We start from the raw sequence: 72,089 nt of genomic DNA, 5'->3' as shown, positions 1-72,089 counted from the left end.
ATGTACCAGTATTGCAGACAATCCGCACTTGGGATGGGCGCCCAGCATCCACTACGGACTACGAGAAATAGAATTATCGGTAAGTAAATTCTTATTTTCTCTGACGTCCTAGTGGATGCTGGGGACTCCGTAAGGACCATGGGGATTATACCAAAGCTCCCAAACGGGCGGGAGAGTGCGGATGACTCTGCAGCACCAAATGAGAGAACTCCAGGTCCTCCTCAGCCAGGGTATCAAATTTGTAGAATTTTACAAACGTATTTGCTCCTGACCAAGTAGCTGCTCGGCAAAGTTGTAAAGCCGAGACCCCTCGGGCAGCCGCCCAAGATGAGCCCACCTTCCTTGTGGAATGGGCTTTTACAGATTTTGGCTGTGGCAGGCCTGCCACAGAATGTGCAAGCTGAATTGTACTACAAATCCAACGAGCAATAGTCTGCTTAGAAGCAGGAGCACCCAGCTTGTTGGGTGCATACAGAATAAACAACGAGTCAGATTTTCTGACTCCAGTCGTCCTGGAAACCTATATTTCCAGGGCCCCGACAACGTCTAGCAACTTGGAGTCCTCCAAGTCCCTAGTAGCCGCAGGCACCACAATAGGTTGATTGAGGTGAAACGCTGAAAACCACCTTAGGGAGAAACTGAGGACAAGTCCTCAATTCCGCCCTGTCCGAATGGAAAATCAGATGAGGGCTTTTACAGGATAAAGCCGCCAATTCTGACACGCACCTGGCCCAGGCCAGGGCCAACAGCATGACCACTTTCCATGTGAGATATTTTAACTCCACATATTTAAGTGGTTCAAACCAATGTGACTTTTGGAACCCAAAAACTACATTTAGATCCCAAGGTGCCACTGGAGGCACAAAAGGAGGCTGTATATACAGTACCCCTTTCACAAACGTCTGAACTTCAGGGACTGAAGCTAGTTCTTTTTGGAAGAAAATTGACAGGGCCGAAATTTGAACCTTAATGGACCCCCATTTCAGGCCCATAGACACTCCTGTTTGCAGGAAATGTAGGAATCGACCTAGTTGAAAATTCCTCCGTCGGGGCCTTACTGGCCTCGCACCACGCAACATATTTTCGCCAAATGCGGTGATAATGTTTTGCGGTTATATCTTTCCTGGCTTTGATCAGGATAGGAATGACTTCATCCGGAATGCCTTTCTCTTTCAGGATCCGGCGTTCAACCGCCATGCCGTCAAACGCAGCCGCGGTAAGTCTTGGAACAGACAGGGTCCTTGCTGGAGCAGGTCCCTTCTTAGAGGTAGAGGCCACGGATCCTCCGTGAGCATCTCTTGAAGTTCCGGTTACCAAGTCCTTCTTGGCCAATCCGGAGCCACGAATATAGTGCTTACTCCTCTCCATCTTATAATTCTCAGTACCTTGGGTATGAGAGGCAGAGGAGGGAACACATACACTGACTGGTACATCCACTGTGTTACCAGAGCGTCTACAGCTATTGCCTGAGGGTCCCTTGACCTGGCGCAATACTTGTCGAGTTTTATAAACATGTGGAAGACTTCTGGGTGAAATCCCCACTCTCCCGGGTGGGGGTCGTGTCTGCTGAGGAAGTCTGCTTCCCAGTTGTCCACTCCCGGAATGAATACTGCTGACAGTGCTATCACATGATTTTCCGCCCAGCGAAGAATCCTTGCAGCTTCTGCCTTGCCCTCCTGCTTCTTGTGTCACCCTGTCTGTTTACGTGGGTGACTGCCGTGATGTTGTCCGAATGGATCAACTCCGGGTGACCTTGAAGCAGAGGTCTTGCTGAGCTTAGAGCATTGTAAATGGCCCTTAGCTTCAGGATATTTATGTGAAGTGATGTCTCCAGGCTTGACCATAAGCTCTGGAAATTCCTTCCCTGTGTGACTGCTCCCCAGCCTCGCAGGCTGGCATCCGTGGTCACCAGGACCCAGTCCTGAATGTCGAATCTGCGGCCCTCTAGAAGATGAGCACTCTGCAACCACCACAGGAGAGACACCCTTGTGCTTGGTGACAGGGTTATCCGCTGATGCATCTGAAGATGCGACCCGGACCATTTGTCCAGCAGGTCCCACTGGAAAGTTCTTGCGTGGAATCTGCCGAATGGGATTGCTTCGTAGGAAGCCACCGTTTTTCCCAGAACCCTTTCATTGATGTACTGAGACTTGGCTCGGTTATAGGAGGTTCCCGACTAGCTCAGATAACTCCCTGACTTTCTCCTCCGGGAGAAACACCTTTTTCTGGACTGTGTCCAGGATCATCCCTAGGAACAGAAGACGAGTCGTCGGAATCAGCTGCGATTTTGGAATATTGAGAATCCAATCGTGCTGCCGCAACACTACCTGAGATAGTGCTACACCGACCTCCAACTGTTCCCTGGATCTTACCCTTATCAGGGAATCGTCCAAGTAAGGGATAACTAAAATTCCCTTCCTTCGAAAGAGTATCATCCTTTCGGCCATTACCTTGGTAAAGACCCGGGGTGCCGTGGACCATCCATACGGCAGCGTCTGAAACTGATAGTGACAGTTCTGTACCACAAACCTGAGGTACCCTTGGTGAGAAGGGTAAATTGGGACATGAAGGTAAGCATCCTTGATGTCCCGAGACATCATGTAGTCCCCTTCTTCCAGGTTCGCAATCACTGCTCTGAGTGACTCAATCTTGAATTTGAACCTCCGTATGTAAGTGTTCCAAGATTTTAAATTTAGAATCGGTCTCACCGAGCCGTCCGGCTTCGGTACCACAACAGTGTGGAATAATACCCCGTTCCCTGTTGCAGGAGGGGTACCTTGATTATCACCTGCTGGGAATACAGCTTGTGAATGGCTTCCAAAACTGCCTCCCTGTCAGAGGGAGACATCGGTAAAGCCGACTTTAGGAAACGGCGAGGGGGAGACGTCTCGAATTCCAATTTGTACCCCTGAGATATCACCTGAAGGATCCAGGGGTCTAATTGCGAGTGAGCCCACTGCGCGCTGAAATTCATTGAGACGGGCCCCCACCGTGCCTGATTCTGCTTGTAAAGCCCCAGCGTCATACTGAGGGCTTGGCAGAGGCGGGAGAGGGCTTCTGTTCCTGGGAACTGGCCGATTTCTGCAGCCTTTTTCCTCTCCCTCTGTCACGGGGCAGAAATGAGGAACCTTTTGCCCGCTTGCCCACGAAAGGACTGCGCCTGATAATACGGCGTCTTCTTATGTTGAGAGGCGACCTGGGGTACAAACGTGGATTTCCCAGCTGTTGCCGTGGCCACCAGGTCTGAAAGACCGACCCCAAATAACTCCTCCCCTTAATAAGGCAATACTTCCAAATGCCGTTTGGAATCCGCATCACCTGACCACTGTCGTGTCCATAACCCTCTACTGGCAGAAATGGACAACGCACTTAGACTTGATGCCAGTCGGCAAATATTCCGCTGTGCATCACGCATATATAGAAATGCATCTTTTAAATGCTCTATAGGCAATATTTTCAGTCAGGGAATCCGACCACGCCAACCCAGCACTGCACATCCAGGCTGAGGCGATTGCTGGTCGCAGTATAACACCAGTATGTGTGTAAATACATTTTAGGATACCCTCCTGCTTTCTATCAGCAGGATCCTTAAGGGCGGCCATCTCAGGAGAGGGTAGAGCCCTTGTTCTTACAAGCGTGTGAGCGCTTTATCCACCCTAGGGAGTGTTTCCCAACGCACCCTAACCTCTGGCGGGAAAGGATATAATGCCAATAACATTTTAGAAATTATCAGTTGTTATTGGGGGAAACCCACGCATCATCACACACCTCATTTAATTTCTCAGATTCAGGAAAACTACAGGTAGTTTTTCCTCACCGAACATAATACCCCTTTTTGGTGGTACTCGTATTATCAGAAATGTGTAAAACCTTTTTCATTGCCTCAATCATGTAACGTGTGGCCCTACTGGAAGTCACATTTGTCTCTTCACCGTCGACATTGGAGTCAGTATCCGTGTCGGCGTCTATATCTGCCATCTGAGGTAACGGGCGCTTTAGAGCCCCTGACGGCCTATGAGACGTCTGGACAGGCACAAGCTGAGTAGCCGGCTGTCTCATGTCAACCACTGTCTTTTATACAGAGCTGACACTGTCACGTAATTCCTTCCAACAGTTCATCCACTCAGGTGTCGACCCCCTAGGGGGTGACATCACTATTACAGGCAATCTGCTCCGTCTCCACATCATTTTTCTCCTCATACATGTCGACACAAACGTACCGACACACAGCACACACACAGGGAATGCTCTGATAGAGGACAGGACCCCACTAGCCCTTTGGGGAGACAGAGGGAGAGTTTGCCAGCACACACCAGAGCGCTATATATATACAGGGATAACCTTATATAAGTGTTTTTCCCCTTATAGCTGCTGTATTTTTAATACTGCGCGTAATTAGTGCCCCCCTCTCTTTTTTAACCCTTTCTGTAGTGTAGTGACTGCAGGGGAGAGCCAGGGAGCTTCCCTCCAACGGAGCTGTGAGGGAAAATGGCGCCAGTGTGCTGAGATAGGCCCCGCCCCCTTCTCGGCGGCCTTATCTCCCGTTTTTCTGTGTATTCTGGCAGGGGTTAAATTCATCCATATAGCCCAGGAGCTATATGTGATGCATTTTTTGCCATCCAAGGTGTTTTTATTGCGTCTCAGGGCGCCCCCCCCCAGCGCCCTGCACCCTCAGTGACCGGAGTGTGAAGTGTGCTGAGAGCAATGGCGCACAGCTGCAGTGCTGTGCGCTACCTTGTTGAAGACAGGATGTCTTCTGCCGCCGATTTTCCGGACCTCTTCTGTCTTCTGGCTCTGTAAGGGGGCCGGCGGCGCGGCTCTGGGACCTATCCATGGCTGGGCCTGTGATCGGTCCCTCTGGAGCTAATGTCCAGTAGCCTAAGAAGCCCAATCCACTCTGCACGCAGGTGAGTTCGCTTCTTCTCCCCTTAGTCCCTCGATGCAGTGAGCCTGTTGCGAGCAGGTCTCACTGAACATAAAAAACCTAAAACTAAACTTTTCACTAAGCAGCTCAGGAGAGCCACCTAGTGTGCACCCTTCTCGTTCGGGCACAAAAATCTAACTGAGGCTTGGAGGAGGGTCATAGGGGGAGGAGCCAGTGCACACCAGGTAGTTCTAAAGCTTTACTTTTGTGCCCAGTTTCCTGCGGAGCCGCTATTCCCCATGGTCCTTACGGAGTCCCCAGCATCCACTAGGACGTCAGAGAAATGCAGTATGCAGAGGTGGTCACATGATGTGGTACTAACGCCAGCATGTTTCCACCTTCTTATAAAGCACAGAATAAGAAAGTTTTATTTTCTGCTTCACGACAGCACTGGCGGCCACCACTACTATAGATGCATGTTTTTCCTGGCTCCAAAGCAATAGGAGGGAAAATTAATTCTATGCATGCCATTCAACAAATTTTATTCTTATATCTTTGTATATACTGAGCACTTTTAGTTAATAAACCACTGGGGAGGGAGCGTGTTGATAAATTAAGAAATATATATATATATATATATATATATATATATATATATATATATATATATATATATGTGTATGGGGTGAGCTGACAGCGCCAAAAAATGTAGATATAATTTTTCACAGTATGTCTATTACAATCCCTTGTGGAAAGTTCTCTATGATACCACTCCCCTTTCTGTATGGGGCGTCTGCTCAATCTCAAATAAAACCTACACTTGTACGTGTGAAGGATATAAGAAATATGGAAAAAGTGGATGAGATCAGAGCGACCACCGGTGGTAAAAAGTATAAAACTAGAGAAGTGTCTTTAAAAGTATAGGCGGGATTTATTCAAAACGAACGTATACAATTTAAAAAATTTTTTTTGACACACATGTCAACATCTAAAAAAAGGGGGGGGTTATATTTTTAAAAAAGTTTTCTGTTTAAAAGTAAACAGTAAAACATATACACAGAGAAAAAGGCATAAAAAGGACATAAAAAGACATAAATACGTAAAAAACGGGTCCTTATGGTCATAAAAAATATATTGTGCGAGGTATAAATATATCTAGAATTAGTTAGAACAGAGAATTAATGAATAGAATGAACAGCTTATCTTTGGATTTTCAGTAATAGCAGGAATCACCCAACGCGTTTCGTCTTATGTGACTTCATCAAGGGGTAGTGAGTTCAGTGGGACATGTCATTTATTTATACCCCTATGGGTCAGGAAGTAATTAGTGACCTCACTTCCTGTGACAGGATGTGAATTTTAAAAAACGTTATTGTGTTTCAGAAATATACTATAAATAGTCTCTGTATATGGGGATATTGGTAGCATACAAAAGCGCCTTAATTGCGCTGAGAAATGATGTCCAGAAACTGCAGAAAATCAGAAATACTTCTTGTTTACTGAAGTCCGGTTTGGTGACGCGAATTGCGTCATTTCCGCCCCACTTCCGGTGTCAGTGGATCCGTCCCGCGCATGCGCCGGTAGTTGTAGCAGGAAGTGCGGCGGCCATTTTCTTGAAGTCCGTACCGGCAGACCTCTGACCAGACTGGAAGCAGATGTCGGCGGCCATTTTTTCATAGTTCATATGCATAGGTTTTTGCAGTTTATAGGTGCTGACTCCGTCTCCACACCGGAAATCATAACATAGGGATGGGGGAAACAAGTGTCAGTAGAACCGCAAATGCATTAAAAATGTGTCATTTTACTGTCCTTATTTATACAGAACACTAATTTGGTTAAAGATTGTATTGGAGCTGTGCATCACCCTAGTAATCAATGGATCAATAAAATATATATTTTGATGCGAACGGTAAACTGACGTATTTTTCGCGGCGTCAGATACTTTCTATAGACTCACATGGATAAATACAGTTTTATATTAAATGAAGGAGAATTTTTCGGTGATAGTGGCATTACAATTGAAATCATAAATGCTTATGCATAGTTTATGCAGTCATAAGAATATTGAGTTTCATTAGATAAATTAAATACAAATTAAGTGCGGGTGAAGGGTGGGGGGGGGGGGGGGGGTGGGAGGAACGTGAGCGGAAGGTGGGGGGGGGGGGAAGGGGAGTTGGGGTAGGGAAGGGGGGGGAAGGCGTAGGGGATGGAAAGACATTATAGAAGGGGCACTGACCCATGTTCCAACTACTATTACAGTACCCGGTGTTCTTGGGATGTGCCCATACCCAATACTGGCCGGGCCAACACTGCTTGGCTTCCAAGATCGGACGAATTTGGGCATATCCAGTGTGGTATGACTGTAATCTGTGGTTAGGGTAGTGGAAGAAGTGGTCCAGAGGTTGGGGTGCCCATTGCTCCGTATTCCAACCCGGACTGAGCTAGAAAAAAAGGAAAGAGGGGGGGGGGGGGGGGGGGGGGGGGTGTGCAGATGAAATCAGGAGTTCAAAGAATCACGCTTACGTTTATAGAAAGGGGGCTATTTCGTAGCCTTCGTTCAGTCCATTCGGATGGAGGGATTTCAATTCGTGTATCCAAAACATTTCTCTCCTCGACAGGAGGTTGGAGAGGTCCCCCCCTCTTTCTCCTAGTGCCACTAATTCCAGACCTTTGAACGTGAGTTCTTCTGGGTTGGAACCGTGATGTTGTAGGAAGTGTCTGGAAACTGCGTGAGTTTGGACCCGGTTCTTTATATTCCTTATATGTTCCTGTATGCGGATTTTCAGTGGTCTTTTAGTCTTTCCAATATACTTCTTTTTACATGAGCATTCCAAAAGGTATATGACGGAGCATGTGTTGCAATTAATGAAGTGCTTAATTTTGTATTCCTTAGTGTCACCCGTGTTCTTGAAGGTTTTCCTGTTGGGGTTCACAAATTTACAGATATTGCAGTGACCGCATTTGAAGCATCCCACACATTTTGGTAGTGTGTTTCTTGGGGTGTTGTAGTTCTTTATCATGCTTGGTGCAAGGAGGTCCTTTAGATTTTGCGATTTCTTGAAAACAACTTGCGGTTCAGTTGGTAGGTAATCTTTAAGGATGGGGTCCATTAATAATATGTTCCAGTGTGTTTTAAGTGTTTGTTTGATCAGGTTATCATGTTTACTGTAGGTGGTAATGAATCTAACCGTGTCTTTAGCATTCTCCTTCGGTTTGTATTCCAGGAGTTTGTTTCTTTCCAGAGTTTTTGCTTTTGCATTGGCAGCTGCTGTAATGCGTTCAGGGTATCCTTTTTCTTTAAATCTCTCTGTGTAGACTGTTAGTTGGGCATCACGATCATCCGTCTTTGTACAGTTACGTGCAATTCTTGTAAACTGGGATAGGGGAATGTTATTCTTCCATTGTTTATGGTGGTTGCTATGATAGTGGACATAGCTGTTTGTGTCCACTTTCTTAATGAAGTTCTTCGTGATGATTTCATTTCCTTGGTGAGTCAGTATTAGGTCCAGGAATTCTATCTGTTCCGTGCTGTTATTGGAAGTGAATTTCAAATTCCTGTTGTTATCGGATATATATACGAGGAAGTTGTTGAAAGAGGTTTCATCTCCGTCCCATATAATCAGGATGTCATCAATGAATCTTTTATAAAATATTAGTTTTGTGTTGTAGGGATGATCCGTATAAATGAAATCATTTTCCCAGTGGCCCATGAAGAGATTAGCGAAACTGGGCGCGAAAATTGTTCCCATCGCTGTCCCGCAGGTCTGGAGGTAAAATTGGTCCTGAAATTTAAAATAATTGTGTTTTAAAATATACTCCATAATATCACAAATAAAAATCCGGTGGTCGTCCTTGATAAAAGTGTCCTTTCTCATAAAAAAGTCGCATGCTTGAATCCCTTGGTCATGTTTGATGCACGTGTATAAAGACTGTACATCTACAGTGGCCCACCTGTAAGTATCTTTCCATGTTTGTAATTCCATTAGGTTCAAAACTGATGTAGTGTCCTTGAGATACGCAGGTAGGTCCATGACATATTTTCTGAGAAAGATATCCACGTATTCTGACAGGTGGGATGTTAGGGAGTCTATTCCTGCCACTATTGGCCTCCCTGGTGGATTAGTCATAGATTTATGCACCTTTGGGAGGAAGTAAAAAATGGGGGTGACGGGGTTAGTGCTAAGGAGATATTGGTATTCTTCCTTAGTAAGTGTCTCGTTCCTGAGGCCTTTGAGGAGGATGGCTCTAAGTTCCTCCACGTACAATTCTTTTGGATCTGCTGCTAGTGGTTTATAGGATGATTCATCTCCCAATAGTCTTTCAGCTTCCGTGATATATGCTGTGCGGTCCATAATCACTAGCCCCCCCCCTTTGTCAGCTGGTTTTAAAATGATGTCTTTATTTCCCTGGATTTGTTTGATTGCTTGTCTTTCTTTATTGGTTAGATTCTTCTCTTTAATTGGTTGGATCTCTGCCTCACATAGGTCTTTTACCACTAAGTCGTAAAACATGCCTATGTTGTTCCCCTTGGATTCCAGGGGGTAGAATTTCGAGATCGGTCTTAATCCTGATTTAGATTGGTCATAGTTTCTTATGACCGCGTCTTCCTTCCTTAAAAAATGGCGTTTCAGAGTGAGTTTTCTCACAAATTTGTTCAGGTCTACAAACGTGTCAAATTTATTCATCCCTTTTGTTGGTGCAAATGATAGCCCTTTATTCAAAAGGGAGATTTCGTGCGTGGTAAGGTCATGTTCTGATAGATTAAATATGCCTTTAGGTGTAGAATCTTCTACTGCACATATCTCCGTTTGAATAGGCTTTTTTCTAGTACCCCCACGGCATCCTCTTCTTCTAGGTGCCTTTTTCGTGGTGATGCGTAGCTCGCTCCCTCCTTGGTGGTTGTGGTCGTGTCCCTGACCTTTGTACTTGGTCCTTGGGATAAAAAAACCTCTCCTGTTGAGTCTAGCTTGCGTAGTGCTGTAAATCTGTTTGAGGTTTGTGTAGGTCTCCTTTCTTGTAAAGCTCGGCTTGATAATCTCCTTTTTCCTTTTTGTGATGCTGATTGCCAGTACTCCTTTCTCACCTTCCGTTCTTGTGGTTCCTCATGGTTGAACCTATTCCAGTTTTTCACTTTTTTAGTTTCGTAATCCTGTTTGTCCCTGCTGAACTTTTTTTCTTTATTCCTGATTACTGTGTCCTCAATGTGTTCAAGCTTCTTATTCAGAACCTTCTCATTAATTTTAAAGTCCTCTTTGTCCTTGAAGCTCTCGAAACCTTTCTCCGTTTCTTTAATTTCCGTTTCTAGGTTGACTAAGATGCGTTTTTTCTCTGATATGAGCAATCTCATTAAGTTGATGGAACAATTGTGTAAGGTGGTGTCCCATTCTTTCATAAAGGCTTGGTTTTCAGTACCAAAGGTAGGTTGCTTCAAAATCCTAAGACCTCTGGGGACTCTATCCACACTTACATAATGTTCTAAACCTTTAACGTCCCACCATGCTTTTATTTCCTTAACAAGGAGTCTCTCAATGTCCCAGAACATATTATCCAGATTAACTGATGTGGGTATTTCGTCTGGCTTGTTGGTTTCATTAAAGATTTTATTACACAAATTGCTCCTTTTATCCGTACGTTCATTTATTCTGAACATGCTGTGTGAATCTACTGGCCCAATTTAAGGCGGCTGTAAGAAATAGTACAGAGATATGTGTGTATGGGGTGAGCTGACAGCGCCAAAAAATGTAGATATAATTTTTCACAGTATGTCTATTACAATCCCTTGTGGAAAGTTCTCTATGATACCACTCCCCTTTCTGTATGGGGCGTCTGCTCAATCTCAAATAAAACCTACACTTGTACGTGTGAAGGATATAAGAAATATGGAAAAAGTGGATGAGATCAGAGCGACCACCGGTGGTAAAAAGTATAAAACTAGAGAAGTGTCTTTAAAAGTATAGGCGGGATTTATTCAAAACGAACGTATACAATTTAAAAAAATTTTTTTGACACACATGTCAACATCTAAAAAAAGGGGGGGGTTATATTTTTAAAAAAGTTTTCTGTTTAAAAGTAAACAGTAAAACATATACACAGAGAAAAAGGCATAAAAAGGACATAAAAAGACATAAATACGTAAAAAACGGGTCCTTATGGTCATAAAAAATATATTGTGCGAGGTATAAATATATCTAGAATTAGTTAGAACAGAGAATTAATGAATAGAATGAACAGCTTATCTTTGGATTTTCAGTAATAGCAGGAATCACCCAACGCGTTTCGTCTTATGTGACTTCATCAAGGGGTAGTGAGTTCAGTGGGACATGTCATTTATTTATACCCCTATGGGTCAGGAAGTAATTAGTGACCTCACTTCCTGTGACAGGATGTGAATTTTAAAAAACGTTATTGTGTTTCAGAAATATACTATAAATAGTCTCTGTATATGGGGATATTGGTAGCATACAAAAGCGCCTTAATTGCGCTGAGAAATGATGTCCAGAAACTGCAGAAAATCAGAAATACTTCTTGTTTACTGAAGTCCGGTTTGGTGACGCGAATTGCGTCATTTCCGCCCCACTTCCGGTGTCAGTGGATCCGTCCCGCGCATGCGCCGGTAGTTGTAGCAGGAAGTGCGGCGGCCATTTTCTTGAAGTCCGTACCGGCAGACCTCTGACCAGACTGGAAGCAGATGTCGGCGGCCATTTTTTCATAGTTCATATGCATAGGTTTTTGCAGTTTATAGGTGCTGACTCCGTCTCCACACCGGAAATCATAACATAGGGATGGGGGAAACAAGTGTCAGTAGAACCGCAAATGCATTAAAAATGTGTCATTTTACTGTCCTTATTTATACAGAACACTAATTTGGTTAAAGATTGTATTGGAGCTGTGCATCACCCTAGTAATCAATGGATCAATAAAATATATATTTTGATGCGAACGGTAAACTGACGTATTTTTCGCGGCGTCAGATACTTTCTATAGACTCACATGGATAAATACAGTTTTATATTAAATGAAGGAGAATTTTTCGGTGATAGTGGCATTACAATTGAAATCATAAATGCTTATGCATAGTTTATGCAGTCATAAGAATATTGAGTTTCATTAGATAAATTAAATACAAATTAAGTGCGGGTGAAGGGTGGGGGGGGGGGGGGTGGGAGGAACGTGAGCGGAAGGTGGGGGGGGGAAGGGGAGTTGGGGTAGGGAAGGGGGGGGAAGGCGTAGGGGATGGAAAGACATTATAGAAGGGGCACTGACCCATGTTCCAACTACTATTACAGTACCCGGTGTTCTTGGGATGTGCCCATACCCAATACTGGCCGGGCCAACACTGCTTGGCTTCCAAGATCGGACGAATTTGGGCATATCCAGTGTGGTATGACTGTAATCTGTGGTTAGGGTAGTGGAAGAAGTGGTCCAGAGGTTGGGGTGCCCATTGCTCCGTATTCCAACCCGGACTGAGCTAGAAAAAAAGGAAAGAGGGGGGGGGGGGGGGGGGGGGTGTGCAGATGAAATCAGGAGTTCAAAGAATCACGCTTACGTTTATAGAAAGGGGGCTATTTCGTAGCCTTCGTTCAGTCCATTCGGATGGAGGGATTTCAATTCGTGTATCCAAAACATTTCTCTCCTCGACAGGAGGTTGGAGAGGTCCCCCCCTCTTTCTCCTAGTGCCACTAATTCCAGACCTTTGAACGTGAGTTCTTCTGGGTTGGAACCGTGATGTTGTAGGAAGTGTCTGGAAACTGCGTGAGTTTGGACCCGGTTCTTTATATTCCTTATATGTTCCTGTATGCGGATTTTCAGTGGTCTTTTAGTCTTTCCAATATACTTCTTTTTACATGAGCATTCCAAAAGGTATATGACGGAGCATGTGTTGCAATTAATGAAGTGCTTAATTTTGTATTCCTTAGTGTCACCCGTGTTCTTGAAGGTTTTCCTGTTGGGGTTCACAAATTTACAGATATTGCAGTGACCGCATTTGAAGCATCCCACACATTTTGGTAGTGTGTTTCTTGGGGTGTTGTAGTTCTTTATCATGCTTGGTGCAAGGAGGTCCTTTAGATTTTGCGATTTCTTGAAAACAACTTGCGGTTCAGTTGGTAGGTAATCTTTAAGGATGGGGTCCATTAATAATATGTTCCAGTGTGTTTTAAGTGTTTGTTTGATCAGGTTATCATGTTTACTGTAGGTGGTAATGAATCTAACCGTGTCTTTAGCATTCTCCTTCGGTTTGTATTCCAGGAGTTTGTTTCTTTCCAGAGTTTTTGCTTTTGCATTGGCAGCTGCTGTAATGCGTTCAGGGTATCCTTTTTCTTTAAATCTCTCTGTGTAGACTGTTAGTTGGGCATCACGATCATCCGTCTTTGTACAGTTACGTGCAATTCTTGTAAACTGGGATAGGGGAATGTTATTCTTCCATTGTTTATGGTGGTTGCTATGATAGTGGACATAGCTGTTTGTGTCCACTTTCTTAATGAAGTTCTTCGTGATGATTTCATTTCCTTGGTGAGTCAGTATTAGGTCCAGGAATTCTATCTGTTCCGTGCTGTTATTGGAAGTGAATTTCAAATTCCTGTTGTTATCGGATATATATACGAGGAAGTTGTTGAAAGAGGTTTCATCTCCGTCCCATATAATCAGGATGTCATCAATGAATCTTTTATAAAATATTAGTTTTGTGTTGTAGGGATGATCCGTATAAATGAAATCATTTTCCCAGTGGCCCATGAAGAGATTAGCGAAACTGGGCGCGAAAATTGTTCCCATCGCTGTCCCGCAGGTCTGGAGGTAAAATTGGTCCTGAAATTTAAAATAATTGTGTTTTAAAATATACTCCATAATATCACAAATAAAAATCCGGTGGTCGTCCTTGATAAAAGTGTCCTTTCTCATAAAAAAGTCGCATGCTTGAATCCCTTGGTCATGTTTGATGCACGTGTATAAAGACTGTACATCTACAGTGGCCCACCTGTAAGTATCTTTCCATGTTTGTAATTCCATTAGGTTCAAAACCGATGTAGTGTCTTTGAGATACGCAGGTAGGTCCATGACATATTTTCTGAGAAAGATATCCACGTATTCTGACAGGTGGGATGTTAGGAATCTATTCCTGCCACTATTGGCCTCCCTGGTGGATTAGTCATAGATTTATGCACCTTTGGGAGGAAGTAAAAAATGGGGGTGACGGGGTTAGTGCTAAGGAGATATTGGTATTCTTCCTTAGTAAGTGTCTCGTTCCTGAGGCCTTTGAGGAGGATGGCTCTAAGTTCCTCCACGTACAATTCTTTTGGATCTGCTGCTAGTGGTTTATAGGATGATTCATCTCCCAATAGTCTTTCAGCTTCCGTGATATATGCTGTGCGGTCCATAATCACTAGCCCCCCCCCTTTGTCAGCTGGTTTTAAAATGATGTCTTTATTTCCCTGGATTTGTTTGATTGCTTGTCTTTCTTTATTGGTTAGATTCTTCTCTTTAATTGGTTGGATCTCTGCCTCACATAGGTCTTTTACCACTAAGTCGTAAAACATGCCTATGTTGTTCCCCTTGGATTCCAGGGGGTAGAATTTCGAGATCGGTCTTAATCCTGATTTAGATTGGTCATAGTTTCTTATGACCGCGTCTTCCTTCCTTAAAAAATGGCGTTTCAGAGTGAGTTTTCTCACAAATTTGTTCAGGTCTACAAACGTGTCAAATTTATTCATCCCTTTTGTTGGTGCAAATGATAGCCCTTTATTCAAAAGGGAGATTTCGTGCGTGGTAAGGTCATGTTCTGATAGATTAAATATGCCTTTAGGTGTAGAATCTTCTACTGCACATATCTCCGTTTGAATAGGCTTTTTTCTAGTACCCCCACGGCATCCTCTTCTTCTAGGTGCCTTTTTCGTGGTGATGCGTAGCTCGCTCCCTCCTTGGTGGTTGTGGTCGTGTCCCTGACCTTTGTACTTGGTCCTTGGGATAAAAAAACCTCTCCTGTTGAGTCTAGCTTGCGTAGTGCTGTAAATCTGTTTGAGGTTTGTGTAGGTCTCCTTTCTTGTAAAGCTCGGCTTGATAATCTCCTTTTTCCTTTTTGTGATGCTGATTGCCAGTACTCCTTTCTCACCTTCCGTTCTTGTGGTTCCTCATGGTTGAACCTATTCCAGTTTTTCACTTTTTTAGTTTCGTAATCCTGTTTGTCCCTGCTGAACTTTTTTTCTTTATTCCTGATTACTGTGTCCTCAATGTGTTCAAGCTTCTTATTCAGAACCTTCTCATTAATTTTAAAGTCCTCTTTGTCCTTGAAGCTCTCGAAACCTTTCTCCGTTTCTTTAATTTCCGTTTCTAGGTTGACTAAGATGCGTTTTTTCTCTGATATGAGCAATCTCATTAAGTTGATGGAACAATTGTGTAAGGTGGTGTCCCATTCTTTCATAAAGGCTTGGTTTTCAGTACCAAAGGTAGGTTGCTTCAAAATCCTAAGACCTCTGGGGACTCTATCCACACTTACATAATGTTCTAAACCTTTAACGTCCCACCATGCTTTTATTTCCTTAACAAGGAGTCTCTCAATGTCCCAGAACATATTATCCAGATTAACTGATGTGGGTATTTCGTCTGGCTTGTTGGTTTCATTAAAGATTTTATTACACAAATTGCTCCTTTTATCCGTACGTTCATTTATTCTGAACATGCTGTGTGAATCTACTGGCCCAATTTAAGGCGGCTGTAAGAAATAGTACAGAGATATGTGTGTATGGGGTGAGCTGACAGCGCCAAAAAATGTAGATATAATTTTTCACAGTATGTCTATTACAATCCCTTGTGGAAAGTTCTCTATGATACCACTCCCCTTTCTGTATGGGGCGTCTGCTCAATCTCAAATAAAACCTACACTTGTACGTGTGAAGGATATAAGAAATATGGAAAAAGTGGATGAGATCAGAGCGACCACCGGTGGTAAAAAGTATAAAACTAGAGAAGTGTCTTTAAAAGTATAGGCGGGATTTATTCAAAACGAACGTATACAATTTAAAAATTTTTTTTTGACACACATGTCAACATCTAAAAAAAGGGGGGGGTTATATTTTTAAAAAAGTTTTCTGTTTAAAAGTAAACAGTAAAACATATACACAGAGAAAAAGGCATAAAAAGGACATAAAAAGACATAAATACGTAAAAAACGGGTCCTTATGGTCATAAAAAATATATTGTGCGAGGTATAAATATATCTAGAATTAGTTAGAACAGAGAATTAATGAATAGAATGAACAGCTTATCTTTGGATTTTCAGTAATAGCAGGAATCACCCAACGCGTTTCGTCTTATGTGACTTCATCAAGGGGTAGTGAGTTCAGTGGGACATGTCATTTATTTATACCCCTATGGGTCAGGAAGTAATTAGTGACCTCACTTCCTGTGACAGGATGTGAATTTTAAAAAACGTTATTGTGTTTCAGAAATATACTATAAATAGTCTCTGTATATGGGGATATTGGTAGCATACAAAAGCGCCTTAATTGCGCTGAGAAATGATGTCCAGAAACTGCAGAAAATCAGAAATACTTCTTGTTTACTGAAGTCCGGTTTGGTGACGCGAATTGCGTCATTTCCGCCCCACTTCCGGTGTCAGTGGATCCGTCCCGCGCATGCAGTAAAATAAGAATTTACTTACCGATAATTCTATTTCTCGTAGTCCGTAGTGGATGCTGGGGACTCCGTCAGGACCATGGGGAATAGCGGGCTCCGCAGGAGACAGGGCACATCTAAAAAGCTTTTTAGGTCACATGGTGTGTACTGGCTCCTCCCCCTATGACCCTCCTCCAAGCCTCAGTTAGGTACTGTGCCCGGACGAGCGTACACAATAAGGAAGGATCTTGAATCCCGGGTAAGACTCATACCAGCCACACCAATCACACCGTACAACTTGTGATCTGAACCCAGTTAACAGTATGATAACAAAACGAAGTAGCCTCCGAAAAGATGGCTCACAACAATAGTAATAACCCGATTTTTGTAACAATAACTATGTACAAGCATTGCAGACAATCCGCACTTGGGATGGGCGCCCAGCATCCACTACGGACTACGAGAAATAGAATTATCGGTAAGTAAATTCTTATTTTCTCTAACGTCCTAGTGGATGCTGGGGACTCCGTCAGGACCATGGGGATTATACCAAAGCTCCCAAACGGGCGGGAGAGTGCGGATGACTCTGCAGCACCGAATGAGAGAACTCCAGGTCCTCCTTAGCCAGAGTATCAAAATTTGTAAAATTTTACAAACGTGTTCTCCCCTGACCACGTAGCTGCTCGGCAAAGTTGTAATGCCGAGACTCCTCGGGCAGCCGCCCAGGATGAGCCCACCTTCCTTGTGGAATGGGCATCTACATATTTCGTCTGTGGCAGGCCTGCCACAGAATGTGCAAGCTGAATTGTACTACAAATCCAGCGTGCAATAGACTGCTTAGAAGCATGAGCACCCAGCTTGTTGGGTGTATACAGTATAAACAGCAAGTCAGACTTTCTGACTCCAGCCGTCCTAACTATATATATATATATATATATATATATATTTTTCGGGCCCTGACCACGTCTAGTAACTTGGAGTCCTCCAAGTCCCTAGTAGCCGCAGGCACCACAAGAGGTTGTTTCAGGTGAAAACGCTGACACCCCTTCATGAAGAAACTGGAGACGAGTCCCAGTTCTGTCCTGTTCAAATGGAAAATTTTAATATGGGCTTTTGTAAGACAAAGCCGCCCATTCTGACAATCGCCTGGCCGAGGCCAGGGCTAACAACATGGTCACTTCCCATGTGAGATATTTGTCAACAGCATGGTCACTTTCCATGTGAGATATTTCAAATCCACAGATTTGAGCGGTTCAAACCAATATGATTTTAAGAAATCCCAACACTATGTTGAGATCTCACGGTGCCCCTAGGGGCACAAAAAAGCTGTATATGCAATACATCCTTTACAATCTGGACTTCAGGAACAGAAGTCAATTCTTTCTGGAAGAAAATCTACAGGGCCGAAATTTAAATGTTAATGAACCCCAATTTGAGGTCCAAAACACTCCTGTTTTCAGGAAGTGTAGAAATCGACCTAGTTGAATTTCCGTCGTGGAGCCTTCCTGGCCTCACCCACGCAACATATTTTCACCACATGTGGTGATGACGTTGTGCGGTCACCTCCTTCCTGGCTTTGACCAGGGTAGGTATGACCTCTTATGGAATGCCTTTTCCCCTCAGGATCCGGCATTCAACCGCCATGCCGTCAAACGCAGCCGCGGTAAGTCTTGGAATAGACATGGTACTTGCTGAATCAAGTCCCTTCTTAGCTCCCCAGGCCCTTAGTCCTCTGTGAGCATTTCTTGAAGTTCCGGGTACCAAGTCCCTCTTGGCCAATCCGGAGCCACTAGTATAGTTCATACTCCTCTATGTCTTATAATTCTCAATACCCTGGTTATGAGAAACAGAGGAGGGAACACATACACAGACTGGTACACCCACGGTGTTACCAGAACATCCACAGCTATCGCCTGAAGGTCTCATGACCTGGCGGAATACCTGTCCCGTTTTTGTTCGGGCGGGACGCCATCATGTCCACCTTTGGTCTTTGCCAACGGTCCACAATCATGTTGAAAAACTTCCCTATGAAGTTTCCACTCTCCCGGGTGGAGGTCATGCCTGCTGAGGAAGTCTGCTTCCCAGTCGTCCACTCCCGGAAAGAACACTGCTGACAGTGCTATCACATGATTTTCCGCCTAGCGAAAAATCCTTGCAGTTTTCACTGCCCTCCTGCTTCTTGTGCCGCCCTTCTGTTTACGTGGGCGACTGCCGTGATGTTATCCCACTGGATCAATACCGGCTGACCTTGAAGCAGAGGTCTAGCTAAGTTTAGAGCATTATAAATTTGCTCTAAGCTTATTTATGCGGAGAGAATTCTCCAGACTTAATCACACTTCCCTGGAAATTTTTTCCCTGTGTGACTGTTCCCCAGCCTCTCAGGCTGGCCTCCGTGGTCACCGGCATCCAATCCTGAATGCCGAATCTGCGGCCCTCTAGAAGATGAGCACTCTGTAATCACCACAGGAGAGACACCCTTTTCCTTGGATATAGGGTTATCCGCTGATGCATCTGAGGATGCGATCCGGACCATTTGTCCAGCAGATCCCACTGAAGAGTTCTTGCGGGAAATCTGCCGAATGGAATTGCTTCGTAATAAGCCACCATTTTTACCAGGACTCTTGTGCAATGATGCACTGACACTTTTCCTGGTTTTAGGAGGATCCCGATTAGCTCGGATAACTCCCTGGTTTTCTCCACTGGGAGAAACACGTTTTTCTGGACTGTGTCCAGAATCTTCCCTAGGAACAGTAGACGTGTCGTCGGAAAAAGCTGCGATTTTGGAATATTTAGAATCCACTCGTGCTGTCGTAGAACTACTTAAGATAGTGCTACTCCGACCTCCAACTGTTCTCTGGACCTTGCCCTTATCAGGAAAGCGTCCATGTTTCTTTTAAGAAAAATCATCATTCCGGCCATTACCTTGGTAAAGACCCGGGGCGCCGTGGACCATCCAAACGGCAGCGTCTGAACTGATAGTGACAGTTCTGTACCAGGAACCTGAAGTACCCTTGGTGAGAAGGGCAAATTTGGACCTGTAGGTAAACGTCCCTGATATCCAGTGACATCATATCGTCCCCTTCTTCCTGGTTCGCTATCACTGCTCCGAGTGACTCCATCTTGATTTGAACGCTTGTATGTAAGTGTTCAAATATTTCAGATCTCACCGAGCCGGTTGGCTTCAGTACCACAATATAGTGTGGAATACTACCCCCTTCCTTGTTGTAAGAAGGGTACTTTGATTATCACCTGCTGGGAATACAGCCTGTGAATTGTGTGAGGGGGAGACGTCTCGAATTTCCAATGTACACCTGGGATATTACATGTAGGATCCCGGAGTTCCCTTGCGAGTGTTGCTGAAACTCTTGAGATGACCCCCTACCGCACCTGAGTCCGCTTGTACGGCCCCAGCGTTATGCTGCGGACTTGGCAGAAGCCGTGAGGAGCTTCTGTTCCTGGGAATGAGCTGCTTGCTGCAGTCTTCTTCCCTTTCCTCTCCCCCTGGGCAGATATGACTGGCCTTCGCCCGCCTGCCCGTATGGGGACGAAAGGACTGAGACTGAAAAGACTGTGTCCTTTTCTGCCAATATGTGACTCGGGGTAACAAAAGGTGGATTTTTCAGCTGTTGCCATGGCCACCAGGTCCAATGGACCGCCCCTTTATACGGCAATACTTCCATATGCCGTCTGGAATCTGCCTCACCTGACCACTGTCGTGTCTTCGTCTGGCAGATATGTACATCACATTTACTCTTGATGCCAGAATGCAAATATGCCTCTGCGCATCACACATATATAGAAATGCATCCTTAAAATGCTCTATAGACAATAAAATCCTGTCCCTGTCAAGGGTATCAAAATTTTCAGTCAGGAAATCCGACCAAGCCCCCTCAGCGCTGCACATCCAGGCTGAGGCGATTGCTGGTCGTAGTATAACACCAGTATGTGTGTATATACTGTTATGATATTTTCCAGCTTCCTATCAGCTGGCTCCTTGAGGGCGGCCGTATCTGGAAACGGTAACGCCATGTTTTTTATAAGCGTGTGAGCGCCTTGTCCACCCTAAGGTGTGTTTTCCAACTCGCCCTTACTACTGGCGGGAAAAAGGGTATACCGCCCATAACTTTCTGTCGGAGGAACCCCACGTATCATCACACACTTCATTTAATTTATCTGATTTGGGCAAAACTACAAGTAGTTTTTTCCCACCCTACAAAATACCCTTATTTGTGGTACTTGTGGTATCAGAAATACGTAACACCTCCTTCATTGCCCTTAACATGTAACTTGTGGCCCTAAAGGAAAAATACGTTTGTTTCTTCACCGTCGACACTGGGGTCAGTGTCCGTGTCAGTGTCTGTCGACCGACTGAGGTAAATGGGCGTTTTTACAAGCCCCTGACGGTGTCTGAGACGCCTGGACCGATACTAATTTGTCCGCCGGCTGTCTCATGTCGTCAACCGGCTTGCAGCGTGTTGACATTATCACGTAATTCCATAAGTAAGCCATCCATTCTGGTGTCGACTCCCTAGAGAGTGACATCACCATTACAGGCAATTTTCTCCGTCTCCTCACCAACATTTTCCTCATACATGTCGACACACACGTACCGACCTACAGCACACACATACAGGGAATGCTCTGATAGAGGACAGGACCCACTAGCCCTTTGGGGAGACAGAGGGAGAGTTTGCCAGCACACACCAAAAGCGCCATAATGTATATAACAACCCTAGAAGGTGTTGTTTCTATATATGGGCTCTTAATATATAATTATATCGCCAATTTATGCCCCCCTTCTCTTTAACCCTGTTTCTGTAGTGCAGGGGAGAGTGGGAGCCTTCCTCACCAGCGGAGCTGGTCAGGAAAATGGCGCTGAGTGCTGAGGAGAATAAGCTCCGCCCCTTTCACGGCGGGCTTTTCTCCCGGTTATTAGGAAAACTGGCCTGGGTTAAATACATACATATAGCCTTAATGGCTATATGTGATGTATTTATTTGCCAAATAGGTATTTATATTGCTGCCCAGGGCGCCCCCAGCAGCGCCCTGCACCCTCCGTGACCGTGTCAGTGAGCCGTGTAGCAACAATGGCGCACAGCTGCAGTGCTGTGCGCTACCTCTCTGAAGACTGTGAAGTCTTCTGCCGCCTGTTTCCGGACCTCCGTTCCGCCGTCTTTCTTCAGCGTCTGTAAGGGGGATCGGCGGCGCGGCTCCGGGACGAACCCCAGGCTGACCTGTGTTCCGACTCCCTCTGGAGCTCAGTGTCCAGTAGCCTAAAACTTCAATCCTCCTGCACGCAGGTGAGTTGCAAGTCTCTCCCCTAAGTCCCTCGTTGCAGTGATCCTGTCGCCAGCAGGAATCACTGATTAGAAACCTAAAAAAAAACTTTACTAAACAGCTCCTTAAGAGAGCCATCCAGTTTGCACCCTTCTCGGACGGGCACAAAAACCTAACTGAGGCTTGGAGGAGGGTCATAGGGGGAGGAGCCAGTACACACCATGTGACCTAAAAAGCTTTTTAGATGTGCCCTGTCTCCTGCGGAGCCCGCTATTCCCCATGGTCCTGACGGAGTCCCCAGCATCCACTAGGACGTTAGAGAAAATAGGATTTTGGTTACCTACCGGTAAATCCTTTTCTCGTAGTTCGTAGAGGATGCTGGGGTCCACATTAGTACCATGGGGTATAGACAGGTCCACTAGGAGCCATTGGCACTTTAAGAGTTTGAGAGTGTGGGCTGGCTCCTCCCTCTATGCCCCTCCTACCAGACTCAGTCTAGAAACTGTGCCCGAGGAGATGGACATCTTCGAGAGAAGGATTTAACACAGACAGTGGTGAGATTCATACCAGCTCACACATACAAGGCACATCTAGCTAGCTTATCTTGAAAATTCAGCAACTGCTGAAACATTACTTACCAAGTAACAATGCAGTACATAACTAAACAAAGTCGTACTGAACCAGATAACGGTTGCAGGAAAACAAAGCGCTGGGCAGGCGCCCAGCATCCTCTACGGACCTCCGGGCACATTTTCTAAACCTAGTCTGGTAGGAGGGGCATAGAGGGAGGAGCCAGCCCACACTCTCAAACTCTTAAAGTGCCAATGGCTCCTAGTGGACCCATTTATACCCCATGGTACTAATGTGTACCCCAGCATCCTCTAGGACATAAGAGAAATACAGATATTTCATCCCTGAGCTGTGCAGCTAGCCACGGCATTCGCGATTCTTTTACCACAACTAGTGTGTCCATGGCCATGCGTGTACACTGTACACGCACCGTGATCCATAGGATTACAAGGGTGCGTTCACTCCTGCACTAATAGCAAAACTGTGTCAGGTCATGCTGGGATGTGTAGTTACATAGAAGCTGGATAGCCGCATGTTAAATACCCCTGGGGTAGAAGGTACATTACCCTATACATCACTCGTGCTCAGCATGCTTCAGTCGTAGGCAGCAACTCTATCAACATAAACAAAAATAAGATTTTACTTACCGGTAAATCTATTTCTCGTAGTCCGTAGAGGATGCTGGGGACTCCGTAAGGACCATGGGGATAGATGGGCTCCGCAGGAGATAGGGCACTCCAAGAAAGCTTTGGATTCTGGGTGTGCACTGGCTCCTCCCTCTATGTCCCTCCCCCAGACCTCAGTTAGAGAAACTGTGCCCAGAGGAGATGAACAGTACAAGGAAAGGATTTTTGTAAATCTAAGGGCAAGATTCATACCAGCCAAACCAATCACACCGTATAACTTGTGATAAACTACCCAGTTAACAGTATGAACAATAACATAGCCTCGGTTCAAGCCCGATCAACTATAACATAACCCTTATGTAAGCAATAACTATATACAAGTCTTGCAGAAGAAGTCCGCACTTGGGACGGGCGCCCAGCATCCTCTACGGACTACGAGAAATAGATTTACCGGTAAGTAAAATCTTATTTTCTCTAACGTCCTAGAGGATGCTGGGGACTCCGTAAGGACCATGGGGATTATACCAAAGCTCCCAAACGGGCGGGAGAGTGCGGATGACTCTGCAGCACTGATTGAGCAAACAGGAGGTCCTCCTCAGCCAGGGTATCAAACTTATAGAACTTTGCAAAGGTGTTTGACCCCGACCAAGTAGCAGCTCGGCACAGTTGTAGTGCCGAGACCCCCGGGGCAGCCGCCCAAGAGGAGCACACCTTCCTAGTGGAATGGGCCTTAACCGATTTAGGCAATGGCAATCCTGCCGAAGAATGCGCCTGCTGAATCGTGTTACAGATCCAGCGAGCAATAGTCTGCTTTGAAGCAGGAGCACCAACCTTGTTGGCCGCATACAGGCCCTCATTCCGAGTTGATCGGTCGCAAGGCGAATTTAGCAGAGTTACACACGCTAAGCCTACGCCTACTGGGAGTGAATCTTAGCTTCTTAAAATTGCGACCGATGTATTCGCAATATTGCGATTACAAACTACTTTGCAGTTTCTGAGTAACTTCAACCTTACTCTGCCTGTGCGATCAGTTCAGTGCTTGTCGTTCCTGGTTTGACGTCACAAACACACCCAGCGTTCACTCAGACACTCCCCCGTTTCTCCAGCCACTCCTGCGTTTTTTCCGGAAACGGTAGCGTTTTCATCCACACGCCCATAAAACGCCGTGTTTCCGCCCAGTAACACCCATTTCCTGTCAATCACATTACGATCGCCGGAGCGATGAAAAAGCCGTGAGTAAAAATACTATCTTCATTGTTAAATTACTTGGCGCAGTCGCAGTGCGAATATTGCGCATGCGTACTAAGCGGATTTTCATTGCGATGCGATGAAAAATACCGAGCGAACGACTCGGAATGAGGGCCACAGAACAAACAAAGCTTCGGTCTTCCTGATTCTAGCTGTTCTGGTCACATAAATCTTCAAAGCCCGGACCACATCCAGGGACTCGGAATCCTCCAAGTCCAGTGTAGCCACAGGCACGACAATAGGTTGGTTCATATGAAAAGATGAGACCACCTTGGGCAGAAATTGAGGACGAGTCCTCAACTCTGCCCTATCCACGTGAAAAATCAGGTATGGGCTTTTATATGATAAAGCCGCCAATTCCGAAACCCTCCTTGCAGAAGCTAAGGCCAACAACATGACCACTTTCCTTCCAAGTGAAGTATTTCAACTCCACTGTTTTGAGTGGTTCAAACCAAGGTGACTTTAGGTCCCAAGATGCCACCGGAGGTACAAAGGGAGGCTGCATATGCAGCACGCTCTTCACAAAAGTCTGTACTTCAGGAAGAGAAGCCAATTCTCGTTGAAAGAAAATGGATAAGGCCGAAATTTGAACCTTTATGGACCCTAATTTTAGGCCCAAATTCACTCCCGTTTGAAGGAAGTGAAGCAGACGGCCCAACTGGAACTCCTCCGTAGGAGCAGCTCTGGCCTCACACCAAGAAACATATTTTCGCCATATACGATGATAATGTTTCCACATCACGTCTTTCCTAGCCTTGATCAGGATAGGAATGACCTCCTCCGGAATCCCTTTTTCCGCTAGGATCCGGCGTTCAACCGCCATGCCGTCAAACGCAGCTGCGGTAAGTCTTGGAACAGACAGGGCCCCTGCTGCAGCAGGACCTGCCTTAGAGGAAGAGGCCACGGATCTTCTGTGAGCAACTCTTGCAGCTTTGGATACCAAGCACTCCGTGGCCAATCTGGAACAATGAGGATTGTTCTGACCCTGCTTATTCTTATTATTCTCAACACCTTGGGTATGAGAGGAAGAGGAGGAAACACAGACCGATCTGAACACCCAGGGTGTCACCAGAGCGTCTACCGCTACCGCCTGAGGGTCCCTTGACCTGGCGCAATATCGCTTTAGCTTTTTGTTGAGACGGGACGCCATCATGTCGATTTGAGGCAGCCCCCACCGACCCGTGATCTGTGCGAAGACTTCTTGATTAAGTCCCCACTCTCCCGGATGCAGGTCGTGCCTGCTGAGGAAATCCGCCTCCCAGTTGTCCACCCCCCGGGATCAACACTGCTGATAGTGCGCTTACATGGCCTTTCCGCCCAGCGTAGAATCCTGGTCGCTTCTGCCATGGCCACTCGGCTTCGCATTCCGCCTTGGCGGTTTACATGAGCCACTGCCGTGACATTGTCTGACTGAATCAGAACCGGTTTTTCCCAAAGCAATTCCTCCGCTTGACGCAGGGCAGTTGTATATGGCCCTCAACTCCAGGACGTTGATGTGGAGACAAGTCTCTAGATTTGACCAGAGACCTTGGAAATTTCTTCCCAGTGTGACTGCTCCCCAGCCTCGGAGGCTTGCGTCCGTGGTCACCAGGACCCAGTCCTGAATGCCGAATCTGCGACCCTCTAGTAGGTGAGCACTGTGCAGCCACCACAGGAGAGATACCCTGGGTCCTGGGAGACAGGGTGATCCTTTGATGCATTTGTAAATGGGACCCTGACCACTTGTCCAAGAGGTCCCATTGAAAAGTCGTCGCATGGAACCTGCCGAAGGGGATGGCCTCGTATGAAGCTACCATCTTCCCCAGAACCCGTGTGCAATGATGCACTCAAACCTTTTTTGGCTTTAATAGGTTCCTGACCAGGGCTATGAGCTCCTGAACCTTTTCGATCGGAAGAAAAACCTTTTTCTGGTCTGTGTCCAGAATCAGGCCCAAAAAGGTCAGACATGTTGTAGGGATTAGCTGGGACTTCGGTATATTGAGAATCCAGCCGTGTAACTGCAACGTCTTCATGGACAGAGACACACTGTCCAGCAACTTCTCCCGAGATCTCGCCTTTATGAGGTGATCGTCCAAGTATGGGATAATTGTGACACCCTGCCTGCGCAGGAGCACCATCATTTCTGCCATTACCTTGGTGAAAATTCTCGGGGCCGTGGAAAGCCCAAACGGCAACGTCTGAAATTGGTAGTGACAGTCCTGCACTGCAAATCTCAGGAACGCCTGGTGAGGGGGGAATATCTGAACATGACGGTAAGCATCCTTTATGTCCAGGGACACCATCCAATCCCCCCCCCTCCAGGCTGGCGATGACCTCCCTGAGTGATTCCATTTTGAACTTGAACCTCTTCAAGTACAGGTTCAGGGATTTTAGATTTAAAATGGGTCTGACCGAACCGTCTGGTTTCGGGACCACAAACAGGGTTAAGTAATATCCCTCTCCTTGCTGGAGATGAGGAACTGTGATAATCACCTGTTGAATATACAAGTTTTGGATTGCTGCCAACTCTAGCTCCCTCGGCGAGGAGGCAAGTCTTCGAATTCCAGCCTGTATCCCTGAGAAACAATCTCTAATGCCCAGGGATCCACCTGCGAGCGAACCAAGACGTGGCTAAAAAACCGAAGACGAGCCCCCACTAGATCTGCCTCCCCACGGGAAGCCCCAGCGTCATGCGGTGGACTTTGCAGATGCAGGGGAGGACTTCTGCTCCTGGGAACTAGCTGTGTGCAGCCTTTTTCCCTTGCCTTTTCCTCTGGCAACAAAGGACGATCCCTGTACCTTCTTGCTCTTATTGGAACGAAAGGACTGCATTTGATAATGAGGTACCTTTTTTGTATGCTGCGGGGGGACATAAGGTAAGAAATTTGACTTACCAGCCGTAGCAGTAGAGACAAGGTCCGAGAGGCCGTCTCCAAACAACTCCTCCTCCTTGTAAGGCAAGGACTCCATATGCCGATTTGAATCGGCGTCTCCCGTCCACTGTCGGGTCCACAAGAGCCGCCTAGCAGAAATAGACATAGCGTTTATTCTGGAGCTTAGTAAACAAATGTCTCTTTGAGCATCTCTCATATAAAAGGCAGCCTCCCTGATATTATGGTCATTAAAATGGCATCCCTATCTAAGGTGTCAAGCTCTGTAGATAAGGAATCTGCCCATGCCACGACAGCACTACAAACTCAGGCCGACGCCATAGCTGGTCTAACAATAGTACCGGAATGAGTGTAAATGTGCTTCATGGTAATTTCCTGTCTGCGATCAGCAGGATCCTTGAGGGAAGCCGTATCCTGCGAAGGCAGTGCCACCTTTTCGGATAACCGTGTCAGTGCCTTGTCGACTTTAGGCGAAGATTCCCATCGTATCCTATCCGTTTGTGGAAAAGGATACGCCATAAGAATCCTTTTGGGAACTTGTGGTCTCCTATCTGGAGATTCCCAAGCCTTTTCGCACAATTCGCTCAGCTCAAATGAGGACGGAAAGGTGACCTCAGGCCTTTTCCCTTTATACATGTGTACCCTCGTGTCAGGGACAGGGGGTTCCTCAGTAATATGCAAAACCTCTTTAATGGCAATAATCATGTACCGAATACCTTTTGCCACCTTTGGCTGTAATTTTGCATCTTCATAGTCGACACTAGTGTCAGTATCCGTGTCAGTATCTGTGTCATCGATCTGGGATATGGTGCGTTTCTGAGGCCCCGAAGGTCCTGGCGCCACTGGGGACAGGCATGGTCTGGCTACCTGACTGATCCCTAGCTTCAGCCTTGTCTAACCTTTTATGCAATAGATTGACATTTGCATTTAAGACAGTCAGCATATCCATCCATTCCTGTGTCGGCGCTGCCGACGACGATATGACATTCAAGCACTCCCCCCCTCCACATTAAGCGAGCCTTCCTCGTCAAACATGTCGACACACGCGTACCGACACACTTCACACACAGGGAAACTCTTTCTGAAGACAGTATCCCCTTTAAGGCCCTTTGGAGAGACAGAGAGAGAGTATGCCAGCACACACCCCAGCGCAATGACCCTGGAGACCAACACAAAATGTTTTTCCCCAGCCGCACTGTATAATATGTTATCCGCCAATTATGTGCCCCTCTCCCCCCCCCGTCTCTTTTAAACACCCCTCCACTGTGTGTAAGCAGGAGAGAGTCCGGGGAGCTTCCTCTCAGCGGTGCTGTGGAGAGAAACTGGAGCTGGTGAGTGCTGAGGGAGAAGCCCCGCCCTCTCGGTGGCGGGCTTCAGTCCCGCTCAAAGTTATTAAAAATTGGCGGGGGCTCTTTTATATACATGTACAGTGCCCACCTGTACATGTATATTGTCTTTTGCCATAAGAGAGGTGTTATATTGCTGCCCAGGGCGCCCCCCCCTGCGCCCTGCACCCTTACAGTGACCGAAGTATGTGAGGTGTATGGGAGCAATGACGCACAGCTGCAGTGCTGTGCGTTACCTCAGTGAAGCTCTGAGGGCTTCAGCCGCCTGAGACGTCTTCTGACTTCGTTTCTTCTGGCTCTGTGAGGAGAACGACGGCGCGGCTCTGGGGGTGGACGCCCAGTAAGAACCTGCGTTCACCCCCTCTGGAGCTAATGGTGTCCAGTAGCCGAGGAAGCAGAGCCTATCAATTAAGAAGGTCTGCCCCTCTCTCCTCAGTCCCTCGATGAAGGGAGCCTGTTGCCAGCAGTGCTCCCTGTAAAAATGTAGAAAAAAATCCAAACAAAAATGCTTCCTAGGCAGAGAACTCTGGGGAGCTCCCTGCAGTGCACCCATCTCGCTCTGGGCACAGTGTAAAACTGAGGTCTGGGGGAGGGACATAGAGGGAGGAGCCAGTGCACACCCAGAATCCAAAGCTTTCTTGGAGTGCCCTATCTCCTGCGGAGCCCGTCTATCCCCATGGTCCTTACGGAGTCCCCAGCATCCTCTAGGATGTTAGAGAAAATACAATGAATCACTTACACGATGCAATTATAAATATGTACACATTCTTGTATGAAAAATGGATTCAGATGAGTTCAATAGTATTTTAAAAACCCTGTACAATATCTTCTTAAGTATAAAGCAGCATGTTTAGAGAAAAGATAGGCAATGGTTGGTTTGTATAAATATCACAGATTTGATTTCAGAATAAAGTTGAAAACTGTAATCCTTAAAATGTGGCCTGTTGATGGGTCACGTGCACTGAGGAGGAGAGGATGAGGTGTGCAGTGGAAGAGCAGAATTTTCATATGACCAATTTACAGAGTCATTTCTTGAAACAGCAGCATTACATGTCCTTTCCCCCCTCATCCAGTATTAAAGAAGAAGCTCCTGAAACATGGAGTGCAGAAGCTTCAATTATTTTGGTTTTCAGTGACCATGGATGATGCAGTAGTTCTTATTTAATGACTCTGGATTGTTTTATTTTCTGAATGTCCTTGCCACTGAGAAGTAATGCCCCATTTTTAAACCTTCCGACTTGCCCAGATGGCACCACTGCTGATCCTTTTGGTTTTCTTGTGCTCCTGCAAAGGAAATAAAGTTGTATTTTCAACTGATCAGTAAATCACAGTAATGTAGATTCATTACATTGCAGCATTTCTAGAATAGGACGATACCGTAATGTTGCGTATCTATACCAAAAATCTAGTAGATCTTAAATGTCCACACACTTCATGAAACTGCTGGTTTTTTTATGATGTAGCTATACAGCTATAAATCAGACTTTTTTCAGACTTTTTTCCTACCTTTACTATCCTTGGAACCAACAAAATGCATGACAGACAAAGGGGTATATGCCATTGCGGGCGAATCGCGGCAAATTATCGCCGTTTTTTTAATTCGACACAATTCGACAGGTGAATTTCCGGCAGGTGGCTGCCGGAATTCACCATATTCAATGAAAAACGGATTCGACATTCCCGCGGGCGAAAAACGGCCGATTTGCCGGATTTTGCGGCGAATTACAAAAACGGGAAAAAATGGGAAAAACCCGGAAAAAAATGGCGTGGGGTCCCCCCTCCAAAGCATAACCAGCCTCGGGCTCTTCGAGCTGGTCCTGGTTCTAAAAATGCGGGGAAAAAATTGACAGGGGATCCCCCGTATTTTTAAAACCAGCACCGGGCTCTGCACCTGGTGCTGGTGCAAAAAATACGGGGGACAAAAAGAGTAGGGGTCCCCCGTATTTTTTACACCAGCATCGGGCTCCACTAGCTGGACAGATAATGCCACAGCCGGGGGTCACTTTTATACAGTGCCCTGCGGCCGTGGCATTAAATATCCAACTAGTCACCCCTGGCCGGGGTACCCTGGGGGAGTGGGGACCCCTTCAATCAAGGGGTCCCCCCCCCAGCCACCCAAGGGCCAGGGGTGAAGCCCGAGGCTGTCCCCCCCCATCCAAGGGCTGCGGATGGGAGGCTGATAGCCTTGAGAAAAATGTCAGAATATTGTCTTTTCCAGTAGTACTACAAGTCCCAGCAAGCCTCCCCCGCAAGCTGGTACTTGGAGAACCACAAGTACCAGCATGCGGGAGAAAAACGGGCCTGCTGGTACCTGTAGTACTACTGGGAAAAAAATACCCAAATAAAAACAGGACACACACACCGTGACAAGTACAACTTTACTACATACTGCCGACACACACATACTTACATATGTTGACACGCCGACTGCCACAGTCTCAGACGATCCGAGGGTACCTGTGAAAAAATTATACTCACCTTCCAGCGTCCAGAGATAAATCCACGTCCAGAGTATAATCCACGTACTTGTTAAAAAAACAAACCGCATACCCGACCATGCCGGACTGAAAGGGGTCCCATATTGACACGAGACCCCTTTCCCCGAATGTGCCGGGACCCCACGTGACTCCTGTCACTGAGGTCCCTACAGCCAATCAGGAAGCGCTACTACGTGGCGCTCACCTGATTGGCAGAGTGCAAGGACGTTGCACTCGCTGATTGGCTGAAGAGACCTTTCAGTGACAGCTGTTGTGAATGTCTCTGCATTCGGGGAAAGGGGTCTCATGTGTCAATATGGGACCCCTTTCAGTCCGCTGGCACGGGTCTTTGCGTTTTTTTTTTTTGCCAAGTACCTGGATTATACTCTGGACGTGGATGTATCTCTGGACGCTGGAAGGTGAGTATAATTTTTTCACAGGTACCCTCGGATCGTCGGAGACTGTGGCAGTCGGCGTGTCAACATAGGTAAGTATGTGTGTGTCGGCAGTATGTAATAAAGTTGTACTTGTCACGGTGTGTGTGTCCTGTTTTTATTTGGGTATTTTTTTTCCAGTAGTACTACAAGTACCAGCGGCCCCGTTTTTCTCCCGCATGCTGGTACTTGTTGTTCTCCAAGTACCAGCTTGCGGGGGAGGCTTGCTGGGACTTGTAGTACTACTGAAAAAAACAATATTCTGACATTTTTCTCAAGGCTATCAGCCTCCCATCCGCAGCCCTTGGATGGGGGGGACAGCCTCGGGCTTCACCCCTGGCCCTTGGGTGGCTGGGGACCCCTTGATTGAAGGGGTCCCCACTCCCCCAGGGTACCCCGGCCAGGGGCGACTAGTTGGATATTTAATGCCACGGCCGCAGGGCACTGTAATAAAGTGACCCCCGGCTGTGGCATTATCTGTCCAGCTAGTGGAGCCCGATGCTGGTGTAAAAAATACGGGGGACCCCTACTCTTTTTGTCCCCCGTATTTTTTGCACCAGCACCAGGTGCAGAGCCCGGTGCTGGTTTTAAAAATACGGGGGATCCCCTGTCAAATTTTTCCCCGCATTTTTAGAACCAGGACCAGCTCGAAGAGCCCGAGGCTGGTTATGCTTGAGGGGGGACCCCACGCCATTTTTTTTCCTTGATTTTACCGTTCCAGCTATATAAAAAAATAAAAAAATAAAAAATATTTTTAATATATATATATATATATATATATATATATATATATAAATAATACTTGTGCAACCAAACACGACAAACCAAGTACCTAATCCCTTCTAATATAAATAGATATGCTATTCCCAAAAAAAAAAAACACCAAAAAAAACATGTTTTAATTTTTTTTTATTGGTTTCACCCTCCAAAGTGTGGCGGATTGAAAATGACGAATTTACTGTCTAAAAGCACTGTTGTCGCATTTCCAAACTTGAATTGAATACACTTTGGTCGAATTGCAGCACTTGTATCATTGCAGAAAAGTCGAATTTTAAAAAGTCGAATTTTGAAAGTCCGTTTTTTTTGACAGAAACCACTGAATTGCATAGACGAATTTTTTTTTTTTGGCGAAAAAATCCCGAAATTCGACAATTTCGGGAATTCGACCGCAATTGCATATACCCCAAAGAATTTTATTTTCATGGATATTTGTACAAAAAAAAAAAAAACTTTTTTCAGACATCGGATCGTCAGTATGGGGAACATTGCGACTTTCATTTTCCCATTGTCGCAGCCACCATGTACAAAATTGGGGGTCCTTGGCAGGTTAATTTACATTTCCCCGGCGGCTGCTAATGCAACCGGGTGGGATGTCTTGCCATTCAGGGAGGGAGGAAGAGCCTCTGAAAGCGGCAGCTGTGGGAAGTTTCTCTTTCCTGCAGCTGCACAGGATGTGTAGCTGACTGGTTGCATCTTGTGCGACTAGATCAGATAACGCACTTGCTGGTATGGTCGCATCTGAAGCAACCATGTCAGGCAAGTGGGTAAAAAAAAAAAAAAATCACGTTCAAAACTAATTGTTCACCTGCCAGTAATGAGAAGGACTGATTAACTCGGTAATAAAGATCAGCTGTTCCAAGTGGATTTCATTTTTGTTTTTCTTAGTTGGATCCTACTGTGATAACCATGATTCGCAAGTAGCATACAAAACATCTAAGGCATAAGTAGGCAACGGTTTGTCTGCAAAGGCATGCTAATAATGTGGCAGGGCATGCTGGTATGTGCAGTGCCACAGCAGCTAAGACTGTTGAAAGGTACCAATCAGGAGATGGGTATAAAAGAATTTCAAAGGCAGTACATGTGCCACGGAACATTATGAAGACTATCAATGTGGCCAAAATCAGGACATGCTTACAAAACTTTTGACAGGACAGGGAGAAAACCTAAGTTGTCTATGGGAGCATAAAAGGAGGTACAGGGAATCCCAGAAGGATTCAATCACTCCCTGCATGTAACTACAAACCGAGATAAAGATACATGACTGAGCTATGGGGTAGAGTGGCGAGGCAAAAGCCATTTCAAACAATAAAGAATTTCCAAGTGGTGTATAATTTATAAAAAAAAAAAATCCACAACAAAGAAAACAAAAACATTTAATCATGTAGGATAAGTTTGGCACAGTGTTAACATAGCTCATCAACTAAAGGACACTATACCTACTGTGATGCATTGGGCATTTCCAATTAAACGCATAAATTGGAATAATGCAGGCGTGTCCAAGCGTTTTCAGGGAGGGTTCCTGACGTCAATTACGGACCCGGACAGGCTGATGTGATCGCAGCGGCTGAGTAAGTCCTGGGTTACTCAGAGACTGCACAAAATCTGTTTGTACAGCTCTGCTAAACATGCGTTAGCACACTTACAAATGCGAACGCAGGACTGCAAAAAAAAAAACCCTAGCGAGCGAACAGGTCTGAATTAGCCCTCATGTGCACTGCAGGTGGGACAGATATAACATGTGCAGAGAGAATTAGATACGGGTTGGTTATATTGTTTCAGTGCAACTTAAATTCTGTCTCCTTTATTTTTATACTGCAATTTAGATTTCAGTTTGAACACACCCAACCCAAATCTAACGCTCTCTGCACATGTTATATCTGCACCCCCCTGCAGTGCACATGGTTTTGCCCATTAGAGAAAAAGTTTGCTGTTGCAATCAGGTCTGAATTAGGCCCCATGTTCAGAAGCCCTATAATTAGGCAATGAAAAGTTTCTAAATCAGCTTAGTTAGGGTAATAATTCCATGTTGTTATCGGGATGAAATTCTGCAATGCAGAATAATGGGTTAAAAGATGTGGAACAAGCACTGTATATGGGGGTGTTATATGAATGGGACAGGAACATTGCAGGTGGGAGTTACAGGTATGCTTTTTTCATTTGAAACAAATGTTTTAAAGAGGATTAAAATGACTGAAAACGTTGCTTATATGCATGTTTATGCACCCTTGAAAATTAGAAGAGCATTTATTAGTTTCAAAAAATAACTTTCTATAATTTTTTTTAACTGTTCTTTAAAAAATAAAAAATAAAAATAATAATCAGTCATTTAAAAGGTATTAAGTGCTCCAAATATTTTTCTGTGGGACAGTAAGATGCATCTTTAATGTTAGCCAGTATTAGTGGGGTTTTTTACATTTACTGTGGGTTTGCAGAAAAAAATATATATATATCTTGCGCCCAACTGGAAATGCCATAGCTATGCCAGTACGATGCTTTGTGACTGCTTTTCCTCAGCTAGAACAGTGGCTGTAGTCTGTCAGAAAGCTGAAGAATTTAACTTTGCAACATTATAAGCACACATTCAATATTAGTGGGGGTTTTTTACATTTACCGTGGGTTTGTAGAAAAAAAAATTAATATATCTTGTGCCCAACTGGAAATGCCATAGCTATGACAGTACGATGCCTTGTGACTGCTTTTCCTCAGCTAGAACAGTGGTTGTAGTCTGTCAGAAAGCTGAAGAATTTAACTTTGCAACATTATAAGCACACATCCAATTCAACCAAGAAAAGCTTCAGAACAGGAAGATCAAAGTCTTGGGGGTTATATTTACTAAAGAAAGTTTTTTTCAGAAAGTTGTAGGGCCGACAGTAATAATAGGATTTTAGTACCTACCGGTAAATCCTTTTCTCTTAGTCCGTAGAGGATGCTGGGGACACTTCAAGAGCCATGGGGTATAGATGGGATCCGCAGGAGACATGGGCACTTTAAGACTTTGAAGGGGTGTGAACTGGCTCCTCCCTCTATGCCCCTCCTCCAGACTCCAGTTATAGGAACTGTGCCCAGGGAGACGGACATTTAGAGTAAAAGGATTTATTGTTAAACTAAGGTGAAATACATACCAGCTCACACCACAAACACGCAGTGCAACATGGCATTTAACAGAAACTCCAGTCAACGGCATGAACCATGTCAGCAACAGGCTGACTATAACAAAAAACACAACCGGTGTGTAAACATAATCAATAACTAATAACTGCAGATAGAGTCCGCACTGGGACGGGCGCCCAGCATCCTCTACGGACTAAGAGAAAAGGATTTACCGGTAGGTACTAAAAAATAAGAATTTACTCACCGGTAATTCTATTTCTCGTAGTCCGTAGTGGATGCTGGGTGCTCCGTAAGGACCATGGGGTATAGACGGGCTCCGCAGGAGACTGGGCACTCTTAAAAGAAAGATTAGGTACTATAGGAGCACTGGCTCCTCCCTCTATGCCCCTCCTCCAGACCTCAGTTAGGGAAACTGTGCCCGGAAGAGCTGACATTACTAGGAAAGGATTTGGAATCCAGGGTAAGACTCATACCAGCCACACCAATCACACCGTACAACTCGTGATAACTATACCCAGTTAACAGTATGAACAATAACTGAGCCTCTCTCAACAGATGGCTCATACAATAACCCTTTAGTTAAGCAATAACTATATACATGTATTGCAGAGAGTCCGCACTTGGGACGGGCTCCCAGCATCCACTACGGACTACGAGAAATAGAATTACCGGTGAGTAAATTCTTATTTTCTCTGACGTCCTAGTGGATGCTGGGTACTCCGTAAGGACCATGGGGTTATACCAAAGCTCCCAAACGGGCGGGAGAGTGCGAATGACTCTGCAGCACCGAATGAGCAAACTCAAGGTCCTCCTCAGCCAGGGTATCAAACTTGTAGAATTTTGCAAAAATGTTTGAACCCAACCAAGTAGCAGCTCGGCAAAGTTGTAAAGCCGAGACCCCTCGGGCAGCCGCCCAAGAAGAGCCCACCTTCCTCGTGGAATGGGCTTTTACTGATTTAGGATGCGGCAGTCCAGCCGCAGAATGTGCAAGCTGAATCGTGCTACAGATCCAGCGAGCAATAGTCTGCTTTGAAGCAGGAGCACCCAGCTTGTTGGGTGCATGCTGGATAAATAGCGAGTCAGTTTTTCTGACTCTAGCCGTCCTGGAAACAAAGTTTCAGGGCCCGGACTACGTCCAGCAACTTGGAATCCTCCAAGTCCCTAGTAGCCGCAGGCACCACAATAGGTAGGTTCAAATGAAACGATGATACCACCTTAGGGAGAAATTGGGGACGAGTCCTCCATTCTGCCCTTTCCATATGGAAGATCAGATATGGGCTTTTACATGACAAAGCCGCCAATTCTAACACACGCCTAGTCCAAGCTAAGGCCAAAAGCATGACCACTTTCCACGTGAGATATTTTAGCTCCACGGTCTTAAGTGGCTCAAACCAGTGGGATTTGAGGAATCCAACACACGTTAAGATCCCAAGGTGCCACTGGAGGCACAAAAGGGGCTGAATATGCAGCACCCCTGTAACAACGTCTGAACTTCAGGCAGTGAAGCCAGTTCTTTTTGAGAGAAAAAGGGATAGGGCCGAAATCTTGGCCTTTATGGATCCTAATTTTAGGCCCATAGTCACTCCTGACTGTAGGAAGTGCAGGAATCGACCCCCCTGGAATTCCTCTGTAGGGACTTCCCGGCCACACATCCGCTAGGATCCGGCGTTCAACCGCCATGCCGTCCAACGCAGCCGCGGTAAGTCTTGGATCAGACAGGGTCCCTGTTGCAACATGTCCTGACTGAGAGGCAGAGACCATGGGTCCTCTGAGAGCATTTTTTGCAGTTCCGGGTAGCGAGTCCTTCTTGGCCAATCCGGAGCAAAGAATATTGTTCACACTCCTCCGTTTATTACAATTCTCAGCCCTTGGGTCTGAGAGGAAGAGGAGGGAATATATAGACCGACTGGAACACCCACGGTGTTACTAGTGCGATCACAGCTATCACCTGAGAGTCCCTTGACCCAGCGTAAAACCTTTTTTATCTTTTTATTGAGGTGGGACGCCATGTAGTCCACCTGAGGCAGTTTCCATCAATTTGCAAAACTGCGTGAAGACTTCCTGATGAAGTCACCACTTTCCCGGGTGGAGGTCGTGTCCACTCCCGGAATGAACACTGCTGACAGTGCGCTTACTTGATTCTCCGCCCAGCGAAGAATTCTGGTGGCTTCTACCCTCGCCACCCTGCTCCTTGTGCCGCCCTGGCGGTTTACATGAGCCCCTGCGGTCTGACTGGATCAGAACCGGTTGGTCGCGAAGCAGGAACTCCGCTTGACTTAGGGCATTGTATATGGCCCTTAGTTCCAGGATATTGATGTGAAGGCAAGTCTGTTGGCTTGACCACAAACCTTGGAATTTTCTTCCCTGTGTAACTGCCCCCCACCCTCGGAGGCTTGCATCCGTGGTCACCAGGACCCAGTCCTGAATGCCGAATCTGCGGCCCTCGAGAAGGTGAGCACTCCGCAGCCACCACAGGAGAGACACCCTGGCCCTGGGGGATAGGGTGATTAACGATGCATCTGAAGATGTGATCCGGACCACTTGTCCAGTAAGTTCCATTGTCCTTGCATGGAACCAGCCGAAGGGGATGGCCTCGTATGATGCCATCATCCTTCCCAGGACTCGAGTGCAGTGATGCACTGACACCTGTTTTGGTTTTCAATAGATTACTGACCAGTGTCATGAGCTCCTGAGCTCTCTCTATCGGGAGATAAACCCTCTTCTGGTCTGTGTCTAGGATCATGCCTAGGCGAGGCAGATGAGCTGTAGGAACCAACTGCGACTTCGGAATATATAGAATCCAGTCGTGTTGCCGTTTCACTTCCAGAGAAGGTGATACGCTGTCCAGCAACTGCTCTCTTGATCTCGCTTTTATGAGGAGATCATCCAAGTATGTGATAATAGTGACACCTTGCTTCCGCAAGAGCACCATCATATCCGCCATTACCTTGGTGAAATTGGTAATGACAATCCCGTACCGCAATTCTGAGGTACGCCTGATGAGGTGGATAAATGGGGACACGAAGGTATGCATCCCTTATGTCCCGATTCATTTCAGGCTTGCCATGACCGCTCTTAGTGATTTCATCTTGAACCTGAACCTTTTCAGGTATATGTTCAGGGATTTTTATTTCAATATGGGTCTAACCGAACTGTCTGGTTTCGGGATTATAACATGGTCGAATAATAACACCCTCTTGTTGAAGGAGGGGACCCTTGACCACCACCTGTTGAAGATACAATTTACAAATTGCAGTTAACACTGGCTCCCTCTCTTGGGGGGAAGCCCGCCGGGTCCTCGGTGAGGGGGCATCTTCTCACAGTCCAGCCTGTATCCCTGCGATACAATTTATATTGCCCAGGGATCTAACAGGGAGTGAATCCACTTGTGGCTGAACTTACGAAGGTGTGTCCCCACCGGGCCTAGCTCCGCCTGTGGAGCCCCAGCGACATGCGGTGGATTTTTGTAGAGGCCGGAGAGGACTTCTGTTCCTGGGGACTAGCTGTGTTGTACAGCTTCTTTCCTCTGCCCCCGGCTCTGACAAGAAAGGACGCACCTCAGACTTTCTTGTTTCTTTATTCGAAAAGCTGCATTTAATAATGTCGTGCTTTCCTAGGCTGTGCAGGAATATAAGGCAAAATATCAGAATTACCAGCTATAGCTGTGGAGACCAGGCCCGAGAACCTTTCTCCACACAATCCTCAGCCTTCCATATGTCTCTTAAGTCGGCATCATCTGTCCAATGTATATTCTACAGGACACGTCAAGCAGAAATCGACATAGCTTTTGTCTCTAGGACCCAGTATACTCATGTCCCTTTGGGCATGCTTTATAATTATATATCTATCACTTAAGACAGCATCTTAAAATATTTATATGCATACTAGGGTCTCAATCTCTGCTGATAAGGTACCTGTCCACGCTGCCACAGCGCTATAAACCCATGCCGACACAATCGCCGGTCTGGGTAGTATACTAGAATGTGCACACTATCTGCAGGATCCCTGAGAATAGCTAGTGCAAACAGGACACCCAAGGGGAAGATTCTCAACACATCCTGGCCCTAGTGGGGAAAGGATACAGCCTGAGAATTCTCTTGTGGGAAGCTGCCGTCTCTTGTGGGAAGCTGCCGTCTCTTGTCTGGAGATTCCCGCTCTTTTTCCTCATGAGAGGAGGGAAATTTACCTCAGCATTCTTCCCCTTAACAGGTGTACTCTCGTGTCAGGGACAGATGAGTCATCAGTGATATGCAAATCATCTTTTATTCCAATAATCGTATATTGAATATCTTTTAGCCCTCTTGGCTGTAACTTTGCATTATCGTAGTCGACAGTGGAGTTAAACTCTGTGTCGATACTTTGTTATTTTGGATAGTGAGCATAGAGAGACTCTGAAGGACTCTGTGACATAGGGACAGACCAGGGTAGATTTCCTTTCTGTTCCCTAACCTTTTGTGCAATAATTTTAGCTCAGCACTTACACATATCCAAACAGGTGTCGGCGTTGTTGACGGAGACACCCTCCCACACACTTATCCGCTCTATCACCTCCTTAGAGGAGCCTTTTACCTCAGACATGTCGACACACGCGTACTGACACACCACACACACAGGGGATGCTCTATTTGAAGACAGTTCCCCCACCAGGCCCTTTGGAGAGACAGAGAGAGAGTATGCCAGCACACACCACAGCGCTATATAATACAGGGATGTACACTATACTGAGTGATTTTTCCTCTATAGCAGCTTATATACACCGTTTTGCGCCTAAATTTATGTGCCCCCCCCCTCTCTTTTTTTACCCTTTGTGTACCAGGATACTGCAGGGGAGAGCCTGGGGAGCTTCCTTCCAGCTGAGCTGTGAAGAGAAAATGGCGCGGTGTGCTGAGAAAGAAGGCCCGGCCCCCTCAGCGGCGGGCTTCTGTCCTTTTATGTACTTTTAATGGCGGGGGTTAATGCACATATACAGTTTATCAGACTGTATTATGTGCTTTTCGCCAAGTAAGGTAATCTAATTGCTGCCCAGGGCGCCCCCCCCCCCAGCGCCCTGCACCCATCAGTGACCGGAGTGTGTGGTGTGCTAAGGGGGCAATGTCCCACAGCTGCAGTGCTGTGCGCTACCTTAATGAAGACCGGAGTCTTCAGCCGCCGATTTTCAACTTCTCTTCGTTCTTCTGGCTCTGCAAGGGGGACGGCGGCGCGGCTCCGGGACCGGACGACCGAGGACTGGGCCTGTGTTCGATCCCTCTGGAGCTAATGGTGTCCAGTAGCCTTAGAAGCCCAAGCTAGCTGCAAGCAGGTAGGTTCGCTTCTCTCCCCTCAGTCCCACGTAGCAGTGAGTCTGTTGCCAGCAGATCTCACTGAAAATAAAAAACCTAACAAATACTTTCTTTTCTAGGAAGCTCAGGAGAGCCCCTAGGGTGCATCCAGCTCTGGCCGGGCACAGATACTAACTGAGGTCTGGAGGAGGGGCACAGAGGGAGGAGCCAATGCACACCAGATATAGTACCTAATCTTTCTTTTAAGAGTGCCCAGTCTCCTGCAGAGCCCGTCTATACCCCATGGTCCTTATGGAGTACCCAGCATCCACTAGGACGTCAGAGAAATAAGATTTTAAACCTACCGGTAAATCTATTTCTCCTAGTCCGTAGAGGATGTTGGGGACTCCGTAAGGACCATGGGGGTATAGACGGGCTCCGCAGGAGATAGGGCACCTAAAAAGAACTTTGACTATGGGTGTGCACTGGCTCCTCCCTCTATGCCCCTCCTCCAGACCTCAGTTAGAGAACTGTGCCCAGAGGAGATGGACAAAACAAGGCAGGATTTAGCAATTCAAGGGCAAGATTCATACCAGCCCATACCAATCATATCATGTAACCTGGAACATACATAACCAGTTAACAGTATGAACAAACGACAGTAACGGTCCAAGACCGATGTCAACTGTAACATAACCCTTATGTAAGCAACAACTATATACAAGTCTTGCAGTTTCCGCACTGGGACGGGCGCCCAGCATCCTCTACGGACTAGGAGAAATAGATTTACTGGTAGGTTTAAAATCTTATTTTCTCTTACGTCCTAGAGGATGCTGGGAAGTCCGTAAGGACCATGGGGTTTATACCAAAGCATCCAATCGGGCGGGAGAGTGCGTATGACTCTGCAGCACCGACTGAGCAAACGCTAGGTCCTCATCAGCCTCATCAAATTTTGCAAAAGTGTTTGACCCCGACCAAGTCGCCGCTCGGCAAAGTTGTAATGCCGAGACACATCAGGCAGCCGCCCAAGAAGAGCCCACCTTCCTAGTGGAATGGGCCTTAACCGAATTTGGTACCGGCAATCCAGCCGTAGAATGAGCCTGCTGAATCGTATTACAGATCCAGCGAGCAATAGTCTGCTTCGAAGCAGGAGCGCCAATCTTATTGGCCGCATACAGGACAAACAGAGCCTCTGTTTTCCTAATTGTAGCCGTCCTGGCTACATACATTTTTAAGGCCCTGACTATGTCCAGGGATCTGGAATCCTCCAGGTCACTTGTAGCCACAGGCACCACAATAGGTTGATTCATATGGAACGAAGAAACCACTTTAGGCAAAAATTGCGGACGTGTCCTAAATTCAGCTCGATCCACATGAAAAATCAAGTAGGGGCTCTTGTGTGACAAAGCCGCCAATTCTGACACTCGCCTTGCTGATGCTAAGGCCAACAACATGACCACCTTCCAGGTAAGAAATTTCAACTCAACCTTGTTAAGCGGTTCAAACCAGTGTGATTTTAGGAACTGCAACACCACGTTCAGGTCCCATGGTGCCACCGGAGGCACAAAGGGGGGCTGGATGTGCAGCACTCCCTTTACAAACGTCTGGACTTCTGGAAGAGAAGCCAATTCCTTCTGAAAGAAAATCGAGAGGGCCGAAATCTGTACCTTAAAAGAGCCTAATTTCAGGCCCATATCCACTCCTGTCTGTAGGAAGTGGAGAAGACGACCCAGTTGAAAATCTTCCGTAGGTGCTTTCTTGGTTTCACACCAAGACACATACTTTCGCCAGATACGCCGATAATGTTTTACCGTCCCCTCCTTCCTAGCCTTTATTAAAGTAGGGATGACCTCTTCCGGAATCCCCTTTTACGCTAGGATTCGGCGTTCAACCGCCATGCCGTCAAACGTAACCGCGGTAAGTCTTGAAATACACAGGGCCCCTGTTGCAACAGGTCTTCCCTCAGAGGAAGAGGCCAGGGATCTCCTGTGAGCATCTCTTGTAGATCCGAGTACCAGGCCCTTCGAGGCCAGTCTGGGACAACGAGTATCGTCTGTACTCTTCTTCGTCTTATGATCCTCAACACTTTTGTGATGAGAGGAAGAGGAGGAAACACGTAGACCGATTTGAACACCCACGGTGTTACCAGAGCGACTACTGCTACTGCCTGAGGGTCCCGAGACCTGGCGCAATACCTCCGAAGTTTTTTGTGGAGGCGTGACGCCATCATGTCTATTTGAGGAGTTCCCCAAAGACGTTTTACGTCTGCAAATACTTCTTGATGAAGTCCCCACTCTCCTGGATGGAGATCGTGTCTGCTGAGGAAGTCTGCTTCCCAGTTGTCCACTCTCGGAATGAAGACAGCCGACAGAGCGCTTACATGATTTTCCGCTCAGCGAAGGATCCTTGTGGCTTCCGCCATCGCGACTCTGCTTTTTGTCCCGCCTTGGCGGTTCACATGAGCCACTGCTGTGACATTGTCTGATTGAATCAGAACCGGTAGGTTTCGAAGAAGCCTCTCCGCTTGTCGAAGGCCGTTGTAAATGGCCCTGAGTTCCAACACATTGATGTGTAGACAGGACTCCTGGTATGACCAAAGTCCCTGAAAGTTTTTTCCCAGTGTGACCGCTCCCCATCCTCTGAGGCTCGCGTCCATGGTAACCAGGATCCAGTCATGAATCCCGAACCGGCGACCCTCCAGCAGGTGAGCACTTTGCAACCACCACAAGAGAGACACTCTGGCCCCTGGGGACAGAGTTATTTTCCGATGTGAGTGCAGATGGGACCCGAACCACTTGTCCAGAAGGTCCCATTGAAAAGTCCTTGCATGGAACCTTCCGAAGGGAATGGCCTCGTAGGCCACCACCATTTTTCACAGAACTCGAGTGCATTGGTGAACTGACACCCTTTTCGGTTTTAGCAGTTCTCTGACCATGTTCTGGATGTCCTGGGCTCTCTCTATTGGGAGGAAGACCTTCATTTGTTCCGTATCCAGTATCATACCTAGGAACGGTAGCCGAGTTGTCGGAATCAACTGTGACTTCGGTAGATTTAGAATCCTACCATGTTGCTGGAGCACTCTCAGAGAGAGTGCCAGACTGCTCAGCAATTTCTCCATTGATTTCGCTTTTATTAGGAGATCGTCCAAGTATGGGATAATTGTGACTCCATGCTTGCGCAGGACCACCATCATTTCCGCCATTATCTTGGTGAAAATCCTCGGGGCCGTGGAAAGTCCAAACGGCAACGTCTGAAATTGGTAATGACAATCCTGTACAGCGAATCTCAGGTATTCCTGATGGGGGGCATATATGGGGACATGAAGGTACGCATCCTTTATGTCCAGAGACACCATAAACTCCCCCTCCTCCATGTTGGCTATTATCGCTCTGAGTGATTCCATTTTGAATTTGAATCTTTTTATGTACAGGTTTCGGGATTTCAGATTCAAAATAGTTCTGACCGAACCGTCCGGTTTCGGGACCACAAATAGGGTTGAGTAGTAACCGCTTCCCTGCTGGTGCAGGGGAACCTTGATTATCACTTGCTGTATACACAGCGTTTGAATTGCAGCTAACACTACATCCCTTTCCAATGTGGAAGCTGGTAGGGCCGATTTGAAAAATCGGTGAGGGGGCACCTCGTCGAATTCCAGTTTGTACCCCTGGGAAACTATTTCCAACACCCAGGGATTCAGGTCTGATCTGACCCAGGCCTGACTGAAAAGCCGATGACGTGCCCCCACCGGTGCGGACTCCCTCATGGGAGCCCCAGCGTCATGCTGTGGGTTTTGGAGCAGCCGGGGAGGACTTTTGTTCCTGGGCACCTGCCGAAGCATGTGCTCTTTTGCCTCTGCCCTTACCTCTGACGAGGAAAGAGGATCCCCGACCTCTTTTGGACTTGTGCGACCGAAAGGACTGCATCTGATAGGGTGTTACTTTCTTTTGCTGTTGGGGAATATATGGTAAAAAATTTGATTTACCTGCTGTAGCTGTGGAAACCAGGTCCGTCAGCCCATCCCCAAACAATACATCACCCTTATAGGGCAGTACCTCCATATGTTTTTTGGAATCCGCATCACCCGTCCATTGGCGAGTCCATAAGGATCTTCTCGCTGAGATAGACATGGCATTGGCCCTAGAAGCCAGCAATCCAATGTCCCTTAGAGCATCCCTCATAAATAAGACTGCGTCTTTTATATGGGCTAGAGTTAAGAATATAGTATCCTTATCCATATTATCAAATTGATCTGTCAGCTCATCTGTCCAAGCTGCAATTGCGCTACACACCCATGCCAACGCAATTGTCGGTCTTAGCACAGCCCCCGTATGAGAATAAATACACTTTAAGGTAGTTTCTTGCCTGCGATCTGCAGGGTCCTTAAGAGCCGCTGTGTCAGGAGACGGTAGCGCCACTTTCTTGGACAAGCGCGTCAGGGCCTTGTCCACAGTGGGGGATGATTCCCAAATCTCCCTATCCTGCTTAGGGAAGGGGTATGCCATATAAATTCTTTTAGGGATCTGCAGTCTCTTTTCCGGAGTCTCCCAAGCTTTTCCAAAGAAATCATTTATTCATGAGATGTGGGAAAATTAATAATCTGTTTCTTTTCCTTAAACATGCGTACCCTTGTGTCGGGGACCGAGGGTTCATCCTCAATATGCAACACATCCCTTATTGCCACAATCATACACTGAATGGTTTTAGTCACCCTAGGGTGCAATTTTACTTCGTCATAGTCGACACTGGAATCAGAATCCGTGTTGGTAGTAGTGTCTTGTGTTAAGGGACGCTTTTGAGACCCCGACGGGCCCTGTGAGTCGGTCCAATCCGAGGATTGACCCCCTGATGTCCCCCCTAATTCAGCCTTATCAAGTCTTTTATGTAAAGATGCCACACTTGCATTCAACATATGCCACATATCCATCCAATCTGGAGTCTGCACAACCGACGGGGACACACCACTCATTTGCTCCACCGCCTCCTTGGAGAAGCCTTCCGCCTCAGACATGTCGACACACACGTACCGACACCCCACACACACAGGGATTAACCTATAAGGGGACAAAACGCCAACCAGGCCCTTAGGAGAGACAGAGAGAGAGTATGCCAGCACACACCAGCGCTTAAAAACACTGGAATATATATACCAGATGGCGCTTTTTATATATATATATATATATATATATATATATATATATATATATATATATATATATATATATATATATAGCCATAATTCCCACTCACTGCGTTCCAAAGTGCCCCCCCTCCTCTTTTTCCAGCTTGTGAAGGTTCAGCAGGGGAGAGATCAGGGAGCCAGCTTTTCCTCATGCAGTTTCTGTGGAGAAAATGGCGCTGGTTAGTGCTGAGGATCAAGCCCCGCCCACCCGACGGCGGGCTTCGGTCCCAGTAAACTTATATAAAAAATGGCGGGGGATTTGTGGATTTACTGTGCCACAGCCTAATCCTGCTTATATTGCCACAAAATCAAGAATATTGCTGCCCAGGGCGCCCGCCCCCCCTCCTCCCCCCCCCCCCCCCCCTCCTCCCTGCGCCCTTCAGTGCCTGCTTGTGTAAGAGTACTGGGAGCAATGCGCGCTTACCTCATGAAGATCTGATGTCTTCTGCCGCCTGATGTCTTCTTGCCTTCTCATACTCACCTGGCTTCTATCTTCGGCATCTGTGAGGAGGACGGTGGCGCGGCTCCGGGACGAACCCCAGGTGAGACCTGTGTTTTCCGACTCCCTCTGAAGCTAATGGTGTCCAGTAGCCTTAGAAACAGTGCCCAACTTGACAAGCCAGCTCTGTTTCTCTCTCCTCAGTCCCACGATGCAGGGAGCCTGTTGCCAGCAGGACTCCCTAAAAATAAAAAACCTAACAAAATTCTTTAAAACAGAAAACTCTGGAGAGCTCTCTGCATTGTATCCTTTCTCCTCTGGGCACAAGATCTAACTGAGGTCTGGAGGAGGGGCATAGAGGGAGGAGCCAGTGCACACCCATAGTTAAAGTTCTTAGGTGCCCTATCTCCTGCGGAGCCCGTCTATACCCCCATGGTCCTTACGGAGTCCCCAGCATCCTCTAGGACGTAAGAGAAATCCTATTTTCTCATACGTCCTAGAGGATGCTGGGAACACTTCAAGAACCATGGGGTTTATACCAAAGCTATAGAACGGGCGGGAGAGTGCGGATGACTCTGCAGCACCGATTGACCAAACATGAGGTCCTCATCAGCCAGGGTATCAAACTTATAAAATTTAGCAAAAGTGTTTGAACCCGACCAAGTAGCTGCTCGGCAGAGTTGTACTGCCGAGACTCCACGGGCAGCCACTCAGGATGAGCCCACTTTCCTGGTAGAGTGGGCCTTCACTGAGTTCGGTAACGGCAGTCCAGCCGTAGAATAAGCATGCTGAATCGTATTGCAGATCCAGGGTGCAATAGTCTGCTTTGAAGCAGGCGCTCCAATCTTGTTGGCAGCATACAGGACAAACAGAGTTTCCGTTTTCCTAAATTGAGCCGCTCTGGCGACATAAATCTTCAAGGCCCTGACAATATCTCTCGTCACCTCCTTCAGGTAGGCCGCAGCGTCCTGATATAACCCAGCGTTAACAGGATATTGTCCCTATCTAGGGTATCTATATCAGATGACAAGTTATCAGCCCATTTTTCAATAGCAGTACTCACCCATGCCGATGCAATGGTTGGTTTGAGTAGCGTACCTGTTGCAACGTAAATGGATTTTAACGTAGTCTCCTGTCTACGATCTGCAGGATCCTTAAGGGCTGCCGTGTCAGGAGACAGTAAAGCCACCTTTTTTGACAACCGAGACAGAGCCTTGTCCACAATGGGAGATGATTCCCACTTATCTCTATCCCCCGAGGGGGAACGGGTACGCCACCTGAATCCTTTTGGGAATCAGAAACTTTTTGTCAGGATTTTCCCACATTTTTTCAAAAAAGGCATTCAGTTCATGAGAGGGCGGAAATGTTACCTCAGGTTTCTTTCCTTTATACATACAGACCCTAGTATCAGGAACAGCAGGGTCGTCAGTGATGTGTAACACGACTTTTATTGCCACAATCATGTACTGAATGTTCTTTGCCAATTTTGGGTCTAATTTGGCATCACTATAGTCGACACTGGAGTCAGTGTCCGTATCGGTATCCGTGTCCAGTAACTGAGCAAATGTACGCTTATGTGACCCCGAGGGGGTCTGGACCTGTGATAACACATCCTCCACCGATTTCTTCCATGTCTGGTTCTGAGATTCAGATTTATCTAATCTTTTATTAATAAGAGCCACATTAGCATTCAAGGCATTCAACACATTTACCCAATCAGGAGTCGGCGGTGCCGACAGAGTCACTCCCACAGCCGTTTCTGTCCCTGCCACATTCTCCTCCTGGGAAGAGCACTCAGCCTCAGACATGCCGACACACGTGCATCGACACCCACAGACACACTGGGCAAATAGGGGACAGACCCACAGTAAAGCCTGTCAGAGAAACACAAAGGGAGTTTGCCAGCACACAACCCAGCGCTCAATCCCAGATCTGACACTCTAATATAAAGCCCCAGATCAGTAGCGCATTTATATATGCACCAAATTATGTGCCCCCCCCCCGTTTTGCACCCTGTTACTTGTACAGTAGTGTTGGAGGAGAGGACCTGTGTCTCTGCAGCTTCTGTGAGCAGAGAAAATGGCACTGGTGAGAGCTGTGGAGGCTAAGCCCCCGCCCCCTTCATGGCGCGCTTCAGCCCGCTATTTTTTAACTAATTACACTGTTCTTCTTCTACTTACCTGTCTTCTGACTTCTGGCTCTGCAAGGGGGGTGACGGCGGGCTCTGGGAGTGAACCCCTAGGCGTACCTAGTGTTCCAAACCCTTAGGAGCTAATGGTGTCATGTAGCCAAGAAGCAGAGCCTTTAACTCATTAGAAGTAGGTCTAACTTCTCTCCCCTAGGTCCCACGATGCAGGGAAACCGTTGCCAGCAGCCTGCCTGAAAATAAAAAACCTAAAATAAAGTCTTTTCAGAAACTCAGTAGAGCTCCCCTGTGTGTGACCAGTCTCCCTGGGCACAATTCTAAAACTGGAGTCTGGACGAGGGGCATAGAGGGAGGAGCCAGTTCACACCCCTTCAAAGTCTTTAAGTGCCCATGTCTCCTGCGGATCCCGTCTATACCCCATGGTTCTTGAAGTGTCCCCAGCATCCTCTAGGACGTATGAGAAATATATGTAAAACTAGCCTGATTTTGTGTGTATTACTATTGCGCTTTTACATTCAGCCCTCAAAGCTGCCTGGAATCACCAAGATCAGTTCCATATTTTTACAATGCTTATAACAAGAAGCATTTTTACATTTATTTTTAATAATGAGATTTATTGAGGGAGAGTTGGTGGGGAGGGACTATGCATTTCTTTTCCTACCATATTTTAATAAACAGAAAGAACTAAACCAAACATTTACACCTTACGTCATGTTCCCAAAGCATTAGAGCAAAAGAATGCTTACAAATTAAAAATCTATACTAATATGCTAAATTCTAAAGAATCACGTACATTTCAACAAAAAAAAAAAAACTGGATGGAAATAATGGTCCCTGATACTTGCCTGTCATTCTGTCCAGGTTTTCTTTTTTTCTTTACTGGTTCTAAGCCATTTTCCTATTTTGAAAAATGAAATTAATGTTTGTTGAAATTAGGTGCATTTAAATAAGATTTTACTCACCGGTAAATCTATTTCTCGTAGTCTGTAGTGGATGCTGGGACTCCGTAAGGACCATGGGGAATAGCGGCTCCGCAGGAGACTGGGCACAACTAAAGAAAGCTTTAGGACTACCTGGTGTGCACTGGCTCCTCCCACTATGACCCTCCTCCAGCCCTCAGTTAGGATACTGTGCCCGGAAGAGCTGACACAATAAGGAAGGATTTTGAATCCCGGGTAAGACTCATACCAGCCACACCAATCACACCGTATAACTCGTGATACTATACCCAGTTAACAGTATGAAATATAACTGAGCCTCTCAACAGATGGCTCAACAATAACCCTTTAGTTAGGCAATAACTATATACAAGTATTGCAGACAATCCGCACTTGGGATGGGCGGCCAGCATCCACTACGGACTACGAGAAATAGATTTACCGGTGAGTAAAATCTTATTTTCTCTGACGTCCTAAGTGGATGCTGGGACTCCGTAAGGACCATGGGGATTATACCAAAGCTCCCAAACGGGCCGGAGAGTGTGGATGACTCTGCAGCACCGAATGAGCAAACTCTAGGTCCTCCTCAGCCAGGGTATCAAACTTGTAGACTCTTGCAAAAGTGTTTGAACCCGACCAAATAACAGCTCGGCAAATTTGTAAAGCCGAGACCCCTCGGGCAGCCGCCCAAGAAGAGCCCACTTTCCTCGTGGAATGGGCTTTTACAGATTTAGGGTGCGGCAGTCCAGCCGCAGAATGTGCAAGTTGAATCGTGCTACAGATCCAGCGAGCAATAGTCTGCTTAGAAGCAGGAGCACCCAGCTTGTTGGGTGCATACAGGATAAATAGCGAGTCAGTTTTCCTGACTCCAGCCGTCCTGGAAACATATTTTTCAGGGCCCTGACTACGTCCAGTAACTTGGAATCCTCCAAGTCCCAAGTAGCCGCAGGCACCACAATAGGTTGGTTCACATGAAAAACTGATACCACCTTAGGAAGGAATTGGGAACGAGTCCTCAATTCCGCCCTATCCATATAAAAAAATTAGATAAGGGCTTTTGCATGATAAAGCCGCTAATTCTGATACACGCCTGGCCGACGCCAAGGCCAACAGCATGACCACTTTCCACGTGAGGTATTTTAGCTCCACGGATTTTTAAGTGGCTCAACCCAATGCGACTTCAGGAAATCCAACACCACGTTGAGATCCCACGGTGCCACTGGAGGCACAAACGGGGGCTGACTATGCAGCACTCCCTTAACAAAAGTCTGAACTTCAGGCAGTGAAGTCAGTTCTATTTTGGAAGAAAATCGATAGAGCCGAAATCTGGACCTTAATGGAACCCAATTTTAGGCCCATAGTCACCCCTGACTGTAGGAAGTGCAGAAATCGACCTAGCTGAAATTCCTCCGTTGGGGCCTTCCTGGCCTCACAGCACGCAACATATTTCCGCCATATGCGGTGATAATGGTTTGCGTTCACTTCTTTCCTAGCTTTAATTAGCGTAGGAATAACTTCCTCCGGAATGCCCTTTTCCTTCAGGATCCGGCGTTCAACCGCCATGCGGTCAAACGCAGCCGCGGTACGTCTTGGAACAGACAGGCCCCCTGCTGCAGCAGGTCCTGTCTGAGCGGCAGAGGCCATGGGTCCTCTGAGATCATTTCTTGGAGTTCTGGGTACCAAGCTCTTCTTGGCCAATCCGGAACAATGAGTATAGTTCTTACTCCTCTCCTTCTTATTATTCTCATTACCCTGGGTATGAGAGGCAGAGAAGGGAACACATACACCAACTGGTACACCCACGGTGTTACCAGAGCCTCCACCGCTATCGCCTGAGGGTCCCTTGACCTGGCGCAATATCTTTTTAGCTTTTTGTTGAAGCGGGACGCCATCATGTCCACCTGTGGCCTTTCCCAACGGTGTACAATCATTTGGAAGACTTCTGGATGAAGTCCCCACTCTCCCGGGTGGAGGTCGTGTCTGCTGAGAAAGTCTGCTTCCCAGTTATCCACTCCGGGAATGAACACTGCTGACAGTGCTAACACATGATTTTCCGCCCATCGGAGAATCCTTGTGACTTCTGCCATCGCCATCCTGCTTCTTGTGCCGCCCTGTCGGTTTACATGAGCGACCGCCGTGATGTTGTCTGACTGGATCAGCACCGGCTGGTGTTGAAGCAGGGGTCTAGCCTGACTTAGGGCATTGTAAATGGCCCTTAGTTCCAGAATATTTTTGTGTAGGGAAGTCTCCTGATTTGTCCATAGTCCTTGGAAGTTTCTTCCCTGTGTGACTGCCCCCCAGCCTCGAAGGCTGGCATCCGTGGTCACCAGGACCCAGTCCTGTATGCCCAATCTGCGGCCCTCTAGAAGATGAGCACTCTGCAGCCACCACAACAGCGACACCCTGGCCCTTGGAGACCGGGTTATCCGCCGATGCATCTGAAGATGCGACCCGGACCACTTGTCCAACAGATCCCACTGGAAGATCCTTGCATGGGACCTGGCGAATGGAATTTCTTCGTAAGAAGCTACCATCTTTCCCAGGGCTCGCGTGCATTGATGCACCGACACCTGTATTTGTATTAGGAGGTCTCTGTCTAGAGACGACAACTCCTTGGACTTCTCCTCCGGGAGAAACACTTTTTTCTTGTTCTGTGTCCAGAACCATACCCAGGAACAGTAGACGCGTCGTAGGAACCAGCTGCGACTTTGGAATATTCAGAATCCAGCCGTGCTGTTGTAGCACTTCCCGAGATAGTGCTACTCCGACGAACAACTGCTCCCTGGACCTCGCCTTTATAAGGAGATCGTCCAAGTACGGGATAATTATTTTGGCCATTACCTTGGTAAATACCCTTGGTGCCGGGGACAGACCAACGGCAACGTCTGGAATTGGTAATGACAATCCTGGTGAGGAGGGTAAATAGGGACATGCAGGCAAGCATCCTTGATGTCCAGTGATACCATGAAATTCTCCAGGCTTGCAATAATCGCCATGAGCGATTCCATTTTGAACTTGAACCTTCGTATATAAAAGTGTTCAAGGATTTCAATTTTAGAATGGGTCTCACCGAACCGTCTGGTTTCGGTACCACAAACATTTTGGAATAGTAACCCCGGCCTTGTTGAAGGAGGGGTACCTTGATTTCACCTGCTGGAAGTACAGCTTGTGAATTGCCGCCAGTACTACCTCCCTTTCTCCGAGGGCAGCAGGCAAGGCTGATGTGAGGTAACGGCGAGGGGGAGTCGCCTCGAACTCTAGCTTGTATCCCTGTGATACTACTTGCAGAACCTAGGGATCCACCTGTGGGCAAGCCCACTGGTCCCTGAAGTTCCCGAGACGCGCCCCCACCGCACCTGTCTCCACCTGTGGATCCCCAGCGTCATGCGGTGGACTCAGAGGAAGCGGGGGAAGATTTTTGATCCTGGGAACTGGCTGTCTGGTGCAGCTTTTTCCTTCTTCCCTTGTCTCTGTGCAGAAAGGAAGCGCCTTTGACCCGCTTGCTTTTCTGAAGCCGAAAGGACTGTACCTGAAAATACGGTGCTTTCTTCGGCTGTGAGGAAACCGGAGGTAAAAAAAATTTCTTCCCAGCTGTTGCTGTGGATACGAGGTCCCAGAGACCATCCCCAAACAATTCCTCACCCTTATAAGGCAGAATCTCCATGTGCCTTTTAAAGTCAGCATCACCTGTCCACTGCCGGGTCTCTAATACCCTCCTGGCAGAATGGACATTGCATTAATTCTGGATGCCAGCCGGCAAATATCCCTCTGTGCATCCCTCATATATAAGACAACGTCTTTAAAATGCTCTATGTTAGCAAAATATTATCCCTGTCTAGGGTATTAATATTATCTGACAGGGTATCAGACCACGCTGCAGCAGCACTATTCATGCTGAGGCTATTGCAGGTCTCAGTATAGTACCTGAGTGTGTATATACAGACTTCAGGATAGCCTCCTGCTTTTTATCAGCAGGCTCCTTCAAAGTGGCCGTATCCTAAGACGGCAGTGCCACCTTTTTTGACAAACGTGTGAGCGCCTTATCCACCCTAGGGGATATCTCCCAACGTGACCTATCCTCTGGCGGGAAAGGGTACGCCAGCAGTAACTTTTTAGAAATGACCAGTTTCTTATCGGGGGAACCCACGCTTTTTTTCTAGGAGCTCAGGAGAGCCCCTAGTGTGCATCCAGCACAGCCGGGCACAAGATTCTAACTGAGGTCTGGAGGAGGGTCATAGTGGGAGGAGCCAGTGCACACCAGGTAGTCCTAAAGCTTTCTTTAGTTGTGCCCAGTCTCCTGCGGAGCCGCTATTCCCCATGGTCCTTACGGAGTCCCAGCATCCACTTAGGACGTCAGAGAAATTAGGTTTATAGAAATATTTGTCATTCTAAAGGTGGCCACACATTAGATGATACTATGAACGATTTGGCCGATCCGATGCATCGGAACAATAAATCGTTTATAATAGTGCAAATCGTTCAGTGTCCATGAACAATAATGATGTGTGGTCAAACGGGTCATTTGTCGTATCTACAGATCTTCCCTACTGTAGGGAAGATTAGCCATTCTCGGTAGCGATGTTTAGCAGATCGTTTGATATATTGTTAGGCTGTTTGTCAAATTTGTCACTTTAATGCATAATATCATTTGTCCAGGACTGCAGGGGAGTTCAGAGGAAATAGTTAACATTGCATCGTTTGCGAGTCGTTTAATGTGTGGCCACCTTTAATCAGCAAATTCTACTTTTGAAGTGAGCATAAATAGATTGTAGCTGCGATTATGTTAAAGCTTATTAACACAACATGGCTTTTATGTGCTTAAATTATAAGTAGATTTATGTGGTTAGTACATAATATATTTTGTAAAGCACATAACCAGGGTATAATGGCTCTCTATGGTCACTGTACTCCCCTGCACACAGCGAGTAATATATGCCGGATCCACTGCATCCAAGATTTTCATTGAAATATTTTGTCAGGCAGATATAATTCTGCTGCACAATAATATACAGGTTGAGTCTCCCTTATCCAAAATGCTTGGGACCATAGTTATTTTGGATATCGGATTTTTCCGTATTTTGGAATAATTGCATACCATAATGAGATATCATGGCGATGGGACCTAAATATAAGCACAGAATGCATTTATGTTTCATATACACCTTATACACACAGCCTGAAGGTCATTTTAGACAATATTTTTTATAACTTTGTGCATTAACAAAGTGTGTCTACATTCACACAATTCATTTATGTTTCATATACGCCTTATACACACAGCCTAAAGGTCATTTAATACAATATTTTTAATAACTTTGTGTATTAAACAAAGTTTGTGTACATTGAGCCATCAAAAAACAAAGGTTTCACTATCTCACTCAAAAAAGTCTGTATTTCGGAATATTACGTATTTCGGAATATTTGGATATGGGATACTCAACCTGTATTATACTCCACAATGAACCAGTACTTTGCCTCTGGTGACTAAGCTGAACATTACATAAGAGTACAGAATATAAGGCTAGCTGTTAGAGGAGTCATAGCTGGGAGACAGACGCTGCACTTGGTGCTATAGACGGACTGACGGCTCACTGGCAGATATAGTTTATGAAGGTTGCTCTTTACCTCAAAGTATGTTTTTATGTATTCTACAATTAAGGTTTGTTATATTTTACTTACTACAGTGTGCACTCTGATTTTCTTTGAAATATATATATATATATATATATATATATATATATATATATATATATATAAATCTCCAAATAGACAGCACTCCCAGTAAGTGTAACACAAGTGGTGCCTTCCTACGGCGGCACTCTAATAAATCACGCTGACACCGGCAAGTGCTTCAACATTTCGAGTGTTTATTAGAGTGCCGCCGTATGTATGATATATATATATATATATATATATATATATATATATATATATATATATATATATATATATATATATATATATATACACACATACATACACCAGCGAGTTAAGAACCCCCTCCTCCATGCAAGTTCTGCATTTGCCCCTATACATGGTCCAGGTACTGTGAAGCACCAGTACTAAACTGCGTCTCCCATGATGGCTTCAATATGCACATAGCACAAAGAACTCAGCTGGAAGTTGTGCTCACTGCTATTGCTACAATATAAATAGGAGCAATGGGGTCAGGGCTGTCTGCATAGTTCCCAAATTAGGATAACAGTGAATGCGTACTTTACAAACCTTTACGCTTTTTTCCTTCTTCGTTTGCACCTGTTCTCTAATTGTCTCTTGATAAACTTTGTAATTCACATATTCTCTTTTGGGAGGCTTGAAAAAGAAAAGTAATATTTAGTTATTGTCATAGAGATTTGAAAATTCAATATAAATGCACAGGGAAGCAGTCAGGATCCCGGCAGTCAGAATACAGACGCCTGAATCCCGACCCTATTCCGAATGCCGACACCGGCATCCAGAATGGGTGCACCATCCCAGCGCCGGAATCCCGGGATGCAGAAGAAAGAGGTTAGGCTGCAGGGAGGGGGGCTTAGGGTTAGGCTGCAGGTGTGCGGAGGTGGAGAGAGTAAAGGGGGGATGGGTGGTAGGTAGTAGCCCACTCTCTGCCTCAGCATAGTCTCTGTACTGTAATATGGAATAATACATAGCAGGTTTCTTGGTATCAGGGATCACCACCTGGTAACATACAGATACAGCCAACACTGTGGGGGATATAAGGAGATGCAAAAAATTTGCAGCACCCCTCTTATTGCCGCACCACTCTCTCTCCCGTAGGGCTACATGTAATAAATGAGTATAATCCACTGAGCACGGTGTGGGGGTCACTGATGCTGGATGGATAAGGAGATGCACAATATTAGGAGCGCTCCTCTTACTGCTGTACAAAATTGAATAGGAGTCTTTCATTTTCTTGCGGCCCACACAATCTTAGACTGATTATTTGGCCCAATTGGGGTTTGACATGCCTGGGCTAGAGGCTTGACACCCAGGTTGTTGCGTCTCTCATGAGTCTTATCCTTTAGCAGATGGGTCTGGATTTGGGCCTCCAACTCGTAGAGGTTTCAGTCCTATCTGTTTTCACAGCTCTCCCCTGATGTTCAGATATTCCTTCGGGGCGCCCTCCCTGCGTTTTTGTTCCAATGGCTTCATGGACCCTATTTTTGGTCCTTTGGGCTCTCCAGTCTTCTCTTTTGAGCTTTTCAATATGGCAGACATTCATTGGCTTTCATGAAAGACCTCTGCGCCATCACATCGGAAGTTTGATAACTGTCTGGCCTGTGGCTGGGGGCAAAATATAGTGGAGATGGAACCCTGAGCTGCTGGGAAAAAGAATTAACTGTTTGGTGGCTCAGTCTCTCTCTCCAGGCTTTACCCTATTGTCAACCCTGTGCCCTCCATGGAGCTGAAGAAAAGGATTTAACCAGGTAAGAACATAAAGCTCCTTTTTTGGTTACATTTGATCCAGTCCTATATGCACATCAGCATTTAAAGGTCATTTGCTCCTACAGTACAACATTAAAAACACATTGGGGGGTATCCAATTAGTTGCGGTTATTGGCCAATAAAACTGGGCAATTATGATGATTTTAGTCCAATGGTCATTGTATGGCTATACAATTATAGCCCGTTCTTATTGGACGAGAACACATGGGATCCGGGGGAAGTTCCCGCACCCATGTGTCATTCACGGCTCTGATGGCTGGTAGTCGGGGATTAACCTTTGCATGCCTCATATTACCCAATAAATAATCGTTATGGTAAAACTTACCGTTGATAAAGTTATGTCTCCTAAGTCCACAAGCTCCACAGGATAACATTGGGATATGACGACGTGATAGCGGATTTGCACCAAACAGTCAAAGCTTTCGGCCTTCCAGCATGCAACGGGCCCGTCCATATATCCCTGCCTCCTGGCTCAGGCAAATCAGTTTTTTTTCCAAAGCTAAAGGCAGGAGCATCATAGAGAGCTTTAATCAGACGAGAAGAACACACATGCACACCCTCCCGTACAAGAAGGAAGGAAGAGGTTAGTGAGTGAAAAGGATCCTCAAATCAGGTGCGTCAGGGTTGGAATCAGTGTGGACTTAGAAGAAATAGCGTTATCAACAGTAAGTTTAACCATAACGATTATTTCTCCGGCAGGGTCCACAGGTTATCCACAGGATAACACTGTGATGTCCCAAAGCAATTTAGTGTTGGAGACGCTCCTGATTGGACAGGAGAATCCTTCGCCCGAATTCAGCGTCCTGAGAGGCAAAGGTATCAAAGGCATAATGTCTAATGAATATGTTAATGGAAGACCATGTTGCCACCTTACATATCTGTTCTACTGAAGCACCACGTTGTTCTGCCCATGACGGATCTACCTTACGAGTAGAGTGAGCAGAGACATTAGCCGGAACAGGAAGATCAGCTTGAGAGTAGGCTTCTGAAATTGTCATCCGAAGCCACCCCGCCAGTATCTGCTTATCAGCAGGCCATCCTCTTTTGTGAAATCCGTAGAGAACGAAGAGTGTGTCTGTCTTTCTGATGGTATTGGTACGATCCACGTAGATCCTTAAGGCACGGACTACGTCCAATGATGCATCTCCCGCAGAAAGGTCTGACCCCTGGAAGGCCGGGACTACAATTTCTTCTTTAAGGTGGACTTTAGACACCACGTTAGGAAGATACCCAGATTTGGTTCTGAAAACCGCTCTATCTGGATTAAAAAAAAAAAAAATCAGAAAAGGAGGACAACATAATGCCCCTAAATCTGAAACTCTTCTAGCTGAAGCAACAGCCAGTAGAAAGAGAACTTCAGCCGTCAACCATTTAAGATCCACTCATTTAAGTAGTTCAAATGTGGCAACTTAAAAGGGCCTTTAGGACTAAACTTAAGTGCAAGGCACTGTAGGAGGAACAAAAGGAGGTTGAATGTACAGCATTCCCTGGAAAAAAGTGCGCACATCCTGTAGGTTAGCAATTTTCTTTTGGAACCATACAGTCAATACTGACACTTGCACTCTCAAGGAAGCCACCCATAGACCTTTGTCCATTCCTGCCTGAAGAAATGCCAAGACTCTGGAAGCTCTGGGTCAAATTTCCTGTCACTGCACCATTCAGTGTCACTTGCCATATTCGGTGATAAATGCGAGCTGAGGAAGGTTTCCTTGCTCTGAGCATTGTTTAAATTACCTGTTTTGAGAATCCTCTTGCTTTCAGGATGGAAGTCTCAAGAGCCACGCCGTCAAAGACAGTCGATCCAGGTGCTTGTGATAGCAAGGACCCCGAGACAGTAGATCTGGACATTGAGGGGAACATCCATCGACATTCTCTGCAGATCTGTGTACAAATGTCTTCTGGGCCAAGCTGGAGCTATTAGTATCACGGCGGCCTTTCCTTGTTTTACCTTTCGCATTACCCTGGGTAAAAGGGCGATTGGTGGAAACACATAGGCCAGACGAAAGTCCAATCTCACTGACAGGGCAACCACAAAGAATGCTCTGGGATCCTTTGTTCTTGACCCGTAAGCGGGAACTTTGTTGTTCTGGCATGATGCCATGAGATCTATTTCTGGTAAACCCCATTTGTCTACCAGAATTTGGAAGACCTCTGGGTGTAAAGCCCATTTGTTTACATGAATGGTGTGTCGACTGAGAAAACCTGCTTCCCAGTTTAGGACTCCCAGAATGAACACAGCAAACAAGTCTGGAAGATGAAGTTCTGCCCACTTTAATCTGAAACTTACCTCCTTCATTGCATTCTGGCTGCGAGTTCCTCACTAATGGTTGAGATATGCTACTGCCGTTGCATTATCCGAGCGGATTTGGACTGGTTTCCCCTGAAGGATGTCCTTTGCCTGAATAAGTGCCATATATATGGCCCGAAGTTACAATATATTTATTGGCAGGTAACTTTCTTGCTTGGTCCACTGGCCCTGGAAGCAACTCCTTCCCGACACTGCTCCCCAGCCCTAAAGACTGGCATCTGTTTTTTCTAAATTTCCCAATCTGATATCTAAAAGAGTCTCCCTTTGTCCAGATGGGATGTCTGTAGTCACCAGGCTAATGACCTCCGTACTTCCAGAGGAAGGACCATAGTCTGCATTTTTATTGTCTGATGATAACCATTTCATTTGGGAAGGATCAGACGTTGCAGAGGCCTCAAATGGAACTGAGCATACTCCACCATGTCGAATGTCGACACCATCAACCCCATCACACGCATTGTGGCCTGAAGGGATACCCTTTGCCTGTGTAGCAGCTCCTGAATCCTTGACTGAATCTTGGATATTTTGTTCAGAGGTAGAATTACTCTCTGAATTCCTAAATCCAGCACAGCCCCCAAAATAAGTCGTACGTTGTGGTGACGGAACAAGGGACGACTTTGCCCAAATTATGAGTCAACCGTGTCTCTGTAAACAAGCTATTATCTGTTGCAGATGACACTGACGCAATTCCTGAGACTGTGCCAGGATTAATAAGTCGTCGAAGTATGGAAAAATCTTTATCCCCTGCTGACGGAGATAAGATACCATCATCACCATAATTTTGGTGAATATGGCCTGAAACTGAAAATGATGCTGGAGGATAGCAAACCTGCCTCCGGCTCCATGGCCAAAATAATGGAACGTAAAGTCTCCATATGAAACCAAGGCACCCAAATGTACTTGTTCAGCACTTTGACATTGAATATGAGCCAGATCAACTCATTTGGTTTATGGACTAGAAACAGGTTGGAATAAAAACCTTCTCCTCGTTGTGCAGGAGGAACTGGAATTATCACTCCTGGCTGAAGCAACTTCTGAACTGCCTCTTGTAAAGCCCTGGCCTTCGTTTCCACTGAAGACGGGCTGGTACAAAAAAAAAAAAAAACTTTGAGGAGGGTGTTTATTGAAAGCAAACGCATAACCGTGAGATACAGCTTCTTGCACCTAGGCCTCTATGGTAGATTGCTGGCAGATCTGTGCAACTGAAGAAGTCGGCCTCCCACCCTGGGGTCCCCCAGGTGGAGGACCCCACCATCAGGCTGATGGCTGATCTTCTGATTTGGAAGCCGGTCCTCTGGCAGCCCAATGCTTTTTAGTTTTTTTTTTAATAAAGTAATTTTTATTCAGTAGTCTGGAGAAGAAGGTACAGACATTGCAGAGCATCGTCATAACACAAACAATACATCAAATTATCTTGAATCATAGCCACTTTTTTGAGCGAAGTTAACAGCATTGGACTATCAGGCCAAGTCCATGAGGGAATATACAAGGATTTCCTATTGGTCGGACCATTAGGGTCTGCAAAGTCCGTAGCCAAATATATTAGTCTCCAGTAACTTTTATGTTTACACCCTTAAACTAACCAGTAAGAAAAATAACAAAAAAGAAACAGAAGCAAAGTGAGAAGGAGCTCTCCGATTCAGTACCACATTAGTCATGCATATAAGTAGGCGAGCACGCAGGGCTCAACCGCCAAACGTCTCAAATATACATCATTAAACATTAGGTTTTTGATATGTTAGCACTTCAGTGCCCACTATATTTGGGGAACCAGGTGAGAGTGGGGGGAGTCTAGCCATGGAGACCAAACTTTTTCAAATTTGGCTGATGCGTTTTGTTTCATATATACGTATCTTTCCTTAATTATTGTATCATTAATTAAGGTCTTAAGCGCAGATATTAATGGGCCTCTAGGGGCCATCCACAGCCTCGCAATGCAAACCTTAGCCAAGGCACATACATTGCGAGCATAAAGACCCATTGAAACAGACAAAAAAGTAGAGCATCCCATCCCCAAAATACAGAATTGTGGGGTAAGCAGTCCGCCAGTCACTCCCGTACTCTCCAAAATTGACCTGACCCCCAACCAGAACACCCTCAACCTCGGGCAATCCCACACTAGATGCCAGAATGTTCCCACCGCCCACCCGCACTTAGGACAAAGGCCAGATCCGCCCGTCCCAAAAGTAGCCAGCCTAGCTGGAGTCATATATGTTCTGTGTAAAATGAAGAACTGAATTTGCTGATATCTGAGAGATTTGGTAACTTTGGCAGGATATTCCAGAGCAAGGACCCAGTCCTCCTCAGTTATTGGACCCATATCCTCCTCCCACTTTCCACGGAGACGTGTCAAAGGGTCCATATGGAGCTTGGCAAGAAGATATCCATATGCAAGGGAGACCATCTTAGCTCGACCCAAAGTAGCCACAAAGGTCTTGATGGGGAATGGGAGGATTCGTGGGGGGGATTCAGCAAATTGGGACTGGAGTGCGTGGCGAAGCTGGAGATATCTGAAGAAATAAGAATTGGGTAGGTCAGACTCATCTCTCATTTGTTAAAAGGATTTGAGTACATTATCTAGGTAGAGTTGAGAAATAGAAACCACCGATCTAGGGGCCCATACCTCCCGCCCCTCAAGTGTATGTAATTCAGGGAGCCAGTCAGAGTACCATAGGGGGGTATCTGGGTCCAGGCCATCGTACCTCAAGAGGTCTCTCAGGGCCCGCCATATCTTTAAGGCCTGGAAAATGATAGGGGGAAGAAACCGAGCCATGCTCCCACTCAGTAGCACCTGCACAGGAGAGAGGTGGGGAAAGTAACAGCGAACAAACTCACAATGTAAAGTGTCAGCCCCAGAGTCTTGCGCCCATACACTGATATGAGTCAGCTGAGCAGCGTAGTAATACATTTGAAAATTAGGCAGAGCCAGGCCACCGTCAGATCTCTGCCTGGTAAGGTTATTTAGCTGTATCCTAGGTCGTTTATTAGCCCAAATCAGTGAGGACAGAACGCTATTTAATTTCCTAAAGAATATTGGATAAATATATACCGGGGACTGGAGAATAATGTATAAGAGTTTGGGCAGTATAATCATTTTAATGAGGTTAACCCTGCCAGACACCGTCAGTGGAAGCTTACACCAAGTCTTGGATTTGCCCATGACCCACTGCATGGTCGGGTCCAGATTCAGAGGGACAAAATCAGAAGGGTCGTTAGTTATTTGGATTCCGAGGTACTTAAATTGTACCGTCCAACATAATGGCAGGGGGATTTTGGAAACAGTAGGAGGGGGGCCTATGACTGGCATAATGTGTGATTTAGGCCAGTTAATTCTAAGACCCGAGTGATCTCCAAAGTTCTCTATCACACGCAGCAGAATGGGCATTGACTTGGTGTAATCCTGCAAAAACAACAACATGTCATCGGCGTAAAGAGCTATTCTATCCTCACGTGAACCTGTACAAATTCCCACAATATCTGGGTGTGATCTTATCAAGCAGGCCAAGGGCTCGATGGCCAAGGCAAACAGCGTGGGGGATAGGGGGCAGCCCTGTCTAGTACCACGGGACAGTTGAAAAGAGGGGGATACATAACCATTCACCAAGATCCTGGCACTCGGATGTTGATACAGTAATTTAGTCCATCTTATAAAATTGGGTCCAAAGCCCATACAAGTCATCACCTCCCATAAATAAGCCCATTCAATGCTGTCAAAGGCCTTGGCCGCGTCTAACGAGACCACAGCCGAGTCAGAAGGGGAGTCATGTGGGAGTTGTAAAATGGTATACAGTCTACGTAGATTGATAGACGTGGACTTCCCTGGCATGAAGCCAGTCTGGTCCGGGTGAACGAGGGAGGTGATCACTGTGTTAAGCCGTACTGCCAATATCTTTGCCAGGATCTTAGCATCGGTGGGAATCAGGGATATCGGCCTATAGGAGTCTGGAGACCTAGGGTCCTTACCGGGCTTTGGGATCACTATTATAACTGCCTCTGACATAGAGGGGGGGAGTTCGTTACTGGCAAATATATCTAAGTATAGGGCATGGAGCCTGGGCCCAAAAAAATCAACATGATTTTTGTATACCTCGGAGGGAATTCCGTCACAACCCGGAGCCTTGCCATTAGGGGACATACCAATGGCCGCAGTCACCTCCTCGAGCGTCAAAGGCGCCTCCAGCAGCTCACTGGCTTCAGAGAAGAGTGCGGGCAGCGGGACACCCCCCAGATAGTCCGAAAGATCTAAAGTAGAGCATGTCAATTGTGAGTTATAAACCTCAGAGTAATAAGATCGGAATAACTGCGCAATGTCCGGTGTGGTGTCAACAAGTGAGCCATCTCCACCGGTCATTTGGGTGATCGTAGTCCCAGGACGATCATAATGTATCAGACGGGCCAGGAGGCCCCCCGTCCTATCAGCCTGCATATAAATATTAGTAGCCTTAAAAAGGAGGGATCGAGAGTTTTTATCAGACAGGTGGGCCAACCAAGCCGACTGAGCCACTAACCAGTGTGTCTTTGTCGCAGGGGCACCATCGGACAAATATTGGGATTCCAGTTCCCTAGAGTCCCTTTCAAGGGCCTGTTCTCTCTCCCTGGAGGACATTTTATGGGCCGCTATACGTCCAATATATGAACCTCTCAGGAATGCCTTAAATGAATCCCAAACTACTATACCCGGGGCAGACCCTACATTGTCGTTAAAGTAGCCCTCCCACTGAGTCTCCAGATCACCGCAGTCACCCAGCTGGGCCAGCCAAGAGGGGTGCAACTTCCAGTAAGAGTGCCCCCTCTGACTTTCCACAGCAAGAGTCATCAACAGAGGGGAGTGGTCAGAGACCCCTCGAGCCTCGTAGTGGATGTCAATAATCCCAGGGACGAGGGCGGGGGACACCAACATCAGGTCAATCCTGGAGAAGGAGCCATGAGTGTTGGAAAAACAGGAGAACTGACGGACCGCAGGGTGACGAAGCCTCCACACATCTACCCACTGCAAACTATTCAAAAAATCAGCAAACTTGGTAGGAGCACCACCCGCCAGCGCAACCCTCGGGGAGTGCCATCGGTCCAAAGATAAATCTAGGATGTTATTAAAATCGCCCAAGCAAATCACTGGGGTGGTAGGAGAAGGAGCAATGAAAGAAGCAGCCTGCTGCAGCACAGCATATGAAAAAGGAGGGGGGACATACACCGCTAAAATGTAATAGGGCTGGGAACTCAGCTTACACTCCATAAATACAAATCTTCCATACGGGTCAGTTTTAATCGATAACAACTCAAATTGCACTGACTTTTTAATCAGAACCGAGACACCCCTAGAAAAGGAGGAGTGAGAGGCATGGTAAGCCCAACCCACCCAGGCCCGTCGTAAGGACAGTAACCTATGTCCCTCCAAGTGGGTCTCACTGAGGCATGCAATATCCGGGTCATATTTCTTAATCATATTCAGAACCAGAGATCGTTTGATTTTGTTATTCAGACCTCGGACATTCCATGCCAGAAATTTTAGGTTAATCATGACCCCATGTAAGCTCTATGTACCACCCGGATAGACATCTCCCAAAATATCTCTTGAGAATCAGCATTATTAACACCAGCAACACATGACGTATATGAGCCCCGCGTTATAAACCATTGCATCTGAAATATTAAACATCCTTGCTTCAGAAAATATTTAAATAAGAAAAATAACAAACTAAAGAAAGAAAACCAAAAGCAGCAAAAGGAGGCGCAACTAGCAGCTTCCCAACTAACCGTTCCCTCCCCGTACACCACCCCAAACTCCGGCATACTTATATCCCGAACAATCAACCCAAACTACCAAGCGCTAAGAAGGCCTAGATTCTCAACTGAACCTCTAACCCTCTCTAACCAACACCACTTGGACGTAAAAGTCTTGAGCCACCAATGCAAAGGAGGGGGGCTCCCCGATCTTAGATCGTTTCCTCCGGCAGACCAGGCCCTTCAACGCAGGTCAGTCCGGAGCCAGTTGCCGAGCACCCGGCGCAAATCTGTCCAGCCATTGGGCCGCCTCTCTAGGGGGATTAAAAAACTTGGTCTCCCCATCCGCCACAACCCGGAGCCTTGAAGGAAACAGCATGGAGTATGAAATGTTGAGGTCTCGCAGACGCCGTTTAATGGGCATAAACTGGGCACGGTCCTTCTGGACGTCTGCGGCAAAGTCCGGGAAGGCCGACACCTTGACTCCATTGCGGACCAACGGGCCCTTCGTGCGACCCAAGCGGAGAACCGAGTCACGGTCCTTATAGTGCAGGAATTTGGCGATGAAGGTGCGAGGAGGGGCACCAGGAGGTAGCGGCCGAGACGGTATTCTATGTGCTCGCTCCACCGTGAATTGGGCCGTAAAGGACTCGGAGCCATACATCTCCTTAAGCCAGGACTCGAGGAAGTCCTCCGGCTGCGAACCCTCTTCTTTCTCAGGCAAGCATACAAATCTTACATTATTTCTGCGCAGCAGTCCCTCCATGTCTAAGAGCTTGGTCTGGAGGGAGGAAACCTGCTGGGTCACCGTGGATACGGACTGCTTTAGGGGGCCACACATATCTTCCAGATTGGAGACCCGTGTCTCCGCCTCACCCACTCTCTCTCGGATACGCTGAACATCTTGTCGGAGCAAGGAGAGATCGCACTGCACCTTCTCCATCTTATCGGAGAGACGCCGTTCACTGCCAGCTATAGCCTCCAGCACTTGTTGAATAGACGGCGCCTCCGCTGCCTCCGGGGAATTGACAGCAGACTCAGGAGGGGAGGTCGAGTGTGTTGGAGAGGCTCCATGAGAAGGAGCCGTTGTTACCTTGAGATTGGATTGTCTTGCAAATCTTTCTAGTTTGGCCGCGGCCGCACTCTGGCCGCCCTTAACCATATTGGACAGGAGCAGTCACACTCACCCCAAGTTAGGGTTACAGTATAGAAGTGTAATTAGAAGGCGGCTGCAGCAAGGGTGTGTATAATCAGTGGCGGGAACCAACCGTGCCCGGTCTGTAGGTCAAAATATCAATGGATAGGAAGCACAGGCTTGTGTAAAAGTAACAGTACGGACGGAAATATCCTGCCGTAAATTCCGGGAGGCAAAAGTAGGATATTGGTGTGCGGTACACTGTAGGATATTAATGCAGTACAGCAGTGTAGTCAGTTCCAATCTATATGCAGCTCCTGTGTGGTAGAATGGAAGAGCTGTGCAGTGGAAGTAGCTGACTTTGCCTCCAATCCCAGGTGGAGTTTAGCATAATTATTAAGAGATTAAGAATGGGAGAGATCAACATGTAGTGAGGACCCAGTGTGCAGAGACAGTTCACAGGGCACATGAGAATCCCCTTCAAATGAATGTAGCCTTTCCAAGCATGGATATTAGCCCAGAGCAGTGGGGCCGTCTGTATGAGCTTCTCCCAAAATGGCCGCTGTGTCCCTTCCCCTTCCCTAGGAGTACCTGTTTCTTCTCCGGGTATCGGGGCTCCGGGCCGCAGCTTCCACCTCCCAGTCGTCCCGGGGTGTCTGGCGGCAGCGGCAGCCACCGCTCCAGCTCCGGGTGTCACGCGGCCGAGGGAGCCGAAATTGAGGCCGGGGATCCGGCGGAGGCACAGGCCGCAGGGCCGGAAGTCAGCCGTCGTCGCCCCACGAGTCCCGGAGACTGCGAAGGAGGATGCCCGCCGGTGCCCAGCAGTATGAGGGAGGTATTCAGCCTGGGTAAGGACACCAGAGGGGGTCAGGATGGATGAAAGGATTATTGCAGCCGGGGAGCTCCCAAGATCCGCAACCTACTCCTTAGCTGCCGTGGCCACGCCCCCATGCTTTTTAGTTTTACTAGACTTGTCAGATTGAGACTGTTTGCCATAACCCTTTTCTTTTGCTTTTCCTCGAGTCCGAAAGGGCCGAAAAGCTGGAAATCTAGGCTTGGATTTGTGTGTGGAAGGAAACTTTACTTTCTTGGAATCTGCTTCTAAATCCAAAACACTGTTTAATTCTTTACCAAAAATATCTCCAATAAAAGGCAAATACTCCAGAACCTTCTTGGATTCTGAGTCAGCTTTCCATGTACGTAGCCAGACCGCTCTGCGAGCTGCTACTGTTCAGGCTGATGCCTGAGAAGCAATTGTACCCATATCCAAAGCTGCTACTTCCATAAAAATAGTCGCCTGTTTGATATGTGAAATAATAGGATTTTAATATCTACCGGTAAATCCTTTTCTCTGAGTCCGTAGAGGATGCTGGGGTCACATTTGAACCATGGGGTACAGACAGGATCCGCAGGAGACATGGGCACTTTAAGACTTTGAAAGGGTGTGTACTGGCTCCTCCCTCTATGCCCCTCCTCCAGACTCCAGTTATAGGAACTGTGCCCAGGGAGACGGACATTTCGAGGAAAGGATTTATTGTTTAAGGTGAGATACATACTAGCTCACACCTCAAGCATGCCGCACAACGGGGCATTTAACAGAACACAAGCCAACGGCATGACCAATTGCAGCAACATGCTGGCAATAAACGTAACACATGTGTATAACCACAACTAATAACTGCAGATACAGTACGCACTGGGACGGGCGCACAGCATTCTCTACGGACTGAGAGAAAAGGATTTACCGGTAGGTATTAAAATCCTATTTTCTCATACGTCCTAGAGGATGCTGGGGTCACATTAGAACCATGGGGTTATACCAAAGGTCTAGAACGGGCAGGAGAGTGCGGATTACTCTGCAGCACCAATTGACCAAATTTTAGGTCATCATCGGCCAAGGTATCAAACTTGTAAAACTTAGCAAAAGTGTTTGATCCCGACCAAGTAGCTGCTCGGCAAAGCTGTAACGCCGAGACCCCTCAGGCAGCCGCCCAGTACGAGCCCACCTTTCTAGTAGAATGGGCCTCCACCGATTTTGGTAACGGCAATCCTGCCGTGGAATGAGCACGCTGAATCGTACCGCAGATCCAGCGCGCAATGGTCTGCTTGGAAGCAGGACATCCAATCTTGTTGGGAGCATACAGGACAAACAGAGCCTCTGTTCTCCTAATCTGAGCCGTTCTGGCGACATAAATCTTCAAAGCTCTGACCACATCCAGAGACTTTGACTCAGCGAAGGCGTCAGTAGCCACAGGCACCACAATAGGTTGGTTCATGTGGAAAGAGGAAACCACCTTTGGTAGAAATTGCTGACGTGTCCTCAATTCAGCTCTATCTTCATGGAAGATCAAATAAGGGCTCTTGTGAGACAAGGCCGCTAACTCAGACACCCGCCTTGCAGATGCCAAGGCCAACAGGATGACCACTTTCCAAGTGAGGAACTTCAACTCCACCTTCTGTAAAGGTTCAAACCAATGTGATTGAAGAAACTGCAACACCACATTAAGATCCCATGGTGCCACTGGAGGCACAAATGGAGGTTGGATGTGCAACACGCCTTTCACGAAAGTCTGAACTTTTGGAAGGGAGGCCAATTGTTTCTGAAAGAAAACCGATAATGCTGAAATTTGTACCTTAATTGAGCCCAATTTTAGGCCCGCATCTACACCTGCTTGTAGAAAATGGAGAAAACGTCCTAGCTGAAACTCTTCTGTAGGAGCCTACTAGGATTCACACCAAGAAACATATTTTCTCCAAATACGGTGGTAATGTTTAGACGTTACCCCTTTTCTGGCATGAATAAGTGTGGGAACGACTTCACTGGGAATACCCTTACGGGCTAGGATTTGTCGCTCAACCGCCATGCCGTCAAACGTAGCCGTGGTAAGTCCTGATACACGCACAGCCCCTGTTGTAACAGGTCCTTGCGCAGAGGAAGAGACCAGGGATCTCCTATGAGTAATTCCTAAAGATCTGGATACCAAGACCTCCTTGGCCAGTCTGGAACAATGAGGATCGCCCGAATCTTTGTTCTTCTTATGATCTTTAGAACTTTTGGAATGAGAGGAAGTGGAGGGAATACATACACCGACTGAAAAACCCACGGTGTTACCAATGCATCCACTGCTATTGCTTGAAGGTCCCTTGACCTGGAACAATATCCCCAACGACTTGTCACCTCTGCGAAGACTTCTTGGTGGAGGCCCCACTCTCCTGGATGGAGATCGTGTCTGCTGAGGAAGTCTGCTTCCCAGTTGTCCACGCCTGGAATGAAGACCGCTGACAGAGCGCTTGTATGCTTTTCCGCCCAGCGGAGAATCCTTGTGGCTTCTGCCATCGCCGCTCCAGTTTTCATTCCGCCCTTACGGTTTATGTACGCTACTGCTGTTACATTGTCCGACGGGATCAGTACGGGCAGATCTCGAAGAAGATGTTGCGCTTGCAGAAGGCCGTTGTAAATGTCCCTTAACTCCAGAACGTTTATGTGGAGACAAGTTTCCTGACTTGACCATCTTCCTTGGAAGTTTTTTCCCCAGAGTGACTGCCCCCCAGCCTCGGAAGGCTTGCATCCGTGGTTACTAGGATCCAGTCCTGGATTCCGAACCTGCGCCCCACTAGGAGGTGAGAGCTGTGCAGCCACCACAGGAGTGAGATCCTGGTCTTGGAAGACAGGATTATCATCCGGTGCATGTGTAGGTGGGACCCGGACCACTTGTCCAACAGGTCCCACTGGAACACTCTGGCATGGAACCTGCCAAACTGAATGGCCTCATAGGCCGCAACCATCTTCCCCAGCAACCAAATGCAATGATGGATTGACACTCTTGCTGGTTTCAGAACTTGTTTGACCAGACTCTGGATCTCCAGAGCCTTTTCCATTGGAAGAAAAGCTCTCTGAAGTTCTGTGTCCAGTATCATTCCCAAAAACGACAATCGCATTGTTGGAAGCAACTGTGAGACTTTGGCAAGTTTAGGAGCCAACCATGTTGTTTAAGAACTGTCAGGGAGAGTGCAATGTTTCGCACCAACTGGTCCCTTTATCTCGCCTTTATCAGGAGATCATCCAAGTACGGGATAATAGTGACTCCTTGTTTGCGAAGGAGAACCATCATTTCCGCCATCACCTTGGTGAAAATCCTCGGAGCCGTGGATGAACCAAACGGCAACGTCTGAAATTGGTAATGACAATCCTGAATCGCAAATCTCAGGAAAGCCTGATGCGGAGGATAAATGGGAACATGTAAGTAGGCATCCTTTATGTCCACCGAAACCATGAAATCTCCTTCCTCCAGACTGGAGATCACTGCCCTGAGAGATTCCATTTTAAATTTGAACTTCTTCAGGTAGAAATTTAGGGATTTCAGGATTAGGATTGGCCTGACCGAGCCGTCCGGCTTCGGGACGACGAAAAGGCTTGAATAAAAGCCTTCTCCCCGTTGTGACGGGGGAACCAGGATAATGACTTGATTCTGACACAACTTTTGTATCGCTTACTACCTCCCTGTCCAGAGGAGAAACTGGTAAGGCCGATTTGAAAAATCGGCGAGGGGGAACATCTTGAAACTCCAGTTTGTACCCCTGGGACACTATTTGTAAAACCCACGGATCTAGGCCAGAACGAATCCAGAACTGACTGAAGAGTTTTAGACGTGCCTCCACCGGTGCAGACTTCCGCAAGAGCCCCAGAGTCATGCGGTGGATTTGGCAGAAGCAGGGGAAGACTTCTGCTCCTGCGAACTCGACAAGGTTGTTGATCCTTTACCTCTTCCCCTCCCTCTACTAGCAAGGAAGGAAGAGCCTCGCCCTCTTCTGTATTTATTGGGCCGAAAGGACTGAATTTGATAGTGGTGCGTTTTCTTTTGTTGCTGAGGAACATAAGGTAAAAAAGATGACTTACCCGCGGTAGCCGTAGATACCAAATCATCGAGGCCATCCTCAAACAAGACACCACCTTCATATGGGAGAGACTCCATATTTTTCTTGGAGTCTGCATCAGCATTCAATTGGTGAATCCACAATGCTCGCCTAGCCGAGACCGCCATGGCATTGGCTTTTGATCCCAAAAGGCCAATATCTCTCGCAGCTTCCTTTAGGTATGCTGCAGCGTCCTTGATATAACCCAGCGTCAAGAGGATGCTATCCCTATCCAGTGTATCTATATCAGATGACAAGTTATCTGCCCACTTTTCGATAGCACTACTCATCCACGCAGATGCAATGGCAGGTCTGAGCAGCGTACCCGTGGTCGCATAAATGGCTTTTAACGTAGTTTCTTGCTAACGATCTGCTGGGTCCTTAAGGGCCGCCGTGCCCGGTGCTGTGAGAGCCACCTTTTTAGACAAACGTGACAGGGCCTTGTCCAAAATGGGGAGTGACTCCTACTTTTTCCTGTCCTCAGTGGGAAAAGGATAAGCAACCGGAATCCTTTTGGGGATTTGAAACTTTCTGTCAGGGCTTTCCCAGACTTTTTCAAATAGAGCGTTCAGTTCTTGAGAGGGAGGAAACGTCACCTCCTGTTTCTTTTCTTTATACATACAGACCCGTTTATCAGGAACAGCAGGGTCCTCAGTGATATGTAATAAAATAAGAATTTACTCACCGGTAATTCTATTTCTCGTAGTCCGTAGTGGATGCTGGGAACTCCGTAAGGACCATGGGCACAACTAAAAGAAAGCTTTTAGACTACCTGGTGTGCACTGGCTCCTCCCACTATGACCCTCTTCCGAGCCTCAGTTAGGATACTGTGCCCGGAAGAGCTGACACAATAAGGAAGGATTTTGAATCCCGGGTAAGACTCATACCAGCCACACCAATCACACCGTATAACTCGTGATACCATATCCAGTTAACAGTATGAAAATTAACTGAGCCTCTCAACAGATGGCTCATAACAATAACCCTTTAGTGAACAACAACTATGTACAAGTATTGCAGACAATCAGCACTTGGGACGGGCGCCCAGCATCCACTACGGACTACGAGAAATAGAATTACCGGTGAGTAAATTCTTATTTTCTCTGACGTCCTAGTGGATGCTGGGAACTCCGTAAGGACCATGGGGATTATACCAAAGCTCCCAAACGGGCGGGAGAGTGCGGATGACTCTGCAGCACCGAATGAGAGAACTCAAGGTCCTCCTCAGCCAGGGTATCAAATTTGTAGAATTTTGCAAACGTGTTTGCCCCTGACCAAGTAGCAGCTCGGCAAAGTTGTAAAGCCGAGACCCCTCGGGCAGCCGCCCAAGATGAGCCCACCTTCCTTGTAGAATGGGCTTTTACTGATTTAGGATGCGGCAGTCCAGCCGCAGAATGC

The 72,089-nt window shown here is 46.7% G+C and overlaps 1 long non-coding RNA gene across 1 annotated transcript; it reads right to left on the bottom strand.

Annotated features, from left to right (window-relative positions):
* Window positions 1-29,198: 29,198 nt before the first annotated feature.
* LOC134911644 (uncharacterized) lies at window positions 29,199-55,480 on the bottom strand. The gene is made up of 3 exons (XR_010176734.1): window positions 55,396-55,480; window positions 49,078-49,130; window positions 29,199-29,692 (listed from the first exon to the last, which is right to left on the bottom strand). It is a non-coding gene; the product is annotated as an uncharacterized LOC134911644 (long non-coding RNA).
* Window positions 55,481-72,089: the final 16,609 nt, after the last annotated feature.

The sequence above is a fragment of the Pseudophryne corroboree genome, chromosome 4 (assembly GCF_028390025.1).
Source record: "Pseudophryne corroboree isolate aPseCor3 chromosome 4, aPseCor3.hap2, whole genome shotgun sequence".
NCBI lineage: Eukaryota > Metazoa > Chordata > Amphibia > Anura > Myobatrachidae > Pseudophryne > Pseudophryne corroboree.
The sequence above is the reverse complement of the archived record's forward strand: the minus strand, read 5'-3'. Positions and strand labels throughout refer to the sequence as shown.